A 72,089-nucleotide genomic window follows, 5' to 3' on the forward strand; every position below is an offset into this window, starting at 1 on the left:
TCAGCTGCCAGATCACACAAGCCTGGCTTATTGAATGTCCCCCAGCCAGTGTTGCAGAAAGGAGCCACTCTCCCTCTGTCCCCTTGCCAGAGGTCCTTCCACCCCCACCCAGAGCCAGGCAGTGGGCAAGCCTGTGCCAGACCAGCTGTGGTGGTTGCTTGGAATCACCAGCCCCTGGCACAGTCCATCACCCCTCTGAACCTCACTTTACACATCTGTTAAATGGGTTGATGGAACCTCACAGAGAGTTGCAAGCATCCCATTAGACACAGGCAGAAAGAGTAGGAGAAAGTATGTTTCAAAACAGTTTGCAGGCAGCACAGTGATTAAGTGAATCCACCTGCCAATGCAGGAGACGCAGGAGGCATGTGTTCAATCTCTGGGTCTGGAAGATCTCCTGGGGAAGAAAATAGCAACCCACTCTGGTATTCTTGCCTGGAGAATTTGGTGGACAGAAGAACCTGGCAGACTATGGTCCATGGGGTTGCTAAGAGTCAGACACAACTGAGCGAGTGAGCAAGCACAAAGGTGAGATTATAAACAAAACCTGTGAATGCATGTGCATGTGTGCACGTTTGTATGTGCATTGAAAAAATCCAGAAGAATCCGCACAACACAGTGGAACTGAGGGACGTAAATTGGAGTCTCAAATGCATTTTCCCCCACATTGAGCTGCTAGAATGTTTATCACTAAAACACAATTTTTAAAAGAGATAAGGATTTAGCACAGTGAAAGGCACTTAGCTGGCCACACAAAACAGATGAGGAGCTTTTATTTGTTGTCATAATAAAGACACACCTCTCAGGTACCAGCCTGGAGTCTCTCTAGAATAAGCATGCGGGCTGCCTGCTGGCTGGCATTTCACCTCTCCTCTCTCACCTATTAGGAAGGAACAAGTTCCAGACTCAGAAGAACTGACTGAGTCCAAGTCTCAGCTCTGCTACTCGCTGGCTGTGTGACCTTGGGCAAGTCAATTGCCCTCTCTAATCTTCATGCCCTCCTCTGCAGATGAAGAGAGGATTTCTATCTCCCAGGTGGTTCATTCCTCAACAACAAGCTGTACTTGCCCATCCACTCTATACCAGGAACAGGGCTGGGACCCAGAACAGATGAATAAGACAGACGAGGTCTCTGGATCACTGAGCTCACATGTAGTGGAGGAAGTCAACAGGAAATAAGACCAAGTTGGATGGTGGCAGGAATTAGGGAAATTAACAGAGTGAAATGCACTAGAAAGTGACCAAGAGCACTGCTCTGGACTGGGCAGTCAGGGAGGGCCTCCCTGAGGAGGTAGCTTTCAAGCAGAAACCCACCCCCTGAAGCCATACCAGGACTATAAAGATCTGGCACAGGGTGGGACACACATGTTCATTCTTGTTTCTGTCTTCAAATGGGCTAAGATAATCAGGACTGGTGGGAACAGTGGGAACCAGCTATGCTGGAGACCCACAGTGGAGCTGATGCAATCTGACTCAACACTCCCAACCCTGAAGCAGGTTTGAGATAAAAAATCAACAGGTCCCTGAGGCCACACAGTAGGCAGAACCAGATGGCAGAGCTGCCAGATTTCTGGCCCAGGTGGCAGAAGATCAAATCAACTGGCTTGGGAGCCAGAAAGCCTGGAGGAAAACTTTGGAAAAGTACAGAGAACACACACAGTTAGGAAAAACCACTAGGGCGCATTATTGTTGACAATACAGTCATGAATAGTCTCCTTCCTCCCCACATCCCTCCTCCTCCCCTTCCCCCTCCTCCTCTTCATCATCTGCCCCGTCTGCTTACTGGATGATGATTGTTCACAAAAACTAGCCTGACCATCAAGGAAACACCCCAAGCCACAGGAGGGAGGCTTGGAGAAATGACCCTTGGGAAGTGTCATGCTATAAAAAGAGATCATTTGTCCCCTTCTAACTCCCCAAGTAGTAAATTAAAGATAGCAGTAAACTCTTTGCCACCCCTCCCCTTAAGAGATTATGATGATTTTATTTTGTCTGTCAGCTAGACTGGGGCAGTTGTCGTGGCTGTTATTCAGTCACTAAGTCGTGTCTGACTCTTTGCGACCCCGTGGACTGCAGCACACTAGTCCTGCATCACGCTAGTTCCCTGTCCCTCAGCATCTCCCAGGGCTTGCTCAGATTCAAGTCCATTGAGTCGGTGATGCCATCCAACCATCTCATCCTCTGTCACCCTCTTCTCCTCTTGCCTTTCCAATCTTTCCCAGCAGTAGGGTCTTTTCCAATGAGTCAGCTCTTTGCATCAGGTGGCCAAAGTATAGGTCCCAGTTATTAAACACTTATCTAGGTGTTGCTGAGAAGATTTTTTTTAAGTTTGCCAGAGAGCTAAAGCTTATTGTTTTAAGTTACTAAACTTCCTGGAGGTTTATTACACAATTAAAGTTAACAAACAGATATATTTCCCAACATGTTTAGAGTCCTTAAAAAATAGTTATGTGTGCACAAATGTGCACAATGAAAATGCTCTTATATGCAGTTTTGTAAAACGAAAAAGAAATCACACCACACTGTGGGGCTGGTGGTTGGGGAGCAGGAACAGTGAAAATGTTTCCCATGTAATACTTGGAGAGAAAGGAAGGGGGAGAGAGGAGATAAATAATAAAGTGCTTACAACAATGTTCCTGACACACAGTCAGCACCAAGCACGGTGTTTGCCATTATTCTTCTTATTTTATGACAGAATGGGACACGAGCACAAGGCAAGAGCTTTGGGTCCATCCAATACACACATCAGTGACCTACCAGCTGTCTGCAACCTTCACCTCATTTGCTCCCTGAGCCCTTATCAAGGAGGAGACTCCCAGAGGGGAGAAAGCACTGGGCTTGGGGTCAGACAGCACGTGGTCAAGGCCCACCTTTGCCTGATCTCCAGCTGTGTGACCTTGAACAAATGACTTGCCTTCTCTGAGTCTCACTTCCTTCTTGGTAAAAAGAGGCATAAGATTAGGTCTACAGATGGTAAAGACTCCACCTGCAGTGAGGGAGATCAGGGTTGGATTCCTGGATCAGGAAGATCCCCTGTTGAAGGGAATGGCAACCCACTCCAGAATCCTTGCCTAGAGAATCCCAAGGACAGAGGAGCCTGGTGGGCTACAGTCCATGGGGTCCCAAAGAGTCAGACACGACTGAGCAACTAACACTCACATGGGAATTGGAGAAGCAAACCCATATATGTGTCTTAATTTGGGCTCTCCAGAATTTAACACTGATGTAAAGATTCAAGTGAAAATATTTTATTTGGAGGTGACCTTGAGACAAAAATTCAACTGTAAGTTGTTTCTTTGGGAGGTGATTCTAGAAAATGCTAGTAAGACAATGGGGAAGTGAAGCAGAAAAGAGAAGGCAGCAGGTAAAGGATGCTTTATCAAGGAAGCTTACGCTATGAGTTCCTGGGGCACAGTCCCTCTGGGAGACAGCAGAGAACATGTACCCCCCCTCCAGTCCTTCCTTAGGGCTGCTTCCAAAGGCATTATTTCTCCAGAATGTCCTGCCTGAGGGAAGTTTGGACAGCAGCTCCTGCGACAAGCCCAGCCTGATGTGAACAGTTGCAGTCATTCCCAACACACCCATCCACACACATGCACACACGGAAGCATGCACCCACAATCTCACACAGCACACAATCACACACTGTGCACACATTTTGACTCTTACACATGTACACGCACTCACATACTTGCACACAGTCACATGGATGCTCGCATATTCACTCAAATGCGCCCTAACATACCAAGTCACACACGACCTCGCGTGCACTCACGCTCACACACTAAACAGGTGGAGACAGGACGCCTTAGAGTCTGTTGTTCCCGAACCATCCAGCAGAGGGAGCCTCCGACACACTCAGGAGAGGAAAGAGATCTAAAAGCAACTAGTGACAGTACCAGGCCTTAAGAATCTCACACACGGGTGCACCTGCGTCTCAGGGACCTGGTCTCTTTCCCCTCCTCCTTGTCTCTTTCATTTACCATTCACAGCCCTTAGCGGAAAGTCAATCTGCATTAATTACAAGGATAATAAGCCTGTAAATTCCACACGATAAGAGAGAACGGAGCAGCAGAGAGGGGCAGTCCTGCGCCGAAGCCCACCGCTAGGAGGGGGCAGAGCCGGGGTTTGAACCCACACCTCTTGCCTCCCAAGGCCAAGTTATTTTTGCCGGCGGATGACAAGGTTGCAAGGGAAAGGGTGGGGAGAAAGATGCCGCTGCGATATTTAGGGAATGATGTGTGCCTGGAGACCCTCAGCCTGAGCAAGGATGTGGAAGACGGAGCACCATCAAAGCCGAGTGACCGCTGCAAGGCCGGGAATCGCAAGACTGCGAGAAGCCGCTGACACGGGATTCCGATCGACGACCCCACTTTACGCCACCTGAGGGCGCCCCAGGATCTGCTTGCCAGGTTTGCCTCCGCTCCTCCATGCCCCGAACCCCACCCCATTCCCTAGCACACTCCTTTCCAGGCAAAGAGGGGCTAGAGACCCCGCCAAGACCAGGAGTCCGAAGCATGGGGTAGAAAACGACTCCGGGCCCCCTCTAAGATCCCAAGGACATCGTTCGGGGCGAGTCATTTCATTCTGGGGAGCTCAAGTTTCCACCTCCGTGAAATGAGATTGTGCGTATATGCTCAGTTCCTAAATTGCCTGCGACTCTTTTGTGACCCCATGGATTGTAGTCAGTCAGGCTCCTCTCTCCATGAAATTTCCCAGGCAAGAATACTGGAGTGGGTTGCCGTTTCCTCCTCTAGGGGAATCTTTCCGACCCAGGGATCCAACCCGTGTCTCCTGCTTGGCAGGCAGATTCTTTACCACTGAGCCACCTAAGAAGCCCAAAAAGAGAGAGAGCAAGAGCACCCTTGAGAATTAAGTGAAAATATCTGGGAAGGGCACACAAGAAGTATTCAGTCGATTTATACCTCATTATTAATTTAGAGACACCAGGGGCTTGATCCTTAACCCCGCCTTCCTGTACTCACAAGCTCACGGTGTGTACACGTGCACACACGGGCACACCACACACCAAGGGATCCCTCCTCGCCCTGAGACTTTTTAAACAACATCTAAACACTGAGCCTCCCCAGATGTACATCACCAGCCCTGGACTCGTCCAGATTTAGAACCCATCTATCCAACAGCCAGGTTGCCTTCTCCAACTACCCCGGCCCAAACAAACATGCTGATCTCAAACCACCTCCCCCATCCCCCCCCCCCAAAAAAAAACCCCACCACACTCCATTTGGGATTCTCCATCTCAATTGATAGCATTTCCATCTTTCCAGGTGCTCAGACACAAACCTGGTCTTCCCTCGTAGCTCAGTTGGTAAAGAATCCACCTGCAATGCAGGAATACACCTGCAATGCAGGAGACCTGGGTTCGATTCCTGGGTCTGGAAGATCCCTTGGAGAAGGAAATGGCAACCCACTCCAGTATTCTTGCCTCAAAAATTCCATGGACAGAGGAGCCTGGTGGGCTACAGTGCATGGGGTCACAGAGAGTCGGACACAACTTGGTGACTAAACCACCACAGACCCAAACCTGGTGTTGTCCCATTCTCCCAAACCCCACATTCCATTTATCTGCAGACCTGCCAGTATGACCATGATGAAACAATCATTTCTCATCACAATCCAACCACCACTAGTCGCTTCTACAGCCCCCAGCTTGGGCAGAGCCACCATCATCTCACCACCCCATCTCACCGCCCCCCCCCCCAACCAATCCGATTTCCTTCATCCCATCCTCGCCACAGTCTCTATTCAACATAGCAACCCGCAACTGTCAGATAACATTCTTTTAATATTTGTTTATTTATTTGGCTGCTCCAGGTCTTAGTTGCAGCATGTAGAATCTTCAAACTTCTGTTTTCTGGCATGCAGAATCTCTAGTTGCAACCTGTGAACTCTTAGTTGTGGCACACGCTATCTAGTTCCCTGACCAGGGATCAAACCTGTGTCCCTGCATTAGGAGCATGGAGCAGTCTTAGCCACTAGACCACCAGGGAAGTCCCTGTAAGACAAATCTTGTCCCTCTTTTGCTCAGAACCCTCCACGGCTCCCGATTTCTGTCACAGTGAAACTCAAAATCCATACAGTGACCTCCAAGGTTGTGTGAATTTACTTATTTATTTGCTTGTTTATCAACTGTCATCTGTTTCCCCCACTACCACCACCACCAAAATGTCAGTGATGCAAGGACTCAAACACTCCCTGGCTCACAGCAGATGCTCAAAAAAATATGCAATGAATTAACATGATTATTGTAGTCACTGTCATCGTCCCACCTCTACAGGAGGTGGTGCAGTAGTAAAGAATCTGCCTGCCAGCGCAGGAGGCACAAGAGACTTGGGTTCAATCCCTGGGTCAGGAAGATCCCCTGGAGTAGGAAACGGCAACCCACTCCAGTATTCTGGAGAATCCCATGGACAGGGGAGTCAGGTTGGCTCCAGTCCATGGGGTTCCAAAGTGTCAGACACAACTGAAGCGACTTAGCGCGCACACACAAATACACACACACCCTCTGCATAAAACCTGTACTGTGACATGGCCCAAAGACCCTGCACCGCTGGGCCCTGCCCACCCTTCCTCCATTCCAGCCCCACTCCCCAGAGCCAGCCACCCTACTCCCTTTGTGAGTTCCATGAGCACACCACACTCTCCCACCCCAGGACATTTGCAGATGCTGTTCTTGCTTCCTGGAATGCACTTCACTCCCTTCTCGACACTCAACTTCTACTCCAGCTTCAGCATCAGAGTAGCTCTCCTTGAGCCACCCTCCATCCCCTGCTATGCTTGCCCAGCACCAAAGCCTCTCTTTTGCAGCACTTGTCACAGGTTGTAAATAGTTACCCATGGAATTATTTGTCCAACACATGTCCTCCATCCTCCTGAGGGCAGGGATTTGCCTGGTGGTGTGCTACCAGCCCAGTGCCATTGGACACTTACTAAGCAGTATGTTGAAATAACGGGCTTCCCAGTTGGCACTAATGGTAAAGAACGCATCTGCCAATGCAGGGGACAAAAGGGTTTTGATCCCTGGACTAGGAAGATCCCCGGGAGGAGGGCATGGCAATCCACTCTGGTTATTCTTGACTGGAGAATGCCATGAAGAGGAGCCTGGCAGGCTACAGTCCACAGGGTCGCAAAGAGTCGGACACGACTGAAGAGACTTAGCACACATGCACATGTTGAAATAAACGAACGCACAAACTGTCCCAAAAAGCCCAAGTTTATGTCCGAAGACAAATGGCTTCCCAGCCTCCTAGCCCACAACTTCCCAGCTGTCCAGGACCCCTCAATTCCTTGCTGGAATCCAGGTGTAAGGATCTGATCTGGCTAGGGAGTGGGTGATGGGAGCTGTCTGCATCCTTTGCTTATATTCTACAAAATTCAGGACACTCGCCAAAGGGGTTTTGAGCAAGGGAAGAAGGAAGGGCCTTGAGAGGGAGAGTCTGGGCTTACAAGTCAGCAACAAACATCCTGGGCTTGAGAGGGAGAGTCTGGGCTTACAAGTCAACAATAAACTTCCTGGGCCCTGGGATGCAGGCTCTGGAGTTCATCCATGTGAGCTGGGGGCCTCAAGAAGGTGATGTTCGAGTTCAAGGTTCTGATCTCAGGCTCCAGTTTTCAAGTCTTCAATTTAAAAGCCAGCCGAGGTCTGAGGTAGACTGAGCTTGTAGCCTAGAGGCCTAAGGTATCTATCCTTGGTCCTCAGAAGGTTCAGTAGGCGGGGCCTGAACATCGGAATTCGAGAGATGCTGGGGCGGGGCCTGAGCCCAAGGAAAGGTGGCCAATCCAGGTCCCTCAAACAAGAGGGCGGAAACTGGCACTCAAGGGGGCGGGATCTCGACCTCAAGGGGCGGGATCAGACCCTTCAGAGGCAGAACCTTGCCTTGAGTGGGTGTGACCTGCACCATCGGGCTGCTTAACGGGAGGAGTCCGGTCCTCCAGCAACTGAGCCTGACTTCCGGGGGGCGTGGTCTATGCCCTCAGGCTCTTGGGGGTGGGGCCTGGGCCCTCGGGGGCGGGACCTAGGCCTCTCTGGGCGGGGCTTGGGCCCCCGGGATCAGCAGGGGTGCGCCGACCTTCAGGCCCACGGAGGCAGCGGCTCCACCTTGAGCCAGATGCCGTTCTCCGTGCGCAGAATGAGCTCGGGCTTCCGCCGCACCTTGCGCGTTCGGTCCACACTCAGGCGGAAGCGCAGCAGCGTCAGCGCCACGACCACGCGCATCTCGGCCATGGCGAAGCTTTGTCCGATGCAGTTCCTGGTGGAAGGAGGACAGGGGGCTCAGACTCAGCCGCTGTGTGAGCGGGGTCCCCGGGATGGGGTGAAATGACTTCCCCCTCGGAGCCTCAGTGTTTCCCGGGTAGCTCAGACAGTAAATAATCTGCCTGCAATGCTGGAGATCTGGGTTCGATCCCTGGGTTAGGAAGTTCCCTTGGAGGAGGGCATAGCAACCCGCTCCAGTATTCTTGCCTGGAGAATCCCATGGACAGAGGAGCCTGGCGCGCTACAGTGCATGGGGTCACAGAGAGTTGGACATGACTAAACGACTAACATACACTGGGAGCTTCAACTCACGGACAAAGGCATCATAGAGCCATTAAGAGCACATGAGCCCAGAACCCAGGGCTTGGCATAGAGTAGATATCTGATACCCTGGATGATATAGTAGGGTCTGATTTGGGGGCTTCCTGATGTATTGAGGGCACAAAAAGGGTACCAGGTTGGTGGACAGGACACCCCCAATGGTTTCTGCCCGTAACAGGCACATCCCTGACCTTCCACTGGCCTTGATGTTCCTCCTACACTTCACTTGGATTGGGGGAAATAAAAGTTACCTGGGTCCTGCAGAAAAGGGCACATAAGCCAATGGGGAGCGCTGCTGTGGGTTGTCTGGATCAAAGCGATAGGGATTGTACACCTAGGCAGAAGTAGATTGGGGGGGAGTTAAGGGGGCCTGGTTCTGGCCGTCCCAGCATGGTTCCCTCCCTCAACCTCTGGGGGCCAGACCAACTGGACCAAGAGGTTCAGCCACACCCGCCTCCTTTCCATTTCCACCACAGGACCTTTGCACTGGCAGTTTCCTCCACATGGGACACAGTTTTCCCTGCTCCTCACACTTTAAAGTGTGAACATTTTCAGTTTTAGCTCACCCATCTCTTCTTTGGTATGGACTATCCTCACTGTGTGAGCTAAACTGCTCTCCCCCAACCCAGGTCAGTTTTTGTTTCCCTTGTGTATGTATCACAGTTCAAAATGATCTTATTTATTTGCTTATTTTCTTCCTCCTCACTTCACTGTCTGCTCTGTGAGAGCAAAGACAGAGTGCCCCAGAGGGCCCTCAGTGCCCTGTACACAGTAGATGCTCAATAAAGATTTGTTGAGGTTTCCCTGGCAGTCTTGGACTCCAAAATTATTGCAGATGGTGACTGTAGCCTTGAGATTAAAAGATGCTTGCTCCTTAGAAGAAAAGCTATGACCAACCTAGACTGCACATCAAAAAGCAGAGACATTACTTTGCCAACAAAGGTCCATCTAGTCAAAGTTATGGTTTTTCCAGTAGTCATGTATGGATGTGAGAGCTGGACAATAAAGAAAGCTGAGCACTGAAGAATTGATGCTTTTGAACTGTGGTGTTGGAGGAAACTCTTGAGAGTCCCTTGGACTGCAAGGAGATCCAACCAGTCAATCCTAAAGGAAATCAATCCTGAATATTCATTGGAAGGACCGATGCTAAAGCTCCAATACTTTGGCCACCTGATGCAAAGAGCTGACTCATTAGAAAAGACCCCAATGCTGAGAAAGATTGAAGGCAGGAGGAGAAGGGGACGACAGAGGATGAGATGGATGGATGGCATCACCAATTTGATAGACATGAGTTTGAATAAGCTCCAGGAGCTGGTGATGGACAGGGAAGCCTGGTGTGCTGCAGCCCACGGGGTCGCAAAGAGTCAGACACAACTGAGTGACTGAACTGAACTGAACCCTGGCGGTCCAGCAGTTAGGACTCTGCGCTTCCACTGCAGGGAGCGTGGGTTCAATCCCTGATCAGGAAACTAAAAGCCCACATGCCACACAGTGCAGTCAAAAAGTAAAAAAAAAAAAAAAGAAATTGTAGATATAATAAATTAACAGTGAATGGGTGAATAAATGGGGCGGGGGGAAGTACTCAAGCCCTGCACTCAGCCCTACCATCTGGCTCCTTGGGGAGGAGAAGAGGGGAGGCCTTGCTGACCAAGGTCTTAGGAGGAAGAAGATGAGAGAAGGGAGGGTTGGGGCAGGAGCTCACCTTGGAGTCCGGCCACACTACAGGGTTATAGTGGGTTCCATAGATGCTAACCAGGCAGATGATTCCTGTGGGGAGGGGAAGGGTGAGTGGGGTCATTGGAAATGAGGGAAACCAGGACCTCCTCTGGAGACCTACCCCTCCCCCAGCTCTCTCCAGAGCCATGCAATTTCCACAAGCCATCTGCCACCCTTTCCTGCCCATCCTTCCTTAAAAACTTCTTCACCATCCACTGCCTTGCTTCTCCATTAGAGGTCCCCATAGCCTTCATCCTAGCTGTCATCCTGGCCACACAAGATCTTTCTCACTCACACATCTGACATTGCTCCTCCATAGCTCAAATACCTCCCATGGCTCCCTATTACCCCGAGGATCAAGTTCAAGTGCCTCAACCATGCATTCAAGTTCTTTCACTATCTGTACCCTGAGGCTGTGCTCCATAAACATGTTCTCTCTTTCATTTCCCAAGACTCACCTCTCATGTTCCCTCTTCCAGGCAGCTCTCCCTGCATTCCATGCCAGATACAGTCATCGCTCCTTATCTGGGGCTGCTCCAGTCCCCGTCCCTCCCTGTAGCCCATCCCTCACCCCATGTGACTGGGAACATCCGTGCCCTGCTGTATCTTCCCTAGACTGGGTGGTACTCAAGGCTTGGACCTGGGGATGAGGCTTCACTAGATGCCCAGCCTCACCCAGGACAGGACTTAGTCTCCAGGGGATATCTGGCAACAGAATGAAGCCTATCCTTCTCTACCTACACTCTCACAGGGCCCACCCCATCATACCTACTCCTTCCTTTCTGCTTAGATCCACCCACCTCTATCTCTCCAATACACACACACAACTGGATCTCCTCACCACCCCCAGAAGCAACAGGCTATAAATTGCCTACAAGGATAATGCACCTGGGGCAGGCATGGCCAGACCCCCGCAGGCAACAGGGAGCACAAAGGGGGCACCTTTGGGGATGATGCGTCCATCTGGGAGCTTGATGTCCTCCGTGCAGCGGCGGGAAATCAGGGTCACAGGTGGGAACTGGCGGAGGCTCTCCTTGATGCACATAGTGGTGAAGGGCAGTTGGGTCAGGTCGTCCCTGGGGAATGCGGAACAGTGGGTGACTAGAGGCCTGGCCATGGTGCCACCGCCTCCCCTGAGACACACACACATGTGCATAGGCTATGAGGAGCAACTGCAGAAAACCAGTCCAGGATTTCAGACTTCACCCAACTTCAGGCATTTGCAGTTATGTCCTACACACACCTCTAATCCTCAACAGATAAAATATCTGCTCCCTGACCAATCAGAGCAGCCCTGGCTGGATGTCTTTGAGCCCAGCATTAATTCTCTAACTGACGAATTGTGTGGAGGTCAGGGGGCACCCCGGGGATGTGCCAGGACAAACAGAGAGACCTGGAGTAGCTGCGATTTACCAGCCTGAATGGATCAACTTCAGTATTTATAAACCCACACATCATCTCCTTTTACTATATTAATTTTTTTCCTTTGGACTTCAGGGCCCAACATTAGATTAATTATAACTGTTCCTGATTAGGTTGTTTTCTCTACACTAACAGGCTATCTTTCAAAGAAATTTTGTGCTGCTACCACAAAGGGCAAATGGCATCCCTGGTATAAAGAGATCCATAAATATAAACACCACTGAGACAACAGAAGAGAGGTATTGAGTTCTGGCTAGATACCACCTCCTGCCTGTTCTCAGAGCCTGAGGCATCTTCTCCCTTCCTTAACAAGACAGATGAGCAAGGATTAGTAAGGTGTAGGATGGTATCAACGTAAGAGGGCATCAACGTAAGATGGCATCAACTGAAAGTGTCTCCCTGAGGTCATAATCCAAATGACTGATAATGAACCAAAAAGAGCTTTCTAGTTGTTTGATGCTGCATAATGCTGTGTTTTCTTTTCTTTTTCTTTTTTAATGCTGTGTTTTCTTTGTATCACCCAGAATCAGCTCCACACAGCACACATCTGAAGTAAGCTGGATTATTATTCCTGATTCTTACACTTCCCCACTACAGTGGAATTATGCACCAGGCCCTTTACCATGCGATTCTGAGTACCTTTGGCTCGGATGGATGGAGTATATGTCACACCCCACTCATGCTGGGATCAGCCCAGTGATAAGCTTTAGCTAATAGAATGTTACAATGCAAGCAGAGGTTTTTAACTGTGTGATTCTTTGTGCTTCTGGAGTCTGCCTTGAGAGGACCGTGTCCAGTATGGCTGCTGGTCCAAGGAGAATGAGGAGACATATAGGACAGATCTGAATTCAAACCTCAGCTTGGAAACAAACCTATTCAACTCAGTGAAGCTCAGCAGTAATAAGAGAAATATGTAGATGAGAGCAAAAAAATATGTGCAGACAACAAATAAATGCCTGCTGCAAACCACTGAGCTTGGGAACTGTTTGTTACACAGCATTATTGCAACCATTGCTGACTAAGACACTCCCAACTAAGAATTCCTGCACTATGAAGAATGCCTATGCATTACTGTCATCCCCACTTTACAGTTGAAGAAACTTAAATTCAAGGAGTTTAAGTGACTTGTCTAAGGTTAGACAGACAGTAAGTGGTAGAGAGATTAATACTCAAGGCTCTAAACTCAACCTGCCCCCAACATCCCCGGGACCCGAGACTGACCACTCCAGTTCCTCCAGCTCCCGGCCTTTCATGACTTCCTGGATCTCTTCTCGGCACTTCTCCTGGTACTCTGGATACTTGGCCAAGTTGAACAGTACCCAGGATAGCCCACTAGATGTTGTGTCATGACCTGTAGGCAGATGAGGAGCCTAAATGGAGGCTGCCTGAAGGTAAGAGACGCTGTCCTCAGACAATGGGGCCCTTTCCCATCCTTCCCTAGCCTCACCCCACATCCTCACCCTCAAACATGAAGGTGTCTGCCTCAGCTCGGATGTCCTCATCTGAGAGTTCCTTTCCATCTTCATCCTGGAATGGGCAATAGACTGCTCAGCTCATTTTGTCTCACCTCCCACAAACTAGGAGTTCTTCCAAAGTTAAGACACCCACTTCAGGACTTCCTTGGTTGCCCAGTGGTTAAGAATATGCCTGCCAATGCAGGTGTCACGGGTTCAATCCCTGGTCCCGGAAGATCCCACATGCCGGGGAGCAACTCAGCCATGTACCATAACTACTGAGCCCACATGCCTAGAGCCCATATGCCTAGAGCCCATGCTCTGCAACAAGAGAAGCCACCACAATGAGAAGCCTACACACCAAAACGAAGAGGAACCTCCAGCTGCTGCAACTCGAGAAACCCTGAGCAGCAACAAAGACCCAGCACAGCCAAAAATCAACAAATAAAATGTTTAAAGAGATCTCACATGCTGCAACTAAGACCCAGCGCAGCCAAATAAATAAATAAGTAAATAAATGAATATATTTTTTTTAAAGACACCCACCTCTTTCTCTTAAGTCAAGCTGCAAGGGAAAGGATTCCAGGCAGGTGTGTGTGTGTTAGCCACTCAGTCATGTCTTGACTCTTTGCCACCCCATGGACTGTAGTCTGCCAGGCTCCTCTGTCCATGGAATTCTCCAAGCAAAAATACTGGAGTGGGTTGCCATTCCCTTCTCCAGGGTATCTTCCTGAACCAGGGATTGTACCCAGGTCTTCTGCATTGCAGGCGGATTCCTTACCATCTGACCATCAGGGAAGCCCAAGCAGAAAGAGATATGCAACTTGTCCAACAAAGAGGGAAAGAGAGCCATAAGTGAGAGGAAGAAGGGAGTTTGCGTTTCTTCGGCAGTTCCCATCACCAAGCATCCTGCCGGAGGCCTGACAAAATCTCACGATCAGATCTTATGATCATCATGTTGTAAATGAGGAAACTGAGGCTCAGAGGGAAGACTAAGGTCAAATATCCATGAAGTGGTAGAGCTAAAACTAGCATCCAGGACCGTCTGAATCCAAAAGCCAGGCGCTGCTCAGAAACTCCACAGAAGCATCACAAACAGGTGACCACCTATCTCTGCAAGTGTCCCATTTCTCCAAGGTCTTTGTTAATGCCAAGGGCCGAATTGTGTCCCTCCCCACCCCCACTCCAGAACCCATGAGTTAAAATCCTAACTGCAAAATGTAACCTTATCTGGAGATAAGGCTTTTGCAGAGGTAATTAAGTTACAATGAGGTCATCAGTGTGGGCCTTAATCCAGTGTGACTGGTGTCCTTATAAGAAGAAGAGCTGAGGACAGACACATACAGAGGAGAGATCATGTGAAGACACAGGTAAAGACAGCCAGCTACAAGCCAAGGAGACAGGCCTCAGAAGAAACCAACCCTGCCATGACCGTGATCTCAGAGTTCTAACCTCCAGACTGAGAAGGCTGCCTTCTACCATTTAACCTCCCAATGTTGGGACTTCCTGGTGGTCCATTGGATATGCATCTACCTGCCAGTTAGGGGACAATTCAATCCCTGTTCCTGGAAGATCCCACATGCTAAGCCACCGCAAGGAGAAGCCTGTGCATGGCAATGAAGAGTAGCCCCTACTCACCACAGAGAAAGCCTGCACACAGCAACAAAGATCAGCCAAAAAAATAAATAAAATAACACTTTAAATACTATAAGTAAATAAATAAACCACCCAGTGTCAGTGGTGCTTTTTTTATGGCAAATCTGTGCTCAGTTGCTCAGTCATGTCTGACTCTTTGCAACCCTATGGACTGTAGCCCACCACTCCTCTGTCCATGGAATTTTCCAGGCAAGAATACTGGAGAGAGTAGTTATTCCTTTCTCCAAGGGATCTTCCCAACCCAGGGATCAAACCTGCAGCTCTTGCGTCTCCTGCACTGGCAGGCAGATTCTTTACCTCTGCACCACCTGGGAAACCCCATTGCAGATGTAGCAAATGAATACAGTCTCACGTGTCCTACATCTGCTTACATTCTAGATCCACATTGTATGTGTGTGCACTCGGTCACGCCCGACTCTTTGCGACCCCATGGACTGTAGCCCACCAGGTTCCTCTGTCCATGGGACATCCCAGGCAAGAATACTGGAGTGAGGTGCCATTTCCTTCTCCAGGGGATCTTCCTGACTCAGGAATCGATCCTGTGTCTCTTGCATCTCCTGCACTGCAGGCAGATGTTTTACCACTAACACCACCTGAGATCCACCTTAGTTTGGATTTTCCACAGTTATGGCAACTCAAGAGGAAACTGTCCCAAGCAAGAGCCCACCCTCCAGGGTCCCCATCTCACCTTGGCCAGAAGCAGCACGTCAATGAAGTCCAACATCTTGCCCTGCCTGGCCTGAAACCAGGCCTCAGCCCCCTGCTGGCGTAGCGCCCGCCGCCGCTCCTGGATGACCTCTGTGGTGAAGCTGTGCACGATGTCGCAGGCCTGCCGGAAGCGCCGCCCATCAGCCGTGCGGTAGTAGATGAAATCGAGGTAGTGATGCACGCGGTACTGGCGCCGGACCACCAGGGCACTCAGCTCAATGATGGCCGAGATGTAATCACTCATCTTCCTGCCAGGGAGAAAAAGGGACCTGAGCATAGGCCCTCAGACAAGCTCCCTCTCTCAATGGGCAGGTGACGGAGTTGTTGTTCAGTTGCTAAATTGTGTCCGACTTTTTGTGACCCCTTGGGCTCATCTGTCCATGAGATTCTCCAGGCAAGAGTACTGGAGTGGGTTGCCATTTCCTTCTCTGGGAGATCTTCACAACTCAGGGATCGAACCCAAGTCTCCTGCATTGGCAGACAGGTTCTTTACCACTGAGTCACCTGGGAAGCTCCCAGGTGACAAAGAGCAGCCCTGAATTAATTTTATTTTCTTATTTCCTTGTTTGTTTGTTTGTTTGCTTGCACTAGGTCTTAAGTGCTGCATGCAGACTTTGTCTAACTGTGACAAGCAGGGAGCTACTCTTCATTGAAGTGCACAGGCTTCTCACTGTAGTGGCTTCTCTTGTTGCAGAGAACAGGCTCTAGGTCCACCAGCTCAGTAGTTGTAGCACAGAGGCTTTGCTGCTCCAAGGCCTGTGGGGCTCTTAATTTCCAGACCAGAGATTGAACCCCTGCATTGACAGGTGGACTCTTAACCTCTGGACCACCAGGAAAGTTCATTTCCTTGTATTCTGGATGTCCTTCCATCTGGAGCCTCACTGACTGGACAGATACCACGCCTCCCAGGACTAGCTGTTTCTTAGAGGCAGCAAATGACTCAACCAGGAGCATGCCTTTCTTTTGCAAACCAACCAATCCAGAGTCCATACTTCAAACATTATTGGGCTGAACCAATATACCCCTACCTTAATTATCCCAGGGCCAGGCACTGGATAACTTGGGGCACCTCTCTGCCCCAGAGCCAGGTTAAATTATTCAAACTATCCAACCCTAGGACTTCCCTGATGGTTCAGTGGTTAAGAACTTGCCTGCCAATGCAGGGGACACAGGTCGGATCCCTGGCCCAGGAACTAAGATCCTACATGCCTCAGGGCAACTAAGGGCCTGTGCCACAACCCCTGAAGCCTGCTGTCTAGAGCCTGTGAGCTGCAACAAGAAAACACACCTCAATGAGAAGCCCACACACCGCAGCAACTCAGAAGAGAGTGGCTTCTGCTCACGGCAACTAAAGCAAGCCCACATGCAGTAACCAAGAGCCCACATCAAAGACTCGTCTCACCGATAAACAAACTTTTTAAAAAACTTAGAAAAAAAAAAAAACTACCCAGTCCTAAGCCTGCATACCCTGCCTTTCCCATTCCTTCCCATAGAAGGCCCCCTGACAATGTTTCTGCATGCTCCCTCCTGGTGCTTCTCGGGGTAGCCTTGTGTCTTGTGGCACACCACCACCCCCCTCTTGGAAATGGTAAGTAACAAACTATCTTTTCAATGGCAATTGCTTCCTCATCTGTAGTCCTCACCATAACCTGAATAAAACTAAATTCTAGGCACATTTTAAAACAGGCCCAAAGAGAGATGAGGACTTCCATATAAATGAAGCATCACTAAAATTAAATGTCTACAATCCACAGTGTGGGAGAAAATGTTTGCAAATCATGTATCTGATGAGGAGCTTATATCTAAAATATGCAGAGCACTCTTAAAAAGTCACTAATAAGGACTTCCCTGTGGTCCCATTGCTAAGACTCTGCCCTCCCATAGCAGGAGGCTCAGGTTTGATTTCTGGTTGGGGAACTGGCTCCCACATGCCATGACTAAGAGTTCACATGTCACGACTAAAAGGTTCTGCATGCCACCACGAAGACCAAAGATCCTGTGTGCTGTGACTTAGACCTGGCACAGCCAAATAGATAAATAAAAACTCAGTAATAAAAAAGACAAATAACCCAACTTTAAAATGGGCAAGGAGTATGAAAAGACATTTCTCCAAAGAAGACATACAGCTGGCCCATAAGCACATGAAAAGATGCTTAAGAGTATTAGCCATTATTGTTGTTTTTAGTTGATAAGTTGTGTCTGACTCTTTGTGACCCTGTGGACTGCAGCACGCCAGGCTTCACTGTCTCCTGGAGTTTGCTCAGATTCATGTCCATTGAGTTGGTGATGCTATCTAACCATTAGGGAAATTAACCATCATCCATTCAGTTCAGTTCAGTTCATTTGCTCAGTTGTGTCCAGCTCTTTGCGACACCATGAACCGCAGCACGCCAGGCCTCCCTGTCCATCACCAGCTCCCAGAGTCCACCCAAACCCATGTCCATCGAGTCGGTGATGCCATCCAACCACCTCATCCTCTGTCGTCCCCTTCTCCTCCTGCCCTCAATCTTTCCCAGCATTAGCGTCCTTTCAAATGAGTCAGCTCTTCGCATCAGGTGGCCAAAGTATTGGAGTTTCAGCCTCAGCATCAGTCCTTCCAATGAACACCCAAGACTGATCTCCTTTAGGATGGACTGGTTGGATCTCCTTGCAGTCCAGGGGACTCTCAAGAGTCTTCTCCAACACATTATCCATTAGGGAAATGCAAATAAAAACTACAATGAAATACCACTTAACCCCAACTCAGATGGCAATAATTAAAAAGATAGATAATAACAAGTGTTGCTGAGGGCGTAGAGAGACTGGAGCCTGCACATGCTGCTGGTAGGAATGTAAAATGCCACAACCAATTTTGGGGAAAAGTTAGGCAGTTCCAAAAAAGATTAAACAAAGAATTATCATAAAGACCAGTAATTCTGTGATTAGGTATGTACCCAAGAGAATTTAAAATATTCACACAGAAACTTGTACACAAATATTTATAGCAGCATTGTTCATAATAGCCCCAAAATGGAAATAACCCTAATGTCTTTCAACAGATGCTTGGATAAGCAAAACGCGGTGTTATAGGGTACTGCCATTTAACTGCTCAGTCATATCTGACTCTTTGCAACCCCATGGACTACACCCTGCCAGGCTTCTCTGTCCTTGGGATTTTCCAGGCAAGAATATTAGAGGGGGTTGCCATTTCCTTCTCCAGAGGATCTTCCTGACCCAGGAATCGAACCCACATCTTCTGTATTTCCTGCACTGAAGATGGATTGTTTACCGCTGAGCCACATTATATGGTAAATGGAATGTTATTCAACAATTTTTAAAATTAATTATTGATAATTCAACTACAACATGGGTGAATCTGGAAACAATATATTGACTGAAAGAAACCAGACATGAAATTATGTGTCTACATGAATTTTATGAAAATCTACATGAAATTTCCATAAAAGACAAATCTACAGAGACATAGAGAAGATTAGTAATTGCCTATGTCTGGAGGGCAGTGGGAAGTGGGGGATGAAAGAATAATACAATGATACAGGGTTTCTTCTCAGTGAAAATATTCTAAAATCAATTATGGTGATGGGTGCACAATTCTGTGAGTAGACTAAAAGCCATTGGTTGTATAATTTAAACGGGTAAATTGTATGGTCTATCAACTACCTCTCAGTAGAGCTGTTATTTTGAAAAAAAAAAAAAGAAAAACTAAATTGCAAAGGGCAGAGCTGCCAAGAGCTGTCCTCAGTTCTTAAGCGTGCTTGTTGTTTTCATGCATTTATCACCAACTGCCGCTTTCTTGTTTATTTGTTCATGGTTACTGCCCCTCTTCCCACTAAAATGTAAGTTTCTTGTCTGTGTTGTTGACCACTGTGTTCTGCTCTAGAGCTGGGCCATAGCAGGCACTCAATATATATTTTTTGGATCAAGTAATGAATTAATTATGAAGGCCATCTCCACCTTACCTAACTGAAACAATACCACTACAAGGCCCAGAGTAACAGAGTCAGCAGCTTGTTGTTGAGGACCTACTATGTGCTTTAAACTTGACAGTCATTATGTCCCTTATTCCTTACATCCCCACTTGGACTAGAAGCTCCAAGGAACTGAGAGTTAGTGCTCATCACCATATCCCCCATAGCTAGCATAGTGCCAGGCACGTAGTAGGGGGCACAACAAACATTTGGTGAATGAATGAATGAACCAGGGCAATAGTCATTTTACTTATTCACTCAACAAATATCCACTCATCATCTACTGGGTGCCAGGGCAGTGCTACATCATTTTAACCTTTAAGCATCTCTCAGGTCAGGGACTGTCATTCTTATTTTACAAACAGAAAACTGAGGCTCAGAAAGTGTGGGGAGGGACTCTTTCCAAAGACTGCATACTTTTCATGGAAGAATGAATGAAACTTAGCACTCACTGAGCATCTACTGTGTGCCAAGCCATTGACTCATATTATCTCATTTAATTCCCCTACAATGACTATGAGGACCAAATGGAGATGTGCATTTTGGGGATAAGGAAGCAGGCTCAGAGAGGTGATGTTAGTTTCCCAGAACCACACAGCTTGTCATTGGCAGAGCACCAACAGCCTAGGAATGCCTAAAAAGCTAAGAGTTCTCTTTCTCCTCTCGTCACCTTGCCCCCGCAGCAGCTGGCTCTCTGTTCCCTAGGGAGGCCATACTCACTCCTGGCAGTTGCTATTGTAGCTGAAGACACATTTCTGAAGACTGTCCAGGGTCATGAGGCTGACATGCTCAAACATGTCAAGGGAGACCTCCGTGCCCTCTGCCAGACGCCGCCATTTAGCCTGGAAGACAAAGACACGTGACAAATGGTCATGGAGACCACAGCCTTTCAGCCCGGCTGATAATAACCCAGTTGCAAGCTCACCACAAGCCCACTTCATAAGTAAAGGAAGTGAGGGCTTCCCTGGTGGCTCAGTAGTAAAGAATCCACCTGCCGATGCAGGAGATGTGGGTTCAGTCTCCGGTCCAGGGAGATCCCACATGCCTCAGAGAAGCTAAGCCTGTGCACCACATCTATTGAGCCTGTGCTCTAGAGACCAGGGCATGCAACGACTGAGCCCACATGCCACGATCACCGAAGCCCACAGAGCCTGTCCTCAGAAACAAGAGAAGCCCCCCCAATGAGGAGCCCACGCACTGCAACTAGAGAGTAGCCCCTGCTCTCCACACCCAGAGAAAAGCCCAATGAAGCAGCAAAGAAGATCCGACACAGTCAAAAATAAGGAAATAGTTTTTTGGGTTTTTTTTTTTTAAAAAAAGGAAGTAAGGCTTCCTGACATCTCATGACTTGTCCACGAGCTGGAGTCCGAACCAGCCCCACTTCCAGATACCCTCTTCCCAAGAAACCTTGGGACTCACATGCATGGTATCCGTGCACTGGTTGAAGATCTTCATGTAAGGCTTCAGGATGTCGAAGTGGAAGGCAGGTGTCAGCAGGCGGCGGTGCCGGCTCCACTTCTCACCTCGGCTGATCAGCAACCCATCCCCTACGCCCAGGAGATTGAGGCTAAGGACCTCCCCGGGAAACCTCAGGCCCCGCCTCCTCTTCCCCGAAGCCCCAGCTCCAGCCTACCCAGTCCCGCGCTCACCCAGCCAAGGTCTCAGGAAGCCATAGAAAAGGTCATCCTTGGGGGCAACAGCAGCTGTGGGGAGAAAAGAGGTGACGACGCCTCAAAACAAGGTTCTGACCCTTGACCTCTGCTTATGACCTGCTTGGGTCTCCACTCTGGGCTCTCACCTCCCACCTCACCCCTCCAGTCCAACCCTCCACACCAGCCCCAGGGAGATTCTTATAACACCCTGATCTAAACATGAGGACTGCCCCCACTCCCCCGCTCAAACACCTCCCATGGCTCCCTATTGCCCTCGTAAAACATTTCAAGCTCAGGCTAGCACTGAAGGCCTGGCCCCATCTGGCTGCCATATTCCTCTCCCTCTTATTCTTCAGCAAATGCCAAATAACCCCACATGCTGACCCTCACTTCCAAACCTTTGCCCAGACTGTGCACTCTCTCCAGAATGGCTTTCTTCACCTGATTCTTCCCCTAATTCACCCCTTCTTTTCTGCCAACTCAGCCCATCTGAATTATACCTCCTGTGCTCCCAGCCTCCAGCCTCTCCCTGTCCAGTCTGTCCTGCACCCTAGATCCAGGGGGATCTTAACTGACTCTAGATCTGACCATGTCCCTTCCTGCCCACACACCCATCAGTCTCAAACACAGTTGCTCAGCCCATTTTCAAAGCTCTGAATGACCTATCCCAGTCCACACCACTCTCAGAATACCTCTGCCCTCCACCTCAACCATCCCTTGCCCCACACACACTCCACTTGCTAACATCACAGAACTTTTCTCAGCTTCTTGAAAAACTATGTTCTGTCTTGGTTCTGAGTCTTTCCACCAGGCACCCTCTCTGCCTCAAAAACTCTTTCCTCATTCTTCCTGTCTCCACTTGGATGCCATTCCCTCTCCCATCAGTCACTCTGGTTTGTATCTATCAGTTACAAGTTCCTTGAGGGGAGGGACCTTGTTGATCACTAGCATATTGGGGCTAAATAAACTTTTATTGTATGAATGAATTAGCCAATCAAAGGACAAATGAATGAAAACTATCAGTGGTTGGACGGATGAATGGATGGATCATTGGATGGATGGGTGGATGGATGGATCATTGGATGGGTGGGTGAATGGATGGGTGGATGGATCATTGGATGGATGGGTGGATGGATGGGTGGATGGAGTGAGTGAATTCCCTTTCTATGTGCTGAATAGAATTGGGACAGAATGGGCAGGGTGCAGGAAGGAAGTACCTGAAATTCAAGTGATGTCACTTTTACCTGAGATATTACTCAGCCACCTACACACACACTCCCTAGGAATTGGCCAATTGTATGCACAACCACCTGTCCACTCATTCTCCCATTCAACACACCTCTTCCACCACCCTTTTGTGCCCAACCCATGATGAGCGATGCTGAGGACCCAGAGATGGCTCAGCTCCACGCCCTGCCTGGTGGAGCTCTGGGTGTGGTAGAAAAAGGAAGCAGAGGCATGCCATGTAATTAGCAAGCAGGTAGAATGTATGCCAAGAGCAGAGGGAGGCACAAAAAAGGGCTGCTAGAAGTCAAGGCAGACTTCTGGGAAGAGGCAGCTTTGGAGGGGGAGGTGGGCGTCTAGTCTCTCCTCTCTGGGCTCTGGACTCCAGGCTAGGCCCTTTAGGGCTCTTTCTGATACATGAACCTGTATAATGGCTGTCCTGCTCAAACACCTCCCATGGCTTCGTAACACCCTGAGGATAAAACACAAGTTCCTTCACTTTGTACACTGGTGCTCTGAGTCCAGCTCCTATCTCATTTCCTCCTTCTCCCCACACATCATCTTCACTGCAGACACCCCCAAGTCACCTGAGTTTCCCTGACACTTTCACACTTCTGCACATGGGACCCTCTACCTGGGACCTCTCATCAGGCAAACTCCTACGCATCCTTCAAAGCCCACTTTCACTGATGCCTCCTCCAGGAAACCTTCTCCAGCTCTTCTCCCCCCTGAACCTTTCTTCTGCCATCCTCAGATCCTTCCCCAAATCCAACCCTGACCAGTTGATGCCAGAGGGGCTGAGTCCAGTCTGCCTCTCCCATCACTTTTCCCTCACTTTTTTCAAGGAGATGGTAATGTCTACCCTGGAGGAGGTCATATAAGAAAAGCTCCCACAAGGTGCCCAGTAGGAAGCTGCATGTTACTGTAGTTGAGACTTCAGCCTCTGGGATGGCCAGGTTCAAATCCCAGGCCTACCACTGGCTGACTGTGTAAACTTGGGCAAGAAAATAGAGCAGTCCTGCCTGCCTCATGGCAATCCTACAAAAACTCAATGAATTAGCACTCCTGGCATTCACTAGGTGCTCATTAAATATTTCTGCATATAAATGAATTAACCAACTGTTGGCTACTTTTCATGGAGAAAGAAATGGCAACCCACTCCAATATTCTTGCCTGGGAAATCCCATGGACAGAGGAGCCTGATGGGCTACAGTCTATGGGGTCTTAAAGAGTTGGACATGACTGAAGCAATTTAGCATGCACGGCTATTTATACTGTGTGTGTGTGCTCAGTTGCTCAGTTATGTCCGACTCTTTGTAACTCCATGGACGTAGACCACCAGGCTCCTCTGTCCATGAGATTTCCCAGGCAAGAATACTAGAGTGGGTTGCCATTTTCTCCCTCAGGGTATTTTCCTGATCCAGGGTTTGAATCCATGTCTCCTGTGTCTCCTGCATTGGCAGGTGGATCCTTTACCATTCAGCCACCTGGGTTACTACTGTGACTATAATTATTGTTCAATGGTATCAAGAATTTGTGAGATGAAAAATCTCAGTCTCCAGCTCATAGGAGGACCCTAATAGGGGAAAATGAACACATAGAAACTATGAAAAACAGTCTGGTGGCTCCCTGAAAAGTTAAACATAGAATTCCCATAGGCATACCTATGTGCTCAGTTATGTCTGACTCTTTGAGGCCCCATGGTCTTTAACCCCCCGGGGCTCCTCTGCCCATGGGATTTCCAGACAAGAAGACTGGAATGGGTTGCCACTTCCTTCTTCAGGGGATCTCCCTGACCCAGGGATGAAACTCATGTCTCCTGTGTCTCCTGCACTGGCAGGTGGATTCTCCACTGAGCCACTTGGGCAGCCCCACATGATCCCACAATTCTACAGCTAGGTATCTGCCCAAGAGAAATGAAAACATAGGTCCAAAACTCATACACACATGTTCACAGCACCCTTATTCATAACAGTCAAAGGGCAGAAACAACCCAAATGTTTATCAGCAGATAAATGGATAAACAAATGTGGTATATTCATATATCCATAAAAGAAATATTACTCAGCCTTAAAAAAGGAATGAAGTCCTGGTCATTGCTACAGTATGGCTGTACCTCAAAAACATTATTCGGCATAAAAGAAGTCAGTTGCAAAAGACCACGTGTTGTATAACTCCTTTCTTATGATATATCCAGAAAAGAAAGTCCATGGGGACAGAAAGTGTTTACCAGTGGCCAAAAAGAGGAAGGAATGAGAGATGACAACTTTATGGCTATGGAGTGTTTTATGGGGTGATGAAAAGGTTTTGAAACTAGGGAGGGAAGATGGTTGCACAACTATGAACACACTAAATACCTTCCACTTTAAAATAAGTAATTATCCAGTATGTGATTTCAGCTCAATTTTTAAAATGAGTATATAAAAACAAACCTATAATTATATGGCTATATATCCTGCTTTGTCATTTTAGGAAGCATTTTTACCTACCTTTTCTCTCTGTCGCAAACATCTCTTGGAAGATAAAGAAACAGAGTTTCAAGGAGGAGCCATGCCTTTCCCAGAGTCCATCAGCTGTGCAGGTTTAAGCCCAGAAGAGCAAGCCCCTCTCCAACCCCCCAGATGTGATCCCGCTCCACACCCCCCCCCCAGAAGTGGTCCCTGGACATTGGAATCTGAGAATTGGGGCCAGGCCTGTCTAATAGGTGATAGGAAGGCACAGGGGGGCCCGGACACCCTGGGGCCAGGTGACCTGACTCCAGGCTGCTTCTTCTGACTCACAGTCCCGCCCTCCCTGAGCTGCAGTCTCCCATCTGGCTCCTCCAGTATGGGAGGCAATGGATTTCCTGCCAGTCCTGAGAGGGGAGAAGGGAGAGGAAGGGAAGAGACCTGATCATCCAGTAAAATGCTAAGCTTAATTTTTCCTTTGTTTATTTTTGGCTGCTCTCCACTGCATGTGGAACCTTAGTTCCCTGACTAGGGATTGAAACCACACCCCCTGCATCAAAAGGTGAAGTCTTAACCTCTGGACCTCTGGGAAAGCCCCATAAAGTGCTAAGCTTATGATGGAGGTTCTATTTCTTGGTCTACTTGCAGGGGGGGGGGGGTGGGGGGGGGGTCTCACAATCATGCAGGATGACATTCAGAAAACAGATGCTCTGAGGTGATAGGGAGGGGGAGTGGGAAAGAAAGGGGAAAAAAAAAGATTTAAAAGGTAGATTCATGTTGATTTATGGCAGAAACCAACACAATATTGTACAGCAATTATCCTCCAATTAAAATAAAAATTTTTAAAGTCAGAAGAGAAGAAAGCCTTATTTAGCACCTATCCAACACTATCTCAGTGAGTCTTCACAGCTGCCCCATTTAATAGATCAGAAGCTGAAGCCCTGAGAAGCTAAATAAATCACTGGGTCACATAGCACAAATGTGCTCCAGCCTGGATTCAAACCCAACCCACCCAAGTCCTGGTCCAGACCTCTTTTCCACAACCTGGTGTCCATCCCTTGGAAGTGTCACCGCCGCCCAGGATCTGGGTTTCCCTCTTTGTTCTATGGGGATGGTTATTCCCCTACAAGAGGCTTCTCAGGTGGCGCAGGGGTAAATAACCCACCTGCCAATGCAGGAGATGTGGGTTTGATCCCCTGGAAGAGGAAATGGCAACCCACTCCAGTATTCTCGCCTGGGAAACCCCATGGACAGAGGACCCTGGTGGGCTACAGTCCATGGAGTTGCAAAGAGTCAGACACAACTGAGCGACTGAGCACATTCCCTTCGCATGCAACAGTGGTGAACACTGAGGCAGCAGAAGGGCAGAGCTGAGAAGAGAAGAATGACAGCCCCTTTCACCTACATGGCTCCAGGGGGCCACCTTGAAGGCGGTCTCCAGAAGTGTGTTTGCAGAGACCGAAGCTGAAGTCAGAGGTCCTAAAATTCCTGGAGCTCTTTATTCCCCATCCCTCCTCTCTCAAACATCCCCTGATGCCTCTGGAGATGCCCGGGTACATGCGAGGCCACCCTGAGAAGCCTAGAGACTCACTTATGAGGAAGATACAAGGCTGGACACTGATAATTCAGCCCTAAATGGGTAGGAGTGAGAATGGGAGAGTTCAGAGCAAAGAGCTATGGTCTGTGTGGGGAATCAAGGGAGGTTTCCAGCAGGAGGCGGTCATTCAAGCTGCATGATGAAGGCTGAGCAAGAGCTCCCCAGGAACACTTGGGAATCATACACCCTGGGATAGACATGGAATGCAGAAGGGAGAGGCAATCTTTCTACTTTTCCCTCTCCACCAGTCAGCCAAGATTAACAGAACAGGCTGAAGATTTGGATAGCCTCAGTGGGAGTGTCAGAACTCAAGTGATGGGAGTGTCGTGGCTTAAAATTAAGCAACAATCATTTAACAGAAGCTTGGGCAAACAACCGCCTATCTGAACATGTTTGCTCTGACTTTGAGAAGTGAACATCCTGTCAAAGTTCCTGGGACTTTTAGACACTGTCACCTCTTTTCCCTTGCTGTTCTCATTATCTGTATTGCTGAGTCGGCTCTGGTAAACTGCTATTCATACTTCAAAGCCCTATTCAAATGGCCTTTCCTCTAGATAGCCCACCTGCCTAGAACCCCGGGTAGGCTCTGGGAGTTGAGGGTTTACTCATCAATCAGAGGCCCAGCCCACCTACCTGAGGCACCCACCAGGGGCTTGATGTAGTCAGGGTGCACCAGAACCACTAGTGGCAGGACAGGTCCTAGCCACACGAGGACCACGTGGTGCATGTCGTCCAACACCTTCTTCTCATCTTGGAGGCCTCTCTCATTTGGAAGATACTGCAGGTGGTGGTAGAGAAAGGTAGTGAGATGGTACCCAGCCCTGTTTCCCCTGGCCCTTCCCTCCTACCACTTCCTCTGCCCTCAAAAGAAGCCAGGAAGGGCTGTGTGATTGTAGGCAGTCAGCTGCACATCGATGAACCTCCATTCCCTCATCTGAAAACTGGAGGGGGGGGGGGAATCATCTCCCCTTCTGAGGACAATTGAGATGATTTATGAAATAGCAAAATGAAAGAGTCCTAGCACAGGGCTTGACACATGGCTGGTGCTCAAGAAATAAAACCAGTAACAGTAAACACAATAATGATAATGATTGCCATTTATCGAGTACTTCTGTTTGTAATAAAATATTACTGGTATTGTTCTCTTTAACACATACACGTGCTTGCAGTGTTGGGCACGGCCATGGGCACTTTTCATATATTCATATGTTCAACCCACACAAAAACCCTATGACATAGTTGCTACTATTTTCCCCATTTTACTTTACTCAGTAGGGTCAAATGACTTGTGTTAAGTTACAGATGAGTAAGGGACTGTCTTTGTTTGGGCTCCCCTAGAAGCAGAAACCAAAACAAGAGTTCTAGGGCAAGCAGTTTACTTGGGAGGGTAATCCCCCAAAACATGGGTGAGGAGAGGGGAAGTGAGATAAGACAGAAAAGGCAGCCAGTAAAGAGTCGTCCAGGGAATTATCCCCATGGGCAACTGGGGCTGATTCCCACTGGGGATCTCTGGGGGGACATCCATCTCAGGGTCAACCCATTTGCGGGTGAGGGGGCAGGGGTGTTTTTATAACAGCTGCCTTAGTCCCATAGTCACTGAGCAAGGGCTATCCTGGGGCATTAATTCACAAGCTAACAATCCACCCAGGCAGAGTGGGTTACAGCTGCTAGAGAAAGCCCTGGAACACAGGCCAGTCAGCCCCTTGCAGACAAAAATGGGCCAAGAGGATGTGAACAGACAGTGGCGTCACCTGCCACAGTGGTGAAGCCAGGATTTGAACCCAGGCCCCCCAAAACACCTGCTCTTAAACAACATGCTCTATGAGGCAGAGCTCTTCAGGCTCAGCATCAGGTGGATCTGAACTCAAACCCATCCTGAGCAGCTGTGTGATCTTGGGCAAATCACTTGACCTCTTTGAGCCCCAGAGATCAAATCCAAATTATAGGGCAGGCCCATGCCTATTTCATAAGCTATGAGAACTGGGAGAGCTCAAATACAAAAGACCTAACCCAGTGCCTGGTGAATGGCAGGGTTCAGCAATTGCAGAATGAATGAATGAATGACTCTCCTCTGGTTTCTACCTCTCCGTCTGGATCAAGTTCAGCCCTGAGCCTGTCCACAGCCAAGGGAGACTATGGCATCATCCAGATCTCTCGGCCCCAGGATGGGCCCATGGGGTCAAGGTTGAACTTCAGAGCTGGCCCTGGCCTACCACCCATGGCAGCAGGGCCTGGCCACCACTTTCAGGACCACCATCATGCCAGAGGGCTTCCTGGAGTAAGGCTGGATATGGGGCATGGCAAATGAATAGAAGTTTACCTGACAGGAGAAGATATTCTGGGCAGAGGGCAGTTTTGGCAAAGGCCACAGAGGTGGAAAGTCAGAGCTTGTTCATGGAGCAGGAAGTCATTCTATGAAACTAGATGGAGACAGTGGAACAGGTGAGGAGGGTGAGGGTTAGGGTCTAAAGGGACTTGACCTCCAGCTGAGGAGTTAGGATTTTCTCAGGACAGCCTTGGAGGGTGTGTGAGCAGGGAAGGAACATGGTGGGATTCCAGAATCTTTCTGGAGCCTGGATGAGGGATGAACCAGAGGGATGAGAATGAAGGCAGGAGCCCAGGAAGGAGGCTGGACCATGGAACAGCAGAAGAGGAGAAAGGAGGCCTGAGCAGGGCTCGGAGAACAGAAGAAAGGGAGATGATTCAGGCACAAACAGGCAAGACTTGGTGAGTCTGGCTCCAGGAAGATAATTCCCAAAACTAAGAGAAATGAATGCATTTTTCTCTATTGAATGGACATGTGTTTCCGCCTTCCTTCTTCTGAGACACTCACTCCAAGCAGTATCTAAAAGACATCTAGAATCACTCGCCCCTTCCAGTCTCTGCAGGACCCAGGAGGGAAGCACAGATATCCTGCCTTGTGTAACAGGCCCAGCACCAGGTATGCCACAGACACGACTTCAAGAACCATTGGAACACTCTCAAGAGGCTATCAGGAACAATCCTATTCCCACAATGCAGATGAAGTATGGGGAGATGAAGAAGCTTCTCAAGGTTACATAGGCAGCTCATGGTCGAGACTGGCAAACCCACGCTGATGACCACTGCCCCAAACTGCCTCCCCAAAGTCCTCCAAGTTCAGCCTAAGACTTTAACTGGGAAGATCTCCACAGCTGTCTCCGGTTCATTTAGGGCTGGAAGGGGAACCAGGTGAGTCCAGCAGGGAAATAGGGGTTAGGCTCTGGGGGCCCCACAGTCTCGGCACCCTCAGGAGTTTGGATTTCTCTCTTACAACCTCTGAAGCCCATTTAGAAAAGTCCAGCCTTTCTCATCCAGAAGCCTGAGGGGCAAGGGTAGAGAGTTAAGGTCAGGAGTGCTGGGACCAGACAGCAGGGGTGTGAACCCAGACTCTGCCAGCTATGAGCTGTGTGGCCTAGGGCCAGCTACTTAACCTCTCTGTGTCTCAGTATTCTCCAGAAGGAAAAAAAAAAAAAAAAGGAGATAGTTGCTGGGCCTACCTTCTAGGATTGTCAAGAGGACTGAATGAGTTAATATTTATAAAGTGCTGGAACTAATACCCAGAATATATATGTGAAATAAGAAAAGAAATTAAAGAAAAGGGCTGAAGTCCTCACCTGGGACCACAGCATTAAAGAGAATGGGAGAGCTTGTGAAACCACACTGGCGGACAGGTGAAGCAATGAAATCTACAAGGATCTCAAATGTACAATCCACTCTCTCATTCGGATTTCATAAGCACTGGTACCTGTTGCTAGAGCAATAGCCGGGAATTATAGAGAGAACTTTAGAGTCAGCGCTGCCTCGTCAAAGCTATGTGACTTTGGGTAAACTGCTTGCCCTCTCTGAACCTCGGTCTCACTCAGATCCTGTAAAATGGGTCTGTTCATGGCTCCAACCAGATTCTTGAGGGGATAAGGGAAGCCAGAGGGCCACCATCCTTACTGAATACCTGTACCTGCCCTGCCCCGCCCGGCCCACCCGCCCAGTCACACCCACCATGCCCAGATGGCCCAGCAGCCAGTTGCGCCGGGGTGGCTGGGGGAAGCAGCGTAGTCGGCGGCAGGTGATATAGAAACCCCAGCAGAGCCTCAGGAACTTCAGCAGCAGACGGAAAAGGAAGAAGAGCAGGGTGAGCAGGAGCCCGGACACAGCATACAAACGGAACGCCGTCTTCTCCAACCCCAGGAGGTGCAGCAGTTGCTCTGTGATGGGCAGCATCCTGGGGGGGAGACACATGGGATGGGGGTCAGTGAAGGTGGGAACCACCCTCCGGCCATGGGTGTGCCGTACACACGATGACCTGTGGAGCCAAGCACGGCATGCCTGGCACATTAATACATGTAAGTCCCAGGCACCAAGGACGCTTCCTCCCCCAAGGAGGAGGCGCTCCACCCAGCTGGCCCCTCCATATGCCCTCAGCCTTGACTTTGCAGAGCATCCTTCCTGACTTCTCCACCAGTGCACAGCTGGCCAGAGTGTTAGAAAATTAAAACAAACTCCCTTCCCTCCTCCCTTCTGACGGAGCTCTCAGCCAATGACTGATGAGCTTTGCTGATGAGTCTCAACCAATGACTGATGAGCTTTGCTGGCGAGTCTCAACCAATGACTGATGAGCTTTGCTGATGAGTCTCAACCAATGACTAATGAGCTTTGCTGATGAGTCTCAACCAATGACTGACGAGCTCCAGCTCGCTCTTTCTGATTCAATGACCATTATGTGGTTCTACACGTGTTACTAAGGTTCTTCAGCAGGACTCCAGCTGCCCACGAGAGAAACTTTCTCTATAAGCTGCCTCCTTTCCCCTGTCTTACTTCCCTCTTCATCTTTTAATTGAGGTGAAATCCACATGGTATGAAATGAACCATTTTAAAGTGAGGAAATCACTGGCATTCACAGCGCTATGCAACCACCACTTCTAACCTAGTTCCAAAACATTTCCATCACCCCAAAAGGAGACCCCGACCCCATCAGCAGTCCACTCTCCCCTCCGCCCACCCCTGGCAATCACTAATCTTTTTCTTTTTCTTTTCTTTTTTTGTCTCTACGGATGTGTCTGTTCTGGACATTTCATATAAATGGAATTGTCAAACACTGCAACCTTCTACGTCTTGTATAGCTGCCTTCACTCAGCACAATGCTTTCAAAGTTCATCACCTTGTAACATGTATCAGTGCTTCATTTCTTGTACTGCTAGTAACAGTTAGTAATAGTAATAATAGTAATACATAGAAGAATGTAGCATATTTTGTTTATCTACTCATCTGTTGGACATTTAGGATGGCTTTTGTTTTATTTTGTTTCATTTTGGCTTGGCCACACATGTAGCATCTTAGTTCCCTACCAGGGATTGAACCCTTGTCCCCTACATTGGAAGCAGAGTCCTAACCACTGGACCACCAGGGAAGTCTCTGTTTCCACCTTTTTGGCTACCTGTGATGTGTGCTACTATGACCATGAATGTATATGTATTTGTTTGAGTCCCTGTTTGCAGTTCATTGGGGTTCACTTCCTCCCCGCTTACTGGTCTTTTCTGTGATCACTTCTCAAATAAACTACTTGCACTCAAATCCTTGCCCTGAAGAAACCAAAACAGACTGGGTGGGTAGCAATAATATTAGGAACACAGTGAGCAGGCATGGAGCACTTACTATGTGCCATCTGGGTGGTGCCTCATTTCTTGGAACCTTAACACAATCCTTGGAGGCAGGTCCTGTCATTCTTTCCATTGTCAAGACACTTCAAGCTCAGTGCCTCTAATGCAAGGGAGACGGGGAGCAGGCAGAGGTCCCCTGAACTCCCCCACACCCACCAAGGCCAACTTCAATCATGTTTGAGGGCCCATGGATCTCAGACAACATCAAGGAGATTGCTGAAAATGCTCAAGTCCTGCTCTCATCAATCTCTTCCACTGCATCCTATGAGCCAAGGGTTCCCTCTGTGCCCCTACCTCCTTGGACAACACAGCTAATGGAACCCTGCAGAGCAAGTTCTCGCTTGTGTCCTCAACCTCCCCCACCTCTGCCAGGGGTGCCCCCCACTAGGGGCTCTGACTAACTGGCTCTTTCACCAGCCAAAGTCCAACGTCCAAGCGTTTGCAAGGATGTGAAGAAATTGGAAATCTATGCATTGCCAGAGGGAATGGAAAATGGAGAACATTATGGTTGTTATTCAAAAAAATTAAACATAAAATTACCATATGTTCTAGCAATCCCACTTCTAGGTAGATCCTCAAAAGAAGTGAAAGCAGAGACTCAGATAGATATGTGTACACTCATGTTCATGGAGGAGTCAAAACTGCCAATAGCCAAAAATTGGAAGCAACCCAAGCATCTGTCGATGAAAGAATGGATAAACAAAATGTGGTCCATTCACATGCACACTCTGCTGTATTTAAAATGGACAACCAACAGGGATCTACTGTGTAGTACATGGAACTCTGCTCATAATGTTATGTGGCACCCTGGATGGGAGAGGAGTTAGGAGAGAAGGGATACATCATGTGTTTGACTGAATCCCTTCCCTGTCCACCTGAAACTGTCACAACATTGTTAATTGGCTACACCCAAACACAAAATAAACTGCTTTGTTTTTTAATGTGTTCCATTCATACGTCAGAATATTGCATATGTGTGTGCTTTAGTCATGTCTCACTCTTTGTGACTCCATGGACTCTAGCCCACCTCTGTCCATGGAATTCTCCAGGCAAGAATACTGGAGTGGGTTGCCATACCCTTCTCCAGAGGATCTTCCCAACCCAGGGATCGAACCTTCATCACTTATGTCTCCTGCACTGGCAGGCAGGTTCTTTACCTCTAGCACCACCTGGAAACCTCACAGTAGAATATTATGCAGCCTTTAGAAGGAGATTGTCACACGTGCTATAACATCAATGAACCTTGATGACATTATGCTAAAGTAAATAAGCCAGACACAGAGGGCAAATAATGTATGATATCCTCAAATGAGGTCCCTGGAGGGGTCAAATTCATAGACACAGAAAGTAGGATGATAGTTGCCAGAGCCTGGGGGAGGGAACAGGAAGTTAGTATGTAACAGATCCAGGGTTTTAACTAGAGAAGATGTAAAAGGTCAGGAGATGGTTGGTGGTGACGATTGCACCATGCTGTGAATGTACTTAATACCACTGAACCATACACTTAAAATGATTAAGATGGTAAATGTTTTGCTTTTTTACCACAATTAAAATTCCTTTCAAAAATACGGACAAGGACTTCCCTGGCAGTCCAGTGGTTAAGACTTTGTCTTCCAACACAGGGGGTGTGGGTTCAACCCCTGGTCAGGGGCCTAAGATCTCACATGCCTCATAGTCAAAAAACCAAAAGATGAAACAGAAGCAATGTTGTAACAGGGGCTTCCCCAATGGCTCAGTAGGTAAAGAATCCACCTGTAATGCAGAAGACACAGGAGATGCGGGTTTGATCCCTGTGTTGGGAAGATCCCCTGGAGGAGGCCATGGCAACCTGCTTCAATATTTTTGCCTGGAAAATCCCATGGACAGAGGAGCCTGGAGGGCTACAGTCCAAAGAGTCACAAAGAGTCAGACACAATTGAGCCTGCACACACACATATGCAATTTTGTAACAAATTCAATAAAGACTAAAAATGGTCAGCATCAAAAAAAATTTTTTTTAAAATACAGACAGACTGATGTAGGCAATATGTCCTCTGGAAGGCCGAGGAGGTGAAGAAGGGAAAGAGGGAGGGATGGGGGATAAGCAACCCTCCCTAATGAAACACGGAGAGCTCCAAGTCACAAGTCCTAGGCACAAGCTCTAAATTAGGGCCACATGCTCAAACTACCGCACAACTGCACTCAGCTCACACGCTAGTAAAGTAATGCTCAAAATTCTCCAAGCCAGGCTTCAGTAATACATGAACCGTGAACTTCCAGATGTTCAAGCTTTAGAAAAGGCAGAGGAACCAGAGATCAAATTGCCAACATCTGTTGGATCATCAAAAAAGCAAGAGAGTTCCAGAAAAACATCTATTTCTGCTTTTTGACTACACCAAAACCTTCGACTGTGTGGTTCACAATAAACTGTGGAAAATTCTGAAAGAGATGGGAATACCAGACCACCTGACCTGCCTCTTGAGAAACCTGTATGCAGGTCAGGAAGCACCAGTTAGAACTGGACATGGAACAACAGACTGGTTCCAAATAGGAAAAGGAGTACGTCAAGGCTGTATATTGTCACCCTGCTTATTTAACTTATATGCAGAGTACATCATGAGAAACGCTGGGCTGGAGGAAGCACAGGCTGGAATCAAGATTGTCAGGAGAAATATCAACAACCTCAGATATGTAGATGATACCACCCTTATGGCAAAAAGTGAAGAGGAACTAAAAAGCCTCTTGATGAAAGTGAAAGAGAAGAGTGAAAAAGTTGGCTTAAAGCTCAACATTAAGAAAACTAAGATCATGGCATCTGATCCCATCACTTCATGGGAAATAGATGGGGAGACAGTGGAAACAGTGTCAGACTTTATTTTTGGGGGCTCCAAAATCACTTCAGATGGTGATTGCAACCATGAAATTAAAAGACGCTTACTCCTTGGAAGGAAAGTTATGACCAACCTAGATAGCATATCAAAAAGCAGAGACATTACTTTGCCAACAAAGGTCTGTCTGGTCAAGGCTATGGTTTTTCCAGTGGTCATGTATGGATGTGAGAGTTGGACTGTGAGGAAAGCTGAATGCCGAAAAATTGATGTTTTTGAACTGTGGTGTTGAAGAAGACTCTTGAGAGTCCCTTGGACTGCAAGGAGACCCAACCAGTCCATTCTAAAGGCGATCAGCCCTGGATGTTCATTGGAAGGACTGATGCTGAAGCTGAAACTCCAGTACTTTGGCCACCTCATGTGAAGAGTTGACTCATTGGAAAAGCCCTTGATGCTGGGAGGGATTGGGGGCAAGAGGAGAAGGGGACGACAGAGGATGAGATGGCTGGATGACATCACCAACTCAAAGGGCATGAGTTTGAGTAAACTCCAGGAGTTGGTGATGGACAGGGAGGCCTGGCGTGCTGCGATTCATGGGGTCGCAAAGAGTCAGACACGACTCAGCAACTGAACTGAACTGAACTGAATTGAATGTGGGCCACCTCTCCCATGAATAACTTGAGGTGACATGCTCCGCAGTAAGTAGCCTTGGGTAATTATTTCTTTACTGATTTCACTGGGTAATGATTTTTCCCACTTACACCAGGAAGCCAGCTAGTGGGTAAGTACATGCAAGCTAAGTTGCTTCAGTCATTTCCAGCAGTGGTCTAGGAAGGCCTTTCAGGGGAGGAATATCTGAGAGGCCTTCACAAAGGCCAGACTGTAAAGAGGAACCTAGGGGGACAAAGGGGGCTTTTTTACTAAGTATGCGCACGTGCGCGTGCACACACATACACTGTAAGCAGCTGGGTTCTAATCCTGACTCTTCCACTGCCTGGCTTTAACTGTCACCCCGAGTTCCCCCATCTGGAAATGGGGGTGACTATAAGAGGTGATCTCTGAGTCCATCAGGTTTGACCACTCCAGTGTGTAGTCTGGAGTGGAATGCTGGGGTCAAGGTCACCATCCTGGCAGGTCCAAGACTCCTGGGGGTGGGTTGGATTGAATATATTCAGCTATGGACATCAGCTGAAGCTCCAGTACTATGCTCCAGTACTTTGGCAACCTGGTGTGAAGAGCCAACTCATTGGGAAAAAAACTCTGATACTGAGAAAGATCGAGGACAGAAGGGAGCGACAGAGGATGAGATGGTTGGATGGCATGACCGACTCAATGGACATGAGTTTGAGCAAACTCCAGGAGATAGTGAAGGACAGGGAAGCCTGGCATGCTACAGTCTATGAGGTCACAAAGAGTCAGATACGATATCATGATTGAACAAGAACAATGATGAACACCAAAGAGGGAAGGGGGATGGGATAAACTGAAAGATTGGAATTGACATATACACACTACTACATATAAAATAGGTAACTTAGAAGGACCTACTGCATATCACAGGAAAACCTACTCAATGCTCTATAATGACCTATGTGGGAAGAGAATTTTAAAAAGAGTGGATCTACATGTATGTATCAATATAGCTGATTTACTTTGCTATACAGCAGAAGCTAACACAACATTGTAAAGTAACTATGGTGGTGGTTTAGTCACTAAGTCATGTCCAACTCTCTGCAACACCATGGACTGTAGCCCACCAGACTCCTCTGTCCATAGGATTTTCCAGGCAAGAATACTGGGGTGGGTTTCCAGTTCCTTCTCCAGCGGAATCTTCCCCAACCAGGGATCAAACCCTCACCTCTTGCATCTTCTGCTTGGCATGCAGATTCTTTACCACTGTGCCACCTGGGAAGCCTTAAAGTAACTATATTTCAATAAAATGTTTTATATATATATATATTAAGTCACACCTAACCCTGGTTGCAGTCTGCCTCCCATCCCAGCCACCACACACACAACCTTTCTAAAGGCTTGTCATGCCCTTGGTCAAACTCCCTCCAAGGCTCCCCACTCCCCAACCCTGGCATCCAAAGCCCGTTGGGAGGGGAACCCTGCCCATCTTCCACCTCAGCCACAAAGATGCCTCTTCTCAGTCTGTTTTGGACCTGGCCCCTGTTTTTCTCCCTCGGTTTGTAAATGCTGGTGTTCCTTAGAGCTTGGGCCTGGGTGGTCCTCTCCTCGCCTTCTGCGCACACCTCCTGAGACTCTCAACGCCTCCCCTGGCCGCCAAGACCTATCTTTGAGGTACCTCCCATGCCTCAGTGCTCCCCCCAGTAGGTCCAGCCAACTCCTGGATAGTCCCCCAAAGGTACCCCCCAGACCCTCAGATGCACCTCGCCTCCTACCTCCCTCCTTCTTCCTCCATCCAATCTGTCATCAGCTCCATCCTAAACATCCTTTGCTTCCATTCATTTTTCTCCATCCCCATCTTTCCAACCTATGTCACCACTGTGGTAGCCTCCTCGCATTGGTCCCCTGAGCTCCATCTTTGGCTGCCAGCAGTCTATTCTCCACACAGGAGCCAGAAGGCTCTTTCTAAAATCAAATCAGACATAATTTCCCCCTTCCTCCTATGCTCCCCCTATTTTACTCTGAAAAGAATTCAGGCTCCTTTCCATGGATCCCAGTGCCCTGTATAGCCTGCCACTACTGACCCCCATCCAACTGTGTCTCCCCCCACCTCCCACCTGACTCACTCAACTCTGGCCACTGCAGCCACAGGCCAAGTCCATTCCTACCTCTGAGCCTTTGCACGTGCTGTTCCCTCCACCTGGCATGTCTTTCCCCCAGCTCTGCCCATGCTGGCTTCCTCTCATCCTCCAGGCCCAGCCCTGCCCCCTTAACAGTTCATTTTACAGCAATCCTCCACCTCCCATCCTTTGTCCTTTTTTTTTTTCACTTATTTTTATTAGTTGGAGGCTAATTACTTTACAATATTGTAGTGGGTTTTGTCATACATTGACATGAATCAGCCACGGTTTTACATGTATTCCCCATCCCGATCCCCACTCCCACCTCCCTCTCTACCCGGTCCCTCTGGGTCTTCCCAGTGCACCAGGCCTGAGCTCTTGTCTCATGCATCCAACCTGGGCTGGTGATCTATTTCACCCTAGATAATATACATGTTTCGATGCTGTTCTCTCGAAACATCCCACCCTCACCTTCTCCCACAGAGTCCAAAAGTCTGTTCTGTACTTCTGTGTCTCTTTTTCTGTTTTGCATATAGGGTTATCATTACCATCTCTCTAAGTCCCATATATGTGTGTTAGTATGCTGTAATGTTCTTTATCTTTCTGGCTTACTTCACCCTGTATAATGGGCTCCAGTTTCATCCATCTCATTAGAACTGATTCAAATGAATTCTTTTTAATGGCTGAGTAATATTCCATGGTGTATATGTACCACAGCTTCCTTATCCATTCGTCTGCTGATGGGCATCTAGGTTGCTTCCATGTCCTGGCTATTATAAACAGTGCTGCGATGAACATTGGGGTGCACGTGTCTCTTTCAGATCTCCATCCTTTGTTCTTGACAGAATTATTGAGTACCTGCTGTATGCGGTGGCTTTCAGTCAGGCATGTCTTTCATCTTTCTAGTAACCTTCAGAGGAAACTGAGGGGTTCTTCAGTGGAGTTGCAGCAAAGCCCCCTCCTCCACCCAGGAAAATCCCAGCGGACATGCCAACCCATGAAATGTCTTCCTGAATTGAAATGCGGAGAAACTGGAACAAGATAAAGCATGATTCATGGAAAAGGGAACCCTGCTCCATGTGGGTTGCTGGATGGGGAGGCGCAGAAAAACCCTGTCCCCACCTCATCACACCCCAGGCCAGGTACAGGCTGCAGTCTTTCCCAGGGCAGACATCAGCTCTACTCCTAGCAGAAAAAAACAGACATGCTGTGGGGCCCCAACTGGTTCTCCACCCTGGGAGCCTCGGCCTTCCCATCCACATAATGGGAATAAAAGAAAGAGGTCCATCTGATGCTAATGGGAAGGGCTCAATAAATGGTTGCATTGAGGAAGTCCTCTACTTCTCTCAGCTGGGTTCCTCAAACAAGAGCACGTCTGTCCAATGCCCCTCCCCCAAAAGAAGGTTTTGAGGTGCTGCAGCTGCTGTGGGAAACAGTTTGGTGATCTCACAAAAAGTTAAATACAGAATCACCTGATAACCCGGCAATTCCACTCCTAGTGAAGTGAAAGTCACTCAGTTGTGTCTGACTCTTTGTGACCCCATGGACTATAGAATACATGTAATTCTCCAGGCAAGAATACTGGAGTGGGTAGCCTTTCCCTTCTCCAGTGGAGCTTCCCAACCCAGGAATTGAACCAGGGTCTCTGGCATTGCAGGCGGATTCTTTACCAACTGAGCTATCAGGGAAGCCTGAGGGGTATAGCCAAAAGAATTGAAAGCAGTGACTTAGATACTTGTGTACAAATATTCATAGCAGCACAGTTCACAACCATCAAAAGATGGGAGCAACCCAAAGGTCCATCAATTGATGGCAGATAAATATCATATAGTGTATCTACACAATGGAATATCACTCAGCCACAAAAAGGAATGAAGCCCTGACACATGCTACATCATGGATGAACCTCAGAAACATCATGCTGAGTGAAAGAAGCAAGACACAAAAGCCCATGCACTGTATAATCCGATTCATATGAGATATCCAGAGTAGGTAAATCCATAGAGACAGAAAGCAGATTCATGGTTGCCAGGGCCTGGGGGTGGGGAAGGGGAAGTGACTGCTAATGGGTATGGGGTCTCCTTTCAGGCTGATGAAAATATTTTGGAAATAGATACCTGCAATGATTGTACAACATTGTGAATGTTTTGATACTAAATGCCACTGAATTGTTCCCTTTAAAATAGCTATTTTAGGGACGTCCCTGGTGGTCCAGTGGCTAAGACTCCCAGCTCCCAATGCTGGGGGGCCGAGGTTCGATCCCCAGTTGGGGAACTAGATTTCATATGCTGCAGCTACAAGATCCTGCATGTTGCAATGAAGATCGAAAATCCTGCATCCAGCAACTAAGATCCAGCACAGTCAAATAAATAAATAACTAAAAACAAAAATATTTTTAGTTGTTTTATATTAGATGCATTTTGCCTCAATTTCTTAAGTGCAATAAAAAGTTTGAGGACCAATGAGAAATTTGTCATGGTGACTGCCTCTGGAAGGAAACTGGAAGAACTGGGAGCAGGACTGGAAGAGAGACTTACCTTTCCCTCTCCAACTTTGGGGGACTTTTAGATTTTCTATACCCTGAGCACATATTGAAGTAGCAGTAGTAGAAGTAAACATCTACTTCTACTTTATTGACTATGCCAAAGCCTTTGACTGTGTGGACCACACAAACTGTGGAAAATTCTGAAAGAGATGGGCATACCAGACCACCTGACCTGCCTCCTGAGAAACCTGTATGCAGGTCAGGAAGCAACAGTTAGAACTGGACATGGAACAACAGACTGGTTCCAGATCATGAAAGGGGTCTGTCAAGGCTGTATATTGTCACCCTGCTTATTTAACTTATTTGCCGAGTACATCATGAGAAACACTGGGTTGGAAGAAGCACAAGCCGGAATCAAGATTGCTGGGAGAAATATCAATAACCTCAGATATGCAGATGACACCACCCTTATGGCCAAAAGCAAAGAAGAACTAAAGAGCCTTTTGATGAAAGTGAAAGAGGAGAGTAAAAAAGTTGGCTTAAAACTCAACTTTCAGAAAGCTAAGATCATGGCATCTGGTCCCATCACTTCATGGCAAATAGATGGGGAAACAATGGAAACAGTGACAGACTTTATCTCTTTGGGCTTCAAAATCACTGCAGACGGTGACTGCAGCCAGGAAATTAAGACAGTTGTTCCTTGGAAGAAAAGTTATGACCAACCTAGGCAGCATATTAAAAAGCAGAGACATTACTTTGCCAAAAAAGGTCCATCTAGTCAAAGCTATGATTTTTCCAGTAGTCATGTATGCATGTGAGAGTTGGAATATAAAGAAAGCTGAGCGCCGAAGAATGGACACTTTTGAACTGTGGTGTTGGAGAAGACTCTTGAGAGTCCCTTAGACTGCAAGGAGATCCAACCAGTCCATCTTAAAGGAAATCAGTCATGAATATTCATTGGAAGGACTGATGCTGAAGTTGAAACTCCAATATTTTGGCCACCTGATGTGAAGAGCTGACTCATTTGAAAAGACCCTGATGCTGGGAAAGGTTGAAGTCAGGAGGAAAAGGGGATGACAGAGGATGAGATCGTTGGGTGGCATGACTGACTCAATGGACATGAGTTTAGGAGGACTCCAGGAGCCGGTGATGGACAGGGAAGCCTGGCGTGCTGCAGTCCATGGGCTCGCAGAGTCAGAGACGACTGAGCGACTGAACCGAACTGAACTGAGCACACATTGACCACTCAGAAATGATTTAACTGTGAAAATTAGTGACTTGTACAACCCAAAGGATGAACTCTACTTTAAACTTTGGACTTTGGTTAGTAATAATGTTCTATATTGTTTCATCAACTGTAACAAATGCACCAGGCTGATGGGAGATGTTAATAACAAGGAGTTGGGGGGGTGGGGGCAGGTGTGGGAGCTCTGTACTTTCTGGGTAGTTTTTCTTTAAACCTAACACTGCTCTAAAAGGTAAAGTCTAGAATTGGGAGGGGAGCATTGAAATATATATACTATCAAATGTAAAACAGAGAGCTAATGGGAAGTTACTGCATAAGAGGGTGTTCAACCTGGTGCTCTGTGACAACCTAGAGCGTAGGGATGGGGTGGGAGGTGGGAGGGACGTTCAAGAGGGAGGGCACATATGTATCCCTTTGGCTGATTCATGATGATGTATCACAGAAACCAACACAACATTGTAAAGCAATTATCTTCCAATTAAAAAGAAATAAAGTTAAGTTTTAAAAAATAAATAAAAATATAACTCTATTTTTTAAGAACAATTAATTAATTGATAGCACAGTGAACTATATTCAGTATCCTATGATAAACCATAATCAAAATGAATACAAAAAAGAACAGAGAAGCATATTTGGGAATGCAGGCAGCTACTCCTTTTCTTAATATGGGTGCTGGTGACATGTGTGGGTTCACTGTGAGGACACACGAGTTCTAGAATGTGCACTTTCCAGCGTATATATTGTACTTCCACTAAAAAAAAAATTAAAAATAAAATGAAGAGGTGTTAGGGGGTTGCATTATCCTTCAAAATGCATTTTGGATTCAAATCACAGCTCTGCCCCTCCCCAAGTAAGCAACCTGGAGTGAGCCCAGTCCCCATCCTCAGCTTCGATTTTCCAATCTGTAAAATGGGTTAATAATAACCGGATCTACCCCTTAAGGATGTTTGGAACACTTCAGTGAGATAAGGCTTGACACACAGCATGCAAAATTTCAGCCATTATTCCTATTTCTATTAGCATTTTATGGAAGTGAGAGAAATTCAAAGTTGACACTCTCAAGACCATGTGGGAAGCTGGCATGCCTGTCCCTCTCTGCACCAGCCCCCAATCTCATTCCAGAAGCCAAGAAAGGCCCTTCAGCAGACCTGCCCTGACAGAGGTGACCCCACCCACCCTACTTGGGCAGTCATTATCTGAAGATGAAGATGCCAGCGACTGGCTCCAAAGCCAGCCCACACCCATAGAGTGCTGGTTTGTCAGGTTAGCCCAGCCTGCAAACGGGGACTCGTCATACAAGGCCTGCGGACTCCTGAGAAGGAATGCAGTAATGTGGACCCCGACCCACCAGAAACCATATGTCTGCCTCTCCTTGACCTACAGGTACTACGCATCCTACCCCTGCCCCCACCCACAAAGTGGCCTGACAAGCACCCAACACTGACTGGCCCCAATACCTCACATTCCAGCCCTGCTCTCCATCCCGTCTCGCAGCCTTTAGTCAAGACAGTCTACCCCTGTGACCCCCCTCTAAGCCAAAGGGCTGTCCCAGGCACAACTCTTATTTTTCCAAAGTGCCAAGCCCCAGATGGTATGAACTGGAAGGGGGCCTACCCCCAAATTTCTGGGGTTCACAGAAAGAGATTCAGGGGGCAATTATGAGGGCAGGGCCAAGTTGGAAGTTCAGGGTGTGAAGTCGGGGCATCTCAACACAGCTTTGGGCATATTGTAGGTGTTTGCCTGCAGTTACTTTGGCCCAGAGGAAATCTTGACAGAAAAAGGAGCTTAAAAGACACCAGTAATCTAGAGCATTCCAGGGCTGCAATTGTCTCTGCCCATCCAGAGTAACCACACTTGGATATACACCTTGAAAAGGGTCTGCCTCTTAGCTGTGTGACCTCAGGACAGTGTCCATACACCTCTTGGAACCTCAGTTTCCTCATCCGAAAGACAGGAACCGTATTACCCACCTCCTAGAGCTGAGATGACATTTCCACAATTTTTAATCTGCTCAGCTCAGTGCTTGATCAAGGACAAAAAGTCCTTGATCAAAGGTATCTCTCATGGCTGTTGGTACTGCCATCACATTCACTGTTGTTACCCTGCCATTCGAGGATTTAGAGAACCATGCCCAAGTCTTAACAGGGAGGAGAAATGGGGTCCCATTCTCTGAGTGTCCCCAGAGTCATCCAAGCACCTCCTCAGATACAAACTCAGGTCACGGCTGGACACTCGTCTGGATCTAACGTTACTGCTCGGAAACCCAAGCTGGGCTATACTGAGAGGCTGCAACCATCGGAAAGTACCCAGGATTTTGGGGTCAGCCAGGGCTGGTTTGTTCAAATCCCAGCTCCCCAACTGTTTCCCTCCTATCTCCAGCCCGACACTTATCAGCTGATGGGCTTCAGTTGCCTTGCGGTGCTGCCAGCTGGCTAACCATCCCCTGGTCCAAGTGGGCCGGCTCAGACCCCTGGGACACAAGGGAACATTATCTCTTCATCATACAACAGACATCAGCTGGGAACAAGGGCAGGCCCTCACACAATCCTCACAGCCAACTGTGGGGACCCAGGCAGGCATCCTCCTTTCATAGAGGGGCTCTTGGAGGCTCTATGCCTGCGAGGTGTGTGACCCAGGCGGGACCACAAGCCTAAAGTTCATCAGCGGCATGCAGCCTTCCCTTTAAGACAAGGTGAAGTGAAATCCCAGTGACCCCAGTCAGTCTTAAGGAGGCATCATAGGGCTGGACTTGGATCCGTCTACCATGACCCGATGAGGAGGGCCTTCTTAAGACCCGTCTGCATGGACGGCCAGAGAGAAGCATGTATCCAGGACTCCTAGGCTCACAACAGGAGAAACCTCGCACAGTTGCAGAGACGGTTGGGGATACGGTCGGGGATACACACACACACACCAGAGTCCCTTACAGGCAGTCCCCTCTTGGGTCCCGGGGATCCCTGGGGCCCGCGGTGCCCCGCCGCGCGCAGCCCCTCGCACCCGCGGTACCAGCCCGGGAGCTGGTGCCCCTCGGGTTACCGCGCTGGGCTGCCGCCGCTCTTAGGTTACAGCCCGCCCCTCCCCACACGCACTCACCCTGCGGATCTCGGCCTCCCGCCCTCGATCCGGATCTGCCTGAACCGCAACCTCGGGCTCTGACCGCGCAGTCAGGCAACCCAGCCCTTTAACCCGCCCCGCCGGCCGGCCGCGACGGGAGGCCCGCCCCGGGCACGCCCCCGATCTCAACAGCCTCTGGGCGGGGACCGAGGCGCGGCCCCCAGAGACCGGAGAAAAAGAGAGACGTGGAGACAAGCAGGCGTGGACAGGAGCCGAAAGGGAAAGACCCCAGAGGCCCCAGTGAGAGAGTGACAGGTGGAAAAATGGAGAACAAGATGCTGAGATAGAGAAAAAGACAGGTGAAGAGACAGACTTAAGATACCCAGAAGCCCCAAACCATCAGGCTTCCTGCCACCCTGACTGCCTGTGGCGCCTTTATCCCCCTCTGGACCACTCTCTAGTACCATCTCCCACACCAGCATCCCTCATGGCCCCCAGTCCAGGGCCTGCTCCCAAGTTGGAACAGGGGTCCCTAAGCCAGCAACCGCAGGCCCCCAGGAGCCTCCTCTGGGATCCCCAGAAATTCTCAAACTCCAACAGCCCTTGGGAGCCAGCTATCCTGCTCCCTCTGGATCTCAGGTCCAATCCACCCACCTGGGGCTCTGCAACCAGGAAGATTTCCGAATTCAACAAGCACCACAGACTGTTTTTCTGCTCCTCCCACTCCAGCCATCTCCTGCCAGCCACCCTGACCCCTCCAGCTAGGATGGTGTCCTTGGCCAGCCCACCTGCTCCAGATGTGCCTGGCAGAGTCAGCCAGTCTCCAGACATGAGGCAGATACCATTGCCTGACCTCGGCAAGAGGGCAGGCAGGGAGGAGGACTCACAGCTGGCCTCCAGCTCCCCATGGTCTTCCCAGGGCAAAGCAAATGACCTTGCACATACCGGATGCCCAAAACTGTCTGTCAAAGGAGGGAGAAAAAAACCCTGGAGAATAAAGGCCCAAGCTTTTATTTCAGGGCCATCTAGGAAACCTGAGGCACAGGCTGCAGGCTTGCGGGGAGACATCTCTCCTCAAGACTGTCCAGATTCAGGCAAGGGCCAGGTCAAACAGAGAAGCCTGAAGCTATGAGAAAATAATGGTCCCCTCTTAATGAGCTCCAGAGTTAAAACTGTAGTAAACCATAAAGAAATTGAAGAAAGGGCAAAGACGTTCAGATTTCTTCCCCCAGAGGACCACCATTCTGAAGCCTTTTGATTTATCCCCAAAAAAATAAATAAATAAAATAAAATAAATAAGTTCTGGATGCAGTTACAGACTTAATGAGGGGCAGGTGAGCCAGCCAGGCTCAGGGGGCTGATGAGGCAGGAGGTCTGGTTAGCCTGGTAGAAGGGCCAAGAGGTGGAGCAGGCCCAGAGCAGTGCTGGACTCTCAGAAGACAGAGCCACAGATCAAGGTCAAATGCAAAGCTTTGTAGCACAGTGGTTAGGCTGTGGACTCTGAAGGCAGAGAGTTCAAATGGCTTCTTCACTTACTATATGTTCACCTCAGAAGTTGTCAGAATGCCTTAGGGAAAATAAGGCATCACCCAAGGCGATTCTGCCACCACACCCCCCACTCCTGCTCCCTAGACACCTCTGGCAATGCCTGGAGATACGTTTGATCATCACATCTGGGAGCTGGGGTCCTATTGGCATCTTGTGCGTAGAGGCCAGGGATGCTGCTAAACACCCTATGATGCCCACACAGGAGAGCCTCTCACAGCAGAGAAAGTCTACAAGGCCCAGGTTGAGAAACCCTGTTTCAAGGTGTAAGGAGCACTTTTGTTTTTTAGCATACAGTAAGTACTACGTAAGCGCTGTCTGCTATTATTAACCACAGGGAAGCTTCCAGCCTTCTCCCTCACCAGCAAATCCTGATTGCTAATTCCACATCCTGGTTCAGAGAAAGCCAAGACTTCCCTACCCGGTCCATGGGCAAGTCCCGCTTTAGCCTGGCTCTGTCTCTCCTTAAAATTGGGGTCTTCCTAAGAGTGCCCCCCCCCCATGACTAGCCAGTGCTGAGCTGAGCAGCCATTGGCTCAGAATTAGTCCGTACAACGGTGAAGCACCCACTGTGCCCTACACATTGTTTTAGAGCTGGGAATATAGCAGAGAATAAAAACAGACCAAATATCTGTCCTCATGGAACTGACATTCAAGTGGGGAAATTAGACAGACATTTCCACCAGTAAAGGTATATAACACAGGGTTTTGCCATGAGGTAAAAGGGTTCTACTATATGAGGTTAGGTATCAGTTTTCCAGCTAAAATCTGAATAATGAGAATAAATGTCAAATCACATTGAACATCCTGAATATACACAAGTTTTATTTGTCAATTATACCTAAATCAAGCTAGGAAAAGAATACAGTTTCTGTGAATGAATGAATGAATTTTTACAAGTCTGAACCTTACAGAAAATACTCTGACTGGTTTCCAAAGCATGATACAAGTATCCTTAGCTGTTCAGTGTACTAGTCTTAATTTTATTTATTTTGTTTTATTTTGGGCAGAGAAAGGTTTGTTTCAGGGCCAAGCAAGGAGAACAGGTGGCTTATGCTAAAAAAGAACCTGAACTCAAGCCTGGTAATTTTATATGTCACACAGAGGAACATTTTCTATTCATTTTCTGTTTTATTTATTTATAGTAAATGAGAGATTTGTTTTCATATGTAGAAGAAAAAATACACTTGGCCTGAATATTAAATCCCCAGTCTCATGGGTGTAATAACAGCAATATGAATTTTGCTTAAAATAAATAAGGCTTAAAAGGAAGAGCAATGAGAGAAAACTATTAAGTAACAGAAACGTAAGACCTAGTCAGGGCAAAAATGTGACAGGTGATTGTGAATGGCTGAAATTTCAGAATCCAAAACCAGCTGCCTGGATTAAGATAAGGACAGAGGAGGAGGCTGAAAATCCCTGAATTTGAGTTTTGGAAAAATGAGGGCACTGGTCTTTCCCAAATTCCAGAAAGAGGCAGAGGGCTCAAAAGTTGAAGGAGAGAATTCTAGAACAAATGTAAGATGCCCCCCACTTGCCCCAGCGGGTGGTAAACATGGCTGATTTCTTTCTCTGTCAATTTCATGAAGTTCTCAGTAGGTGGCGAGAGTGGGAGGGGGTAGTGTTTCGAGGTGAAGGAGAGGACATACAAATAATTGAAGCTTTGCTGCTAGGAGGAGGCAGAAGGGAGGCCAGAGGAGGCAACGTGAGGGATGTGACATCTGAGCTAGGACTTCAGGGAGAGGTTGGATTTCAGCAGGAGAGGGGGTGGGGCTCCAGCACAGAGACACCAGAGGAGCTGGCTGGGCAGGTGGCTTTCCCTGGCCTTGGGGTGTGAGACAGGGAGGCTGGAGGCATCCAGTCCGAGTGCCTGAGGGTTGACCTGGTGAGCAATGGGGAGCCATAGATGGTACTGGACCAGGGAAGAAGTCCATTGGTTGTTTTGTCTCGTTTTTGTTAATGTTTATTGATTTACTTACTTTGGCTGTGCTGGGTCTTCATTGCTGCATAGGTTTTTCTCCAGTTGCAGTCCAGGGGTGCTACCCTCTCACTGTTTGACACAGGGTTCTCGTTATGGCGTCTTCTCCCGTTGTGGAGCCTGGGCTGTAGGCACTCCGGCTTCAGTAGTTATGGCTCCCAGGTTCTAGAGCGTGGTCCAGCAATTGTGTGGCACAGGCTTAGTTGCTCCAAGGCATGTGGGGTGTTCCCGGATCAGGAATCAAACACTTGTCTACTGCATTGGCAGGCAGATTCTTTGCCAGGGGGCCACCAAGGAAGCCCTGGTTATTGGTGCTGTTGTTTTTAATCTTAATTTTTTTTTTTTTTTTTGGCTGTGCTGTGTGGCTTGTGCGATTTTAGCTCCCTGACCAGGGATTGAACCTCAGCCCTTGGCAGTGACAAGTGGAGTCCTAACCACTGGACCAGCAGGAAATTCCCACTTGGTTTGTTTTAAAGCACATTGGAGCTTTTTCTTTTTTTATTTAATTTTGCTTTTAATTGGAGGATAGTCACTTTTCAGTATTGTGTTGGTTTCTACCATAAGTCAACATGAATCAGTCATAGGTATATGTATGCCCTCACTCCTGAGCCTCCCTCCCAATTCCCACCCCATCCCACCTCTCAAGGCCATCACTGGTGGATGTCCTCATTGGTGCCTCGCTGGATTTGTGTTTCTAGGGAAGTGAGGAGGAGAAGGTGTCAGCCTAGCTTTTCTGCCCTGAGAGTGGAGACAAGGAAGGAGGAGCAAGATGAGAGGCCTGGGGATGCGGAATCACTGAGAGGAGGCTTCCTGGCTGTGTGACCTCAGGCAAGTCACATGATCCCTGTGGTCCTCCATCTCTGGACAGATAAAATAGAGGCAATGACCAGGAGATGAGACAGTGTTTGCAGTGTCCTCAGCCCCATACTTGGTACAGAGCATGGGCTGGACAAATGTCAGCACAAGTTTCAGGTTTGATTTGGGCTATCCTAGCAGTTCTCAACTGGGACATACTGTTTCCCCAGAGAACATTTGGCAATGTCTGAAGACACTTTGGGTTGTCAGACTGCAGAGTGAGAAGCGCTGCAGGGATCAATCTAGTGGGTGGACACCAGGGACACTGTTCAGTATCCTATGATGCAAAGGATGTCCCCCACAGCAGAGAACGATGTGGCCCCAAATGTCAGCAGTGCCAAGGTTGAGACACCCTGACTTACCTTGAGTCTAAAAAAGACCTGTTGGTCGTGCATACAGACACCCAGGAGGCAGCTAGAACTACCATGAGCAGTGTGTCTGTGACTCACCTGTATTGGGAAGACAACAGATGCCAACGTAATGTGTCAGTGATGTTATTCCAGCAGTTGGACTGAGAAGAGGATGGGAAGAAGTGTTGATCACAGCTGTGTTTAGAAAGAGGACAGGCAGAGGCATGGAGCTGGAGGTGGAGCTAGGTCACATCGGGAAGGTGGAGGAAGCCAGGTAACAAGCAGCAGCATCTGTGCCAGAGGTCAAGAAGCCCAGGCACTAACAAGAGTCAGGACTGTGTGGTTACCAAGTCACCAGAGTCCTCAGCCGGGCTCAACAGGCTGAGGTCAGAGTAGGAGGGGAGGAAGTGGAGGCGATGATCGGACTAGGGAGATGGTACCAGAAAGACACCTGGAAGTGAGTAAAGGTGGAGTGTGGCTTGGTATGGGGAAGGGCTTTTCCTGGGGGCTCCAGAAGCCCACAGCAGACTTTAAGGGGCAGAGATGAAAAGAAGAGAGCTCTCCTCATGGAATGCTGTAAGATGATGCAGCCACCACGGAAAAAGTTTGGTCGTTCCTTTTTAGAGGAATAAAATTACCATATGAACTAAGTTCCACTCCTAAGTATACGCGCAAAAGAACTGAAAAGAGGGACTCAAACAGACATATGAATATATACGTTTATAGCGGCATTATTTACAGTAGCCAAGAGGTGGCAACAATCCACGTGTCCATCAGTGGACGAATGGATAAACAATTATGGAGTATTTGTACAACGGAGCATCACTCAGCTAGGAAGGAGAGAGTGGGACAAATGGAGAGAGTAGCATGGAACATGTACACTAATATATGTAAAATAGAGAGCCAGTGGGAACTTGCTATATGACTCAGGGAACACAAACAAGGGCTCTGTGACAACCTAGATGGGTGGGATGGGGTGGGAAGAAGGAAGGAGGCTCCAGAGGGAGGAGACATATGTAGACTTATGCTGATATATGGCAGAAACCAACACCATATTATGATTATTCTCCAATTAAAAATAAATAAATTTTTAAAAAGTAATCAAGAAACATTGATTCATTGACAGTGTGATGAACCTTGAAACAATTATGCCAAATGAAAGGAGTCAGACAGGAAAGGCCATACACTGTATGATTCCACTTATATGAAATGTCCAAGAATAGGTAAATCCATATAGACAGAAAGTTGATTAGTGGTTACTGGGGGCTTGGTGGAGCGGCAAGAAGGAGCCAATACCAAGGAGGGGATGGATATAAGACCTCCTTTTGGGGTGATGAAAAATTTTGGAACTAGATTCACAATATTTGTGAATATGCTATGGCCACTGAATTGTACATTTTTAAATGATTAATTTTTATTGTTATTGTTTACTAGCTAAGTCATGTCCGACTCCTTGTGAACCCATAGGTGGCAGCATGCCAGGCTTTCCTGTCCTGCATTATCTCCTGGAATTTGCTCAAGCTCATGTTCATTGAGTTAGTGATGATGTCTCACCATCTCATCCTCCTCCTCCCCCTTCTCCTCCTGCCCTCAATCTTTCCCAACATCAGGGTCTTTTCCAGTGAGTCAGTTCTTTGAATCAGGTGGCCAAAGTATTGGAGCTGCAGTTTCAGCATCAGTCCTTCCAATGAAGGGTTGATTTCCTTTAGGACTGACTGGTTTGATCTCCTTGCTGTCCAAGAGACTCTCAAGAGTCTTCTCCAGCAACACAGTTTAAAGCATCTATTCTTTGACACTCAGCTTTCTTTATGGTCCAACTCTCACATCTGTACATGACTACTGGAAAAACCATAGTTTTGACTAGACAGACCTTTGTTAGCAAAGTGATATCTCTGCTTTTTAATATACTGTCTAGCTTTGTCATAGCTTTTCTTCCAAGGAGCAAGTGTCTTTTAATTTCATGACTGCAGTCACCATTTGAAGTGGTTTTGGAGCCCAAGAAAATAAAATCTGTCACTGTTTCTACTTTTTCCCCTTCTATTTGCCATGAAGTGATGGGACCAGATGCCATGATCTTAGGTTTTTGAATGTTGAGTTTTAAGCCATCTTTTTCACCCTCCTCCTTCACCCTCATTAACAGGCTCTTTAGTTCCTCTTCACTTTCTGCCATTAGAGTGGTATCATCCACATATCTGAGGTTGTTGATATTTCTCCTGGAAATCTTGATTCCAGCTTGTGATTCATTGAGCCTGGCATTTCCCATGATGTACTCTGCATATAAGTTAAATAAGCAGGGTGACAATATACAGCCTTGAAATACTCCTTTCCCAGTCTTGAACCAGGCTGCTGTTTCATGCCCAGTTGTAAGTTACTTCTTGACCTGCATACAGGTTTCTCAGGACACAGGTAAGATGGTCTGATATTGCCATCTCTTTAAGAGTCAGAGGCTTTAGTGTAGTCAATGAAGCAGAAGTAGATGTTTTTCTGGAATTCCCTTGCTTTCTCTGTGATCTAATGAAGGTTAACAATTTGATTTGTGTCTCCTCTGCCTTTTCTAAACCCAGCTTGTACTTCTGGAAGTTCTTGGTTTACGTACTGCTAAAGCTGAACTTCAAGGATTTTGAGCATAACCTTACAGGCATGTGAAATGAGTATAATTGTGGGTGGTATGAACATTCCTTGGCATTGCCCTTCTTTGGGATTGAAATAAAGACTGACATTTTCCAGTCCTGTGGCCACTGCTGGGTTTTCCAAATTTGCTGGCATATTGACTGCAGCACTTTAACAGCATCATCATTTAGGATGTTAAATAGCTCAACCGGAATTCCATCATTTCCACTAGCTTTCTTTGTAGCAGTGCTTCTTGTGGCCCACTTGACTTCACACTCCATGATGTCCAGTTCTAGGTGAGTCACCACACCATGCTGGTTATCCGGGTCATTAAGATCTTTTTTGTACAATTCTTCTGGGTGTTCTTGCCACCTCTTCTAATCTTATCTGCTTCTGTTAGGTCCTTACCATTTCAGTCCTTTATTGTGCCCATCCTTGCATGATATGTTCCCTTGCTAACTCCAATTTTCTTGAAGAGATCTCTAGGCCTTCCAACTCTCTTATTTTCTTCTACTTATTTGCATTATTCACTTAAGGAGGCCTTCTTATCTCTGCTTGCTGTTCTCTGGAACTCTCTGTTCAGTTGACTATATCTTCTCTTTCTCCTTTGCCTTCAGTTCTCTTCCTTTCTCAACTGTTTGTAAGGCCTCCTCTGACAACCACTTTGCCTTCTTGCATTTCTCTTTTGGGGGCATGGCTTTGGTCACTGTCTCCTGTACAGTGTTACAAACCTCTGTCCATAGTTCTTCAGGCACTGTGACTACCAGACCTAATCCCTTGAATCTATTCATCACTGCCACTGTATAATCATAAGGGATTTGATTGAGGTTAACTTTATATTGTGTGAATTTAACCTCAGTCTTAAAAAAAAAGAGAGTTCCGAAACAGAGCACTCAAATGGGGTAATTTGAAAAAGGTTTAATAAAAGCATTAGTTTCAAATGGATAATACAGCACCCCAGAATGGTTCCTGGTGACAGCCAGGAACCATTACCACCTCTGAGACTGGAGCCAAGGAGTAAGTGGTGACTACAACTTGGACCAGATCAGGCTATGTGGAAAGGACTGCTTGGCAGGAGTCATGCACCTTTGGCCAAGAGCCACCGCCTGCCTGCACAAACTACACGGGAAAGGGAATGAGGTACAAATACACTGACCTCGCTCGCCTCCCCCCCTCCCATGCCTGCTGTGGCTCCCCATTGGTTGAACCCATCTGCAAGTCACAAGGCAAAAGAGCTGATCGAGTGGTCCTTAGCAGTCAGCCTCCCAGGACACAACATAGGGGACAGAGACCTGGGGAGATCTGAAGCCAAGATGAGAGCAGTTCAGGCTTTCTGGGTGAATAAGGGAGCAAACCACCCTTTGCAACTCATCACTCACCACATTCTTGCTCATAGTCCACACACCAGTCACTTGAGACTGTTTTTCACCAAACTCACCAAGGCCATCTCCCACCCAAAGCCTGTGCACATGCTGTTCCTTCTGCCTAGAATTCTGCTCCTTCTCACCTGCTCAGCCAACTACTATTTATCCTTTAGGTCTCAGCTCTGAGGGCTTCCCCAGCTTCTGTCTTCAGTTCAAAATCATACTCAAGGCAGCCATAGCTCCTCTGCATCTTCAGTCACAGCAAAATTATTCTTGAAATGGTCTGTTTAGTGACTATCTCCCTCTGGACAGGACTGAACTCCAAGCAAGAAGACATTCTTATTCATTCCATGCCTCTTTCCCAGTCCCAGCTGGCAGAGAACATACATTTATTCAACAAACAAGTTCGGGATTTCCCTAGCAGTCCAGTGGTTAAGACTCTGCACTTCCAATGCAAGGGGAGCAAGTTTGATCGATGGTCCGGGAACTAAGATCCCATATCCTGTGAAGCACAACCAAAACATAAAAATAAATAAAATAAGAATAATATAATAAATTTTTAAAAGTAAAGAAATACTTTAAAAAGTCCCCAGAGAGTACCAGGTGTTGTTCTACAGTCAATAAAACAGAGTACAAAAAAAAAAAAAAAACAGAGTACATTCCTGATCTCTGGGTATTATTTTTTTTTTTTTTAAAGCAGGTGATTAGCAGCACGTAATTTTTTGTATAATTTTATTTATTTATTTATTTTGTCTATGCTGGGTCTTTGTTGCTGTGCAGACTTTTTCTCTAGTTGCAGGGAGTGAGGGGCTACTCTCTAGAGCATGAGCTTATCTTTGCAGTGGCTTCCCTTGTTACAGAGCACGGACTGTAGGGCACACAGGCTTCAGTAGTTGCAGTTCCCAGGCTCCAGAGCACAGGCTCAATAGTTGTGGTGCAAGGGCTTAGGCACGCCATGGCATGCGGAATCTTCTAGAACAGAGGTCAAACTTATGTCTCCTGCATTGGCAGGTGGGATTCTTCACTACTGAGCTATCAGGGAAGCCTGCAATGCATAATTTAAGGGGGCTTTTTATGTGATATATGTTTCCTATGGAGGAACAATCTAGTGAGGTAAGGAAAGGAGAAAGGCCTCTCTGAAAGTGAAAGTGTTAGTTGCTTGGTTGTGGCTGACTCTTTGCGATCCCATGAACTGTAGCCCACCAGGCTCCTCTGTCCATAGATTTTCCAGTCAAGAATACTGGAGTAGGTTGCCATTTCCTTCTCTAGGGGATCTTCCAACCCAGGGATCAAACCAAGATATCTCTCATTGCAGGCAGATTCTTTACCATCTGAGCCACCAGGCTTCTCTGAGGAAGTGACATTTAAGCAGAGACCAGAAGGAAAGGGGGAATCCCAGGTGGTAAAGAATCTGCCCACCAGTGCAGGAAATGCCAAACACATGGGTTCAACCCCCGGGTCAGAAAGATTCCCTGGAGAAGGAAATGGCAACCCACTCCAGTATTCTTGCTGGGAAAATCCCATGGGCAGAGGAGACTGGCGGGCTACAGTCCATGGGGTTGCAAAGAGTCAGACACGACTGATATGCATGAACTTCATTCGGAAGGGAAGAAGGCAGATAATTGGAGAAAGAGCTTACCAGGCAGAGGGTACAGTCTGTGCAAAGGTCCTGAGGGTGGACTGTGTCTTAAGGGACATCCAAGAGACCCATGAGTCTGGAGCAAGTTGAGTGTGGAAGAGAGTTGGAGGAGAAGAGGGTTCGGAGGTGACAGCACAGATCGTGCACATCCTGATGGGCCACTGAAACGGTTTGCTGACAGATTGAATGCAGTGTGAGAGAAAGAAAAGTCATGGGTAACTCCAGAGTTTTTGGCCTGGGTCCATTTAGACTGGAATTTCCAATGGAGAATGAGAAAGAAGGTTTTTACAGTTTCAGGTCTTGCATTTAGGTCTTTAAACAATTTTGAGTTTATTTTTGTATATGGTGTGAGGGAATGTTCTAACCTCATTCTCTTACATATAGCTGTCCAGTTTTCCCAGCACCACTTGTTGAAGAGACAGTCTTCTCCATTGTATATTCTTGCCTCCTTTGTTATAGACTAATTGGCCATTGGCATGTTGGTTTATTTCTGGGCTTTTTATTCTGTTCCATTGATCTACGTGTCTGTTCTACCATGCTGTTTTGATTACTGTAGCTTTGTGGTATACTCTGAAGTCTGGGAGGGTTATACCTCCAGCTTTGTTCTTTTTTCTTTTTTCTCAGGATTGCTTTGGCAATTCCAGGTCTTTTCTAGTTCCATATGAATTTTAGGATTATTTGTTCTAGTTCTGCAAAAAATGTCATGGGTATTTTTATAGGGGTTTTGGGCTTCCCCAATGACTCAATGGTAAAGAATCTGCCTGCAGTGCTGGAGGCACAGGAGACATGAGTTCAATCCCTGGATTGGGAATATCCCCTGGAAGACGAAATGGCAACCCACTCCAGTATTCTCGCCTGAAAAATCCCACAACCTGGTAGGCTCCATGGGGTCACAAAGAGTTGGACAGTGACTGAGCATCCACACATGCACTTAATCTATAGATTGCTTTCAGTACTATGGACATTTTAACAATATTAATCCAACTCTCTTGGCAACCACTAGTCTGTTCTCTGTGTCTGTGATTCTGTTTCTGTTTCATACATGGGTTCATTTGTGTCATATTTTAGATTTCACATATAAATGATATCCTGTGATATTTGTATTTCACTTAGTATGATAATGTCCAGTTGCATCCATGTTGCTTTAAGTGGCATTATTTTGTTCATGTTGTTTCCATGTCCTCACTATTGTGAAGCTTTTACACTGTTGTGAATGGTGCTGCTATGAACATCGGGATGTATGCACCTTTTTGTCCAGATACATGCCCAGGAGTATATGGGCATGTATGCCATCTACTCATGCCCATATGATTGCTGGATCATATGATAATTCTATTTTTAGCTTTCTGAGGAAACTCCATGCTGTTTTCCACAGTACCTACACCTGCTAACATTCCCACTAATGGTGTAGGAGTATTCCCTTTTCTCCATACCCTCTCTAGCACTTGTTGTTTGTAGACGTTTTAATGATGGCCGTTCTGACCTGTGTGACCTGTATGAGGTGGTACCTCACTGTAGTTTTTATTTGCCTTTCTCTAATAATTACAGGCCAATGTCTTTGCTGAATATAAGATTCAAAACTCCTCAACAAAATATTAGCAAACTGAGTCCAACAATTTATAAAAAGGATCATACAGCATGGTCAAGCTGGATTTATTCCAGGGTCACAAGAATGGTTCAGCATATGGAAATCAGTCAATGTGATATACCATATTTAAAAAAAGGAAAGATAAAAATTATACAATCATCTCAACAGCTGAAGAAAAAGCATTTGACAGAATTCAGCATCCATTCATGATGAAAGCTCTCATTGAAGTGGGTTTAGAGCAGACATACATCAACATAATAAGGTCTATTTATGATAAACTCACAGCTCACATAATGTTCAATGGTGAAAATTGAAAGCCTACACACTAAATTCAGGAATAAGACAAGGATGTCCACTTTTGCTTCTGTTTAACATAGTACTGGAAGTCCTAGCCATGGCAATCAGAAACAAGAAAAAGAAATAAAGGGTATCCAAGTTGAAAGGGAAGAGGTAAAACTGTCACTATTTGCAGATGGCATGATACTCCATATAGAGAGCCCTAAAGTCTTCACTCCAAAACTTTTAGAACTAATCAATTCATCAAGGTTGCAGGGTACATGATTAATAAACAGAAATCTGCTATGTTTCTATACACTAATAATGAAATATGAGAAATAGAAAGTAAAAAAAAATCCAATTTAAAGTTGCATCAGCTTTTATATATAGATTGCATAAACAACAAGGCCCTACTGTATAGCACAGGAACTATATTCAATATCTTATTATAAAACATAATAGAAAAGAACACTTTTTTAAAAGAATGTATATGTATGCATAACTAAATCATTTCACTGTACAGTAGAAATTAACACAACATTGTAAATCAACTATACTTCAATTTTAAAATATTGATAAAAACAATAACAAAAGAGACACTGGTCTGGTTTTTGGTATCAGGGAAATGGTGGCCTCTGAGAATGAGTTTGGGAGTGTACCCTCCTCGTCAATTTTTTGCAGTAGTTTGAGAAGGATAGGTATTAGTTCTTCTTTATATGTTTGGTAGAATTCCCCTGTGGGATTGTCTAGTCCTAGACTGTTGTTTGCTGGGAGTTTGTTCTTTTCTTTTTTTTTTTTCAATTTCAGGTTCAATTTCATTTCTGGTGATCAGTCTGTTCAAATTATCGTTTTTTTTAATTCAGTCTTGATAAGGTGTATGTTTCAGAAAGAAAGGGGTGAATGAAAGGGAAAGAACTTCAGGGAAGACAAGGACTATAGCAATATAGACCCAGGTGGAGATACTTGCCAACAAAGGTCCATGTAGTCAAAGCTATGGTTTTTCCAGTAGTCATGTCTGGATATGAAAGTTAGACCATAAAGAAGGATGCTGCTGCTGCTGCTGCAAAGTCACTTCAGTCGTGTCTGACTCTGTGTGACCCCATAGATGGCAACCCACCAGGCTCCCCCATCCTTGGGATTCTCCAGGCAAGAACACTGGAGTGCACTGCCATTTCCTTCTCCAATGCATGAAAGTGAAAAGCGAAAGTGAAGTCGCTCAGTCATGTCCAACTCATAGCGACCCCATGGACTGCAGCCTACCAGGTTCCTTCATCCATGGGATATTCTAGGCAAGTGTACTAGAGTGGGTTGCCATTGCCTTTTCCATAAAGAAGGATGAACGGGTGCCAAAGAATTGATGCCTTCAAATTGTGGTTCTGGAGAAGTCTCTTAAGCATCTCTTAGACTGCAAGGAGATCAAACTAGTCCATCCTAACGGAAATCAACCCTGAATATTCATTGGAAGGACTAATGCTGAAGCTGAAGCTCCAATACTTTGGCCACCTGATTTGAGCAGCCAACTCATTGGAAAAGACCCCGATGCTAGGAAAGATTGCAGGCAAAAGGAGAAGGAGGTGGCAGAGGATGAGATGGTTGGATAACACCACTAACTCAATGGACATGAACTTGAGCAAACCCCAGGAGTAGTGGAGGACAGAGGATGCTGGCTGTAGTCCACAAGGCCACAAAGAGTCAGACACAGCTTAGTGACTGAACAACAACAGTTGCTTTGAGGTTGGTGGAGGGAGGACAAGCCTTGGTCCTCAAAAACTAGAGAGGTGGACAGCATGTTTCCCTAAAACTAGGGGTGCTGCCAGGGAGTGTGGGAAGCTCAGAGGATCAAGGACTTCACCTTCTGTGGGTGGAGGGTTAGCTTCACTTCTCGCCTGCCTGGACAAGATCCTAGTAATCCAGTCACTCTGGAGAAGGCAAGATGAGCAGCAAGGAACAAGGTATCTTCCCTGGCCTTTGCCTAGAGTGACCCAGTCCCCTCCCTTCCTCCACACACACCTGTCTCCATTTCCCCACAGTTCAGGAGGAATTAATCTCCACCTCCCCATACCAGGGCCTAGGGATAAAGGACTTATGAAATAGAGGGTAAAGGATACTGCTGATACTTCATTTTGACCTCCCCTAAGCTAATCAGACTCTATCCTTCTACACCTTAGCCAATTAAATGCTCTCCTGTCCTTCAGCTGAACAAATTCCAATCTCCTGTTTCTTATCCAGTTAGACTCCACCCCCTCCTCCCCATCCCCTCCCTCACTCCTAGCCCTCAGCAAATCAGACTCTACCCTCCTTCCCTTCAGCCAATCAGACACTCTCCTGCATCTCACACAACGAGACTCCACCTTCCCATTTCAGCCTATCAGAAACAACCATCTTGTCCCTCAACCAATAAGAATACCTCTTTAAGAGACGCCAGCAGTAATCCCGGCTCTGACAATTACCAGTTCTGTGAACTGGTGTGCCCTTCTTAGCTCTGTGCCTCATTCTCAGCTGTAAAAGGAGGGCAATCATCTCCTTTCCTGTTAGGGTGGACCTGAGACTCCAACCCCAAAAGTGGACTCCCCCTTATATGCTGCATAAATATGTGTTATTATTATTTCTCCTCCCTCCCTCAGATCCCCAGAAGCTAGCTTGCCTCTGCTGGAATACCCATTTCTGGCAAACTAACTCCTATTCATCCGTCAAAGCCCAGCTGCAGCAGCCCCTCCTCCAGGAGGCTTTCTAAGCTTCATCTCCAGGCTGTACTAAGCTCCCCCTGTGGGCTCACCCACCTAGCTTGTGACTAGGTCTTTTTGGACCCCAGAATCTTCCAGCATGAGACTAGGCACAGACTATTGGTGTCATTTGAATAGCTGCTGACCAATGAGTCCACAAACAAATCAATTTTGATACTGATTATCTGGAGAGGGAAAACTCAGAATTGGACTCTGGGCAGGGCATCAGTATATCCCTTAAAATCATGTACCAAATCATGAGTTCAGATTAGCAGGGGAAACTGGGAGCCACAGCTTCCGCCAGCTTTTGGGAAAAAAAATGAAGGGGGAGGGGTAGTTAAGAGTTAAGGACTTTATTTGACAAAATTGGAGGCCCACAGAGGGCCAGTGACTTGCCCAAGGTGGTGAGAACACGATCAGGATTTTAATTCCTGAGAGCCAGTTGAGAGTTCCGGGACTTGAATGCCAAGCATGAAAAAGGTCTTCGCGTTCATCATCCAATTTAGGAGGAAAAAGAATTTGTATTTATGATAAAGAACCTTGTGGTCACTCAGCTGACAGACATTTTTGAACACCTGAATACTCTGTGCAATGCACTGGTCTCAGCCTGGAGATACAGCACTGAATACAACGGGTTCCTGCCCTGCTGGAGTCTATATTCAAGTCGGGGAGGCAACAGGAAATGAACAAATGGGGGACTTCCCTGGTGGTCCAGTGGCTAAGACTTCGTGCTTCCACTTGAGGGGACATGAGTCCCATTCCTGGTCAGGAGCTAAAGATCCCATGTGGTGTGCAATGCGGTCAAAAAATAAATTAAAAAAAATTTTTTAAATAAACAAATGAATACGATAATGTCTGGTGAGGATCTTGGTGAGTAGGATGTGCTCACAGGAAGGACAAGGAACCTAATTCAGATAAGGTGGTCAGAGCGAGGCCTCTCAGGGGAAGTGATGTTTGAATGATCCCGGAATGATAGGAAGACAGGACGAAGAGCATCTGAGCAAAGGGAACAAGTGCAAAGGCCCTGGGGCTGAATAAGGGGAGGATCCTCAAGGAGCAAGAGGTCAGTGGGCTGCAGTGGGGAATCCACGGGGAGAGGAGACCAGAGGTTGGGGAAGAAGTCGATTGCGAAGATTCTAGAGTATGCAGGGCAGAAATGAAACAAGGTGATGGGTGCCTCAAGGCAGAGAGGCCAGCGAGTCCCAATGCCTAGCGGCAAGGAGGCACCTGGGCCAGGCCTATTTGGGGCACCGGAAGTCATCCTGCCTTCGGCTGTGCTGATATAAAGTGTAGAACAGGAAAGAGGAGTGAGCAGTTTGGGGCAAAGGTAACCTCCACCAGGAACTGATTGTCATTCATGACCACAGGCCACCCCAGGCTGATTCAGCAAGATTCTCTGTTATCAAATTTCAGCTCCCCAAAGAACAAAGCAACACAGAAGCAACCCCCCCCCCCCCACCTACACAAGAGAACCTGCCTTAAGGACCTCACCTCACTAGCTTCGAAAGAAGTTCAGAAAACCTCAAAAATGCCTGCAGGCTGGATGTAGCCGCCGATTGCTATGTGACTTTTGGCAAGTTACTCACCTCTTTGAGCCTGAGTGGATCACTTTTTTGTTTGATTCGTCTTTAAATCAAAGGCCTGCTTTATTTTTTGGCCATGCTGCATGGCTTGTGGGATCTGTTCCCTGAGCAGTGATCGAACCCAGACCCTCAGCAGTGAAAGTGTAGAGTCCTAACCACTGGACCGCCAGGGAATTCCCTCAAAGGTTTATTTAACACAAGCCCCATCGTCTGCCTACATTCTCCACATTCATTCTCCACGTTAAGATAGGGACTCAGATGATAGAGGGGCTTCCCAAGTGGCGCGAGTGATAAAGAACCCGCCTGCAAATACAGGTGGACATGAGAGATGCTGGTTGGATCCCTGGGCCAGGAAAGATCCCCTCAAGGAGGGCACAGCAACCCACTCCGGTATTCTTGCCTGGAGAATTCCACAGACAGAGGACCCTGGCTGGCTACAGCCTGCAGGGTTGCACAGAGTCGAACACTACTAAAGCAACTGAGCATGCATGCAGATGAAAGAGGGAGATGGAGATTCAGAGTATAACTTGCCCAAGTCGGGAGTTAAACCCAGATCTGTCAGATTCCAGGGATGGTGAGGCTGTGGGGGTCCAATCCTAAGACCCTCCTTAGCAAGTGTCTGGCACCCAATGGTCACTAAGCAGATGGGAGCTATTCTATAGTTACTAAACTCAGGGTGGTGTGGTACCTCTCCCAGCCTCAGTTTTTGGCTGCCAAATGGGGACTTAGAATTTTCTTCTCACTGGCTTTGGGAGGCATCAACGATACCAAGTGTGTAAAAATAAACGGTGGAGTTTCATGATCTCTCAAAAGATCAAACATCCCAGTAATTCCACTCCTAGATGGAAACACAGAAGAACTGAAAACTGTACTCAAGTGCAAGCACATACCCACGTTCACAGCTGCACTATTCAAAGCAGCCAAAAGTGGAAGCAACCCAGATGTCCGTCAAATGATGACTGGAGAAACAAAATGTCAAATATCTACAGAAAAGACAATTATTCATCCATAAAAAGGAACAGAGCTCTGACATAAGCTACAATGTAGATGAACCTCAAAAGCATTATGTTGAGTGAAAGAAGCCAGACAGACACAAAATGTTCCATAAGGTATGATTCTGTTAGGTAGTTAGAATAGGGAAAAGGAGTCCAGAATGGCGGTGGCTAAAAGACCTGGAAGGGAAAAGCCTGCAAAAATAGAACAAAGGAAGGTCCGAGCACAGGAGTGAGAACCTCAGGTAAAACAAACAACACTCCTGGCTGGCCCAATTTACATAAGACAGGCCCAGGGACAGAGAAACATATAAAAAGAGGAGCCAAAGCCCTCTTCTCTCTTCCTCTCCAGCGTGATGGGACGCTCTTCTCTTCGCGTCGATGTGCCCTCATGCCTCGAAGATAGATTTTCCTGCTATTATCTAAATAAAATAGGGCTGTAACACTGATTTATTTAAGAGCTATAACACGGTCTGTTTGAGATCTGAGAGCTATAACACGGTCTGTCCTCTGAGAGCTGTGACCCGCCAAGGGGGCTTTAATGTCCATCACTCCAAATTTTGCTGTGATGAGACAAAGAACCGAGGAGCATACACTCGCCTGACATCTATGGTGCTGTGACTTGGGTTTAACCTGGCTGAAACTACCTCCGCGCGGAAGAGGCCAAGCGCAGCAGGAGCCCAACTCAGCGAAGCTCCCGCGGTAGAAGCAGAACGTGAAGAAAACCCAGCATAGGGGAAGGCCCGTCATGCTGGAAACCGAGGCAGCGAAAACCAAATTCAGCAGAAAGTCCACGCGTCTCAGCCTCAGATTCCAGAAGACCTCCGGTTAAAGTAAGAGGTCCTCGTTCCTATGGCTGGAGCGACATGCCTAACAAAATCTTAACTCCTTTACAATCTCTCGTTTCTCGTTTCCTTGAACCCCTCGTGAACAGGCATGCAGCAGTGGGTGCAATTGAGGGACTCTGAAGAGGCTACTCTTCAGTATGTCCCAAAGGCACTCTCTGCTGGGCCCCAGTAGCGGTTACCCAAGCCAGTGGGGGTTCTTCTGTCCTTACTCTTCTCTGTGCCAAAAATCAGACCAATGAAAACTGAGCACAGGTCAGGAATTTAGCAGGTTTTCTGACAGGCTATGAAGGGGATTCCTTGGCATGTTCTTCCCACTGCTTTTTCCTCCTTTCCTTCAGCTCTTTCTCCTGGGACTCGAGCCCGATCAAAATCCAGGATGCCCAGCTCAGACTCTGAGGTCTTATTGCAAAAATTCAGTGAGAGACAAAGCGATAAGTGGGGGGGTGGATTTGCTACGATTCAGAGAGAAGCGCCCGTTCTACAGGGTACCAGACGTGGAGTGTGGCCTTGGCTAGGTTTAGCGAGCAGGGTGAATTCATCTGCTAATGAGCGGGAGGATCATCCCGGCCATTGGGGAACCACCCACTCCTCTGTCTTTTGACAGTGCCTTGGAGCTGTTCTGCCACCTCTGGGTGCGTCTTTTGGCTTACACATTGGGGATTAAAGTTTGCTCGAATTTGACTTGTCATCTTGGACCCAATTGATTTTAATTGGTTTATGTTATGTGAAAGGTCGGGTATGTTGAGGCATGCCCCCAAAAAAAGTGCCGCAGACAAGTTCCGGAGGCTGGCTAAACTTCCGGGAACCGACCCCCTGCAGCCTGGTCTGATCAGGAGCCGACAAGGAGCCCTTGGACACCCACCGCCGCTGTAGCCCGCGCTTTCTTCCTTACATGTAAGGACCTGGCCTGGACGCCGGCTCTGGCTATAAAACCTCTCCCCACCTCTCATACCTCGCAGACTCCCTTTGTCCCCTCACTCACCCGCCCCTCCCCGGGAGATCTGCCTGAGAGCGACCGCCCATTAAAGGCCTTCACCACCGGTCCTTAGAGGTGGCTCTTTCTTCCCGCAGCGTTTTCTAACATTATGCCCTTGTGCTATGTCATTCTTTCAAAGGTTGTGCTCTGCCCTCCTTTCCCTCCTGTTTCAGGCTCCTTTCCTCAGCCCCATCTGGGCCCACAATGTTGCCTCTACAGTCTCTAGAGGGATAACCAAAAAATAGCTGGCCTTGGGAGGGAAGTACTATATAATATCCAACCCCTTAGTCCTACCCAGCGCTGGTCACACTGGAGATCTTGAGGATGCCAAAACTGAAGTCCGGGGGTCCCAGGAGTTCATCACGCCTTGACCTGCCTAGGGATCTTGTCATCAAAAGGTTGTCACGCCCCAACCTACTTGGGGATCCGCCAGTCCCACAGGTCCCAGGAAGTCGTCACGCCTCGACCTGCCCAGGGGCCCAATTCTCGGGAGGCCATCACGCCTCGACCTGCCTGGGGATTCAATCTCTAGGAGGCTGTCACGTCTCAGTCTGCCTGGAGATCTGCATCCTGACCCGGGGACACCTGGCTCTCAGGTTGCGACAGTACTGGGTAAGATAAGCTTCAAAAAGCCTATTAGTTTTTTTCTTTTCCTTTTTCTCCCTGTCATGACTGTTCTTCAGATGGGAAATAACAAATCCACTTCCCAGCAGATGCCCTTGAGATGCATCCTTGATAACTGGAAGTTGTTCGATCCTCTAACTCTGAGGAGGAGTCGTTTAAAATTCTTTTGTGCCACTGCGTGGCCACGGTATCCACTGGGGAACAAGGAACACTGACCTGAGGATTGGACTTTAAATTACAATACCATCCTGCAATTAGAATTATTCTGCAAAAGACAGGGAAATGGACAGAGATCACCTATGTCCAAATTTTCTCCAGACTGAGAGATATGAAGGAACTCTGTATGGGATTGTTGTACGCCCTAAAAGTGAGCCCACTAGGCAAATGGTGTTAGGCACAGGCAACCAAGAGAAGGAACCCCCAACCCCCACCCCATGAAGGCTTACCTCCCACAGCTCCCGAGTTGCCTGGTGCTTCTTCCTTGTATCCAAGCATGCCCCCATATCCGGGAGCACCCCCTCCACAAAAGCCAGTTCGAGTATGTTCCTTAGTTGAAACTGCAGGAGAATTTGGACCAAACCGAGTCCATAAATTCTCCCTCTTAGAACTAAGACAGATCAAACAAGAGCTGGGAAGCTATACAGATGACCCAGGTTAATATATAGATACATTCCAACATATTACCTTGGCCTTTGACTTAACGTGAAAGGACATCATGGTCATATTTAGTCAAACTTTATCTGACCCTGAACATACTAGGGTCTTAAAGGAAGTCCAGAGGTATGCAACGGGGCTTCACATATCAAGTGATAGATACCCAGTAGGGGAAACTGCAGTTCCCTCCTCCGATCCTAACTGGAATTATAATGACCTTGAGCACATCTGGGAAAGGGATCATTTTCTAATCTGTGTAAAGGCAGGACTGAAAGCAGCCCAGCAAAAAGTAATCAGCTATGCCCAGGTCTCAGCAATAACTCAGGAGTCCAATGAGAACCACATTGCCTTTCTGGAAAGGCTAAAAGAGGCCCTCCAAAAGTTTACCAATTTGGACTTAGACTCTCACGAAGGACAGGTGATTTTAAAGGACAAATTCCTGTCCTGTGCATCAGATATCAGATATATAAGTTACAACAGCTACAGCAGCAGGACCCTGCTGCCTCTTTAGATGAGATGATCCAGACAGCCACCAATACCTTTTATAACAGAACAGGAGAAGGAGCCCAAGGCCCAGGAGAGGGAGAGAAGGAAAGCGACAAGGCATGCCCAGATGCTGGCCGCCCTCCAGGGAAGCCCTATGGCACACCTCGAGTCCTTGAAGGACAAGGCACGAGGCAAATGCCTAATCTGTAGACAGGCGGGGCATTGGCCTAAGAGTGTCCAAAGGGTGACAAGTCTCCTAAAACGGCTTGCTACAAATGCCATCAACTGGGACATTGGGCGGCACTCTGCCCTCGGGACCCAAGAGCCTCAAGGTCAAGCACCAAGCCTTCGATCACGATGGTTCAACAGGACTGAAGTGGCCCGCTCCAGCCAGCCCGCCTGTCACAAATAAGCATCACGGGGCTGGAGCCAAGGGTGCAGCTGGATGTGGCAAGTAGATCCGAGAATTTCTTGGTTGACACAGGGTTACCTACTCTGTCCTGACTTCCTACTCCGGGGCCTTCTCCTCCTAAATCTGTACCATTTTGGGTGCACAGGAAAAACAACTACTAAAAGATTCACCCAAGCACTTCTTTGATGCTGGGATGGACAGATATTTTCCCACCAGCTCCTGTGGTCCCTGAGTGTCCTACTTCCTTATTGGGAAGAGACATACTAAACTGGGGACCACCCTTGTGATGGGAAGATTTTCAGTCCCTAGGGCCCTACAGCTTCTGGTTACTACTGAGGAATCCATTACTCCCTCTCCAATAGAGAGAAAACAAAGACTATGGGAGGACTAAATTAACCCCCAGGGGTGGGACCAGGGGTTCCTAGACGAGCCCACCAAGCTGAAGCGGTCATCATTGTCCTCCGAGATCCCACTCGGTTTCCTAACTGGGAACAATATCCTCTCAACAGAGAGGCTCAGGAGGGACTACAGCCTTTAATAAATAAATTCCTTGCTTGTGGGCTATTGATACCCACCAGTTCGCCATGTAACACCCCAATCCTTTCAGTAAAGAAAAAGGATGGAACCTGGCGAATGGTTCAAGATCTCCAGATCATAAATGAAGCTGTAGTCCCCCTCCATCCCACAGTACTCAATCCCTATGTAATCTTGGGAGAAATTCCACCCAGTGCCAAGTGGTTTACAGTCTTGGATCTCAAAGATGCATTTTTTTGGCATACCACTGGCTAAAGAATCTCAATATCTTTTTGCCTTTGAGTGGGAGGCCCCAGGAGAAAAACACCAACAGATGACTTGGACAGTATTACCTCAGGGGTTCAGAGACAGCCCCCATTTGTTTGGACAGGCCCTTAGCCGGGATCTCCTAGATCTGGACCTGGGACCTAATGGGAAAATATTACAATATGTAGATGACCTACTAATCTGCTCTCCAGATGAGAAAAATGCCCAACAACATGCAATTCAGTTTCTAAACTTTTTGGCAGAAAGGGGATATAAAGTCTCCCGTGCTAAGGCACAGATGGTCGAGACAAAGGTCACTTACCTGGGAGTTCAGATTACACATGGGTCCAGGAAGCTGTCCTCTGATACAAGGAATACAAGGATACAAGGAATACAAGGTACAAGGAATCCTCCAGTTGCCCTCCCCCACGACTCGAAAACAATTGCGAGTTTTCCTGGGGCCAACTGGGTATTGTAGAATCTGGATACCCAACTATGGTCTAATTGCCCAGCCCTTATATAAAAGCTTAAAGGGACAAGATGATTCAATCCCACTGATGTGGGGAACTCCTCAAAAGGAGGCAGAGGCTACACTAAAACAGGTCTTAACTCAGGCACCTGCCTTGAGGTTGCCAGATCCAAAAAAAGCATTCCAACTTTATGTCCATGAAAGAAGGGAATAGCCTTGGGAGTGTTAACTCAAAGGTTGGGATCTGAGCCCCAGCCTGTAGCTTACTTATCCAAGAGACTTGATCCAACCACCCAAGTCTGGCCCCTCTGCCTTTGAAATCTTGCGGCTATTGCAATCATGATAGAAGATGCTTTAAAACTCTCCTTTGGGGGCAAACTACTATTTTTGCCAGCCACCAAGTAAAACAACTCCTAAATGGGAGAGGCCATTTATGGATGTCTGATCAAAGAATCCTCAGATATCAAGTAATACTGATGGAAAATCCAGGCCTCACTATATCCCCTTGTGAGGTTCTTAACCCAGCCACCCTCCTGCCTACCCCCAAGGGCTCTCTCCCCTTTCACTCCTGTCTAGAAACCTTGGACCACTGGACAAAACCCTGAGAGGGATTGTCGGAAGATCCTCTGACCAATCCTGAGGAAATCTGGTACACTGACAGAAGCAGTTTTGTCTTGGATGGAAAAAGAAGAGCCAGATATGCAGTAGTCTCCAATTTTGAGACCATAGAGGCTAAGCCTCTGCCACCAGATACTTCAGCCCAATTAACTGAGCTCATAGCCTTGACTCAAGCTTTAGAGCTGGGAAAAGGAAAAAGAATAGCCATTTACACTGACTCCAAGTATGCCTTTCTGGTGCTACATGCACATGCTGCTATTTGGAAAGAAAGGGGCCATTTGATCACCCAAGGGTCCCCAATCAAATATGGTGATCAAATCCTTAGACTCTTAGAGGCAGTCCATCTGCCCACTGAGGTTTCAGTCTCCCACCATAAAGGACACCAGAAAGGGAGCACAGAAGTGGCACGAGGGAACCAAGCAGCCGATCAGGAAGCTAAGAGAGCAGCGTTACAGAACCATGACCTAATAGGGTTGCCACCTTAGTTCCACAGACTAACTTGCCAGAAACTCCTTCATATACTGAAGGTGAGACTCTTAAAGCTAAAAGTGACGGCTTTCAAGAAGATCGTATGGGGTGGTTCCAAAAGAAGGAGCTCCTTTTTCTGCTTGGGAACCTCCAGTGGAAGTTGGTTAACTCCTTACATGCCACCACTCATTTAAGAGAAAAGGCCCTCCAAAGATTACTAGAAAGGTCCTTCAGAGGAACAGGCTTCCAAACAACTATAAGACAAGTGGTCTTCTCTTGTCCCACTTGCCAATTAAACAACCCCCAAGGAGCTCAAAGACCCCAGCTGGCCCAGCCCATCCAGTGACGTGGGGCCTATCCAGGAGAGGGCTGGCAGATGTACTTCACCCAGATGCCAGTTTCTCAAGGGTATAAATACCTATTAGTCATGATAGATACACTCACAGGATGGATTGAAGGTTTTCCCACCCAGACTGAGAAAGCTGAGGAGGTAGTAAAAAAAATACTCCATGAAATCATTCCAAGATTTGGTCTGCCCAGGTCATATTACAAAGCAACAATGGGACATCATTTACTTCTAAGATCACCCAAGGAGTCTCTAAAGCATTGGGTGTTACTTATTATCTCCATTGTGCCTGGAGGCCTCAGTCTTCAGGAAAAGTAGAAAGAGCCAACCAATTCTTAAAAATCAGCGATAAAAAAGATAACCCAGGAGGTCTCCCTGGGATGGAAGGAGGCTTTACCAATTGCTCTCCTCCGCACCGGTATTGTCCCTAAGGAACAGGTTGGTTTTAGTCCTTATGAGATGCTATATGGAAGACCTTCTGTTTATGTCAGTGACCGCTTCCTAGATCCAGAGGTTCAGACACTCCAGTCTTACACCCTGGCCATTGGGCAGTTCCAACAGGATATAGGCTTGTGGGGTATGAACCAGGACCCAAAAGATTCTAAGGAGTCACCACTATATGCCCCAGGGACTCAAGTCCTAATTAAAGTCTGGAAAGATGGGTCCCCAAGGACTCAACTCCAGTCCACATGGAAGGGCCCCTACCCTGTAATACTTTCTACTCTCACAGCGGTCAAGGTGCCAGGACATGACTCCTGGATTCACTACTCACGAGTCAAGCCATGGAAGAAAACAGAAGAGGACACTCAATACACCTGTGAGCCCCTGGGAGATCTCAGATACCTATTCAGAACTACAAATGAGTGCCATTCTAATAAACAACCCCAAAATCTGGCCTCTGGGGATAAGATTTCTCAAGACAGCTCTAAAGAGCCAACACAGCTTGGCAGAGATTGTGCTCCAAAACAGACAGGAGGTAGATCTTCTGATCTCTGAACAAGGAGGGACTTGAGCCATCCTGGCGATGTAAATGTAAAATTGGCTAATGCCCCTATTAGTCCTTGTTGTGCCATACTGATGCTGCTAATGATTGTTCCATGTACTGTCAATGGTCTAACCTGTCTTGTCTCTGCCCAGGTCAAGCTGCAACATACAGTGCCAGTTCAACAAAGATATAAAACTACAGCTGACCATGGAAAATATCACTCACCCTTAGGTGGACACCGCTACGAGGACTTTGAGGCTTGAGACTAGCAAGAGGGGGAGACCCAATACCCCTCGCCGTCCCAATTCAGCAGGAAGTAGCCAGAAAGACCTCGACGCCCCTATTCCCAAAAAACTGGGCCTCCTATCTCTTGAGGGGGGAATGTTAGGTAGTTAGAATAGGGATAAAGGAGTCCAGATTGGCGGTGGCTAAAAGACCTGGAAGGGAAAAGCCCGAGAAAAGGAAGGTCAGAGGACAGGAGTGAGAACCTCAGGTAAAACAAACAACACTCCTGGCTGGCCCAATTTACATAAGACAGGCCTAGCGACAGAGAAACATAAAAAGAGGAGCCAAAGCCCTATTCTCTCTCTCCCTCGCGATGGGGCGCTCTTCTCTTCGCGTCTTTGGGTCGACGTGCCCTCACGCCTCAAAGATAGATTTTCCTGCTATTATCTAAATAAAATAGGGCTGTAACACTGATTTATTTAAGAGCTATAACACAGTCTGTCCTCCGAGAGCTGTGACCCGCCAAGGGGGCTTTAATGTCCGTCACTCCAAATCTTTGTTGTGACGGGACAAAGAACCGAGGAGCATACACTCGTCTGACAATTCCATTTTTATGAAATGCACAGAATAGGTAATTCTTAGAGACAGGAAGCAGATTGGTGGTTGCCCGAGGCTGGGGAGGGAGAGCAGAAGGAGGAAATGGGGAGTGATTACTTAATCAGTATGTGGTTTCCAACTAGGGTGATGAAAATGTTTTGGAACTAGATAGAGATAATAGTTGCCCAACATTGTGAATGTACTAAATGCTACTGGATTGTTCACTTTGAAATGATTAACTTTATGGAACATGGATTTTGCCTCAGTAACAAATAAATTATATATAAATCGTAAGTTAATGTGATTTCATATCACTCATAACTTTGCTATAAGCATAAGATTATTAGTCACATTTAGAGATGGAAAAGTTAAGGCACAGAGAAAGGAGGGGCTCCGCCCAAGGAGCAGGAAGGCCTGAGTTGGACCTGGGGTCTCTCCGCCCTCAATCATGTTCCACTCCTCTGCCTGGAAGCCAAGCAGGTGACAGACTCACAGTGAACTCATCAGCCTTAGAGCACAGGTGACTTAGCAAGAGGGCAAACAGGAGAATCCAGAATACTGGCTAGCTTGACCTGGTTCTTTTCCTCTGGCCCAGGAGGACTCAGCTGGGGAGGCCCAGAGCTAAGGGACTGTCCTTTGTTCAGGCAGAAAACCTTCTGTTATTGTCACCTTTCTGTTCTCAGTCCTGTGCTGAATGCCCCAAGAATACTCAGTGCTGGAGGCAACACTCAAGGAGCTCCCAGTCTGGAGAATATGGAGCTTGAGACACTCTCAGCCTCTCGATGTCAGGACTGAACCAGAGGAAGGACTCTGGAGCTGGGAAAGAAAAGAAGGAAAAGCCTGAGGAGAAGGGAAGTCTTCCTGGATGTTGGGTGTGGGTTTTGAAGTATGTATAGGAGTCCATCAGGGCTCCCCAGGTGGCACTAGCAGTAAAGAAGCCCCCTGCCAGTGCAGGAGACAAGAGACATGGGTTCAATCCTTGGGCTGAGAAGATACCCTGGAGAAGGAAATGGCAACCCACTCTAGTATTCTTGCCTGGAGAATCCCATGAACAGAGGAACCCAGCAGGCTGTGGTCCATAGGGTCTCAAAGAGTCAGACATGACAGGTTACTTAGCACACACACATGCATAAGAGTCCATCAGGTCAAATGAAAAAGCTTGTGAGTATTTTACACACTGACATTACTAGGGAGAATGCAAAGTGATATGAGCCCTGGAGGGGGAAAATTAGTAAGTATCTGGCAAATTTATATATGCATTTGTCCACTTAGAGGAATATACCCCAATGGTTTTCTTGTAAAAATAAGAAAGGATGAGTGAAAAAAGTTTTTCATAGAAGCACCATTTAAATTGCCAAAAGATTGGAAAGTTCCATATGTCCAACAGTAGGGAGCAGTTGAATAAACTGTGGAATGATCACATGATAGAGTACTATGCAGCCATAAAAAAGAAAGGAATCACTCTGTATACAAGAAAGGGAGAGAAAGAGAGAGAGGAGAAACATGAAAATTGTAAATTGTTACTGAAAGGAAGGGAAAAAACATGATGGAGGGTTCTCCATCCAAGAATAGAAGCTAGATTTCTCTCTGTATATCTTATTCTGTAGTATCATGCAAGTATTTTGAGGGCAAGAGGAGAAG

At 47.4% G+C, this 72,089-nt stretch overlaps 1 protein-coding gene across 1 annotated transcript; it reads right to left on the reverse strand.

The window, feature by feature from the left end:
* Positions 1-8,040: 8,040 nt before the first annotated feature.
* Positions 8,041-45,204, reverse strand: CYP4F22 (cytochrome P450 family 4 subfamily F member 22). Its single transcript, XM_065932029.1, has 13 exons — positions 45,112-45,204; positions 30,458-30,680; positions 27,074-27,218; positions 21,170-21,223; positions 20,940-21,067; positions 20,241-20,362; positions 15,533-15,800; positions 13,195-13,261; positions 12,956-13,085; positions 11,255-11,388; positions 10,299-10,363; positions 8,848-8,930; positions 8,041-8,270 (listed from the first exon to the last, which is right to left on the reverse strand). The coding sequence occupies exons 2-13, from the start codon at positions 30,677-30,679 to the stop codon at positions 8,093-8,095; spliced, it is 1,596 nt and encodes a 531-aa protein (XP_065788101.1). The 5' UTR covers position 30,680; positions 45,112-45,204; the 3' UTR covers positions 8,041-8,092.
* Between the last annotated feature and the right edge of the window lie 26,885 nt (positions 45,205-72,089).

The sequence above is a fragment of the Muntiacus reevesi genome, chromosome 1 (genome assembly GCF_963930625.1).
Source record: "Muntiacus reevesi chromosome 1, mMunRee1.1, whole genome shotgun sequence".
Taxonomy (NCBI): Eukaryota; Metazoa; Chordata; class Mammalia; order Artiodactyla; family Cervidae; genus Muntiacus; species Muntiacus reevesi.

What these genes read in the sequence shown, in the direction of transcription:
- CYP4F22 (XM_065932029.1), bottom strand. Translation starts at nt 30,679, where the DNA reads ATGCTGCCCATCACAGAGCAACTGCTGCACCTCCTGGGGTTGGAGAAG. An exon ending in TACAATAGCAACTGCCAGGA is followed by an intron (nt 15,801 to 20,240) that starts GTGAGTATGGCC and finishes TCTCCCTGGCAG; the next exon opens with GAAGATGAGTGATTACATCT. An exon ending in ACGTGCTGCTTCTGGCCAAG is followed by an intron (nt 13,262 to 15,532) that starts GTGAGATGGGGA and finishes TGCCCATTCCAG; the next exon opens with GATGAAGATGGAAAGGAACT.